The following is a 72,089-nucleotide window of genomic DNA, read 5'->3' as shown; positions in this document are numbered from 1 at the left end:
TCGATGTAGCTAGAATGTATTATGCTAAGCAACATAAGTCAATCAGAGAAAGACAAAAACCATATAACTTCACTCATATGTGGAATAAGAAACAAAACACAAGAAGGTAGCAGGGAAAAGAAGACAGAGAGAGGCAAAACATAAGAGACTCTTAACTATAGACAACAAACTGAGGGTTACTGGAAGGGAGGTGGGGGGGGAATGGGCTAGGTGGGCCATGGGTACTGAGGAGGACACTTGTTGTGATGAGCACTGGGTGTTGGATGTAAGTGATGAATCACTGAATTCTACCCCTGAAACCAATACTGCATGGTATTTTAACTAAATTTAAATTGTAACAATAAATTAAAAAAATAAAACTTTATTAAAATAAGAATATTTCCATTTTATAATAATTTCCACTTGCTCTTGGCAAGACCGGCTGTCTTTTCACTAGCTCTCTTCTAAGTGTTATCTTTAAATTCTGATTTTAAATCAGTAAATTCAATCTGCCTAGGCAGTCAGTTTGCTTAGACTCTATTTCATAATTTCAGGAAAGCCAAAGGCGTTTGACTTGTACTCTGTTTCAATTTTACTAACACTCAATCATAATTAATTTTGATGATCTTAGGCTAAATTAGAAGCAATGGGTAGCTCTGCAGGAAAGGAAAAGGATTAGGACACCTTACAAAGTGCCTAGTAGGTAACTCCAACCTAATTTAAGGTATGCTTGATATGCAGCAATAGACCCTGGTAAAATAACAGGTGATTCTCTAAACAGAATAAAAGTAGCAGTTGTATCCCTGCCCAGACACAGTAAGTTTGTATGAACACGGTGCTTTTCATTAGGCAATCAATAATATATTTTATTGGTTCCAGAACGCTGCACAAAACCCACTAGAAGTCATCTCACTCTACTGTTTGGTGTGAACAGTACAATTAACCAAAGAAAAAAATAAATTAGTTTTTCTGAAATCTGGAGGTTTTCTAGTTGTAAAAGCCCAATTACAAATTAGCAAGCTGTGAATAATCAGATTACAAAATAATCAGTCTTGAAGCAGCAAGCATTTCCCCTGCAAAAATCTGCAAAGATTCACAAAGTTCAAGTTATATGATAATTGATGGAAAATAGAAAGAGCAAGGATAGATATTAAACAGAATCATTTTACCTCAAATGTGAGTACATTTGCTCTATAAATTTTTAGGATTTTTTTTCTCTTAAAGTAAAGATTTTGAAGGAAGGCATATGCCAAGTTGAAATAGTTTTCACACATTTGAACTTCAGGTAACTTGCTAAAAAACACCCTTATTTTTATGCTGATATTTCCTCCTCATTTATCATGCAGTATCATGAACACAGTCAACTTCATTTGACACCAAAAAAAAATCATTTAACATTTTGTAGTGTTGAGGCCTATCTGTTACTCTGCCTGATAAAACTTTCAGACAAATGAAAAACTCAGAAAAAAAATGGGGCGCCTGGGTGGCTTAGTCGGTTAAGCGTCCGACTTTCGCTTAGGTCATGATCTCACGGTTCGTGGGTTTGAGCCCCGTGTCGGACTCTGTGCTGACTGCCAGCTCAGAGCCTGGAGCCTATTTCAGAATCTGTATCTTCCTCTCTCTCTGACCCTCCCCTGCTCACGCTGTCTGTCTGTCTGTCTCTCTCTCTCCTAGAAATAAATAAAAATATTTTTTAAAAAACTCAGAAAAAATTAGTGAAAGATGGCAATAGTAGCAACACATGGTTCAGTCTCCTCAAGCATCACTGTAAAAACATGGAGATTAACGAGGAGAGTTGATCAAAAAAACCACGGAAAAAACATCTGCAAAAAAGCCTACGTTACCATAATCATGATAGTTTGTTGCATTGCCATTTTGTTGGAGGAACAAATGGAAACAGCAGGAAATGTGATGGATGTGATAACAATAAAATCTCAGGCACTTGGGTGGCTAAGTGGGCTGGGCATCCAACTCTTGATTCCAGCTCAGGTTATGATCCCAGGGTCATGTAATCGAGACCCACATAGAGCTCTGTGCTGACAATGGAGCCTGCTTGGAATTCTCTCTGTGTGTGTCCTCTTTCCCCCGCTTGTTTTCTCTCTCCTTCTCTAAAATAAAATAAAATAATAAAATAAAATAAAATAAAATAAAATAAAATAAAATAAAATAAAATAATAAAATAAAACAGTAAAATAATAAAACCTACAAAGAGACAAGTTATTATTAGAATATTGCAAGGGTCCACTTGAGACAGCTTGGACAGACATAATCTTTCATAAGGGACCACATGCAGTCTGTGCAAAGTATGAAAAGGCTGATTAGGCAATTAATTGTTTGATAGGTCTTCACACAGACCATATAAACAAACATCAGCCTAACAGCCAGCATTCTACTCAGTGTAGAAGTAAGAGAGACATTTCCACTAAACTCAGAAACAATACAAAATATGTTATTGTCTCCACTACCTTGCAACCTTGCTTTGCAAATATTCTGTCATTAAAATTAAATGACAAACAAAATTAAAGACATGCACTGGAAAACAAGAGACAGAACCATCTCTATTACCCTGCTTCAAGTTCTCTATTTGGTAATTTGGGATAGTTTACGCACATGCCTATTTGAAGCATAATTTGTTTTGTTTTGTTTTGTTTTGTTTTCATTTCTCTTCCCCAGACTTTTTGGATGGGGAGGAAAAGGCTACACTACTTTTTAAAATTTCTTTTTTTTGCAGAGGTCAGTGTTACACTAATTTAGGTACATAGTTATTGCTTACAATTGATGAAAATGAGTGATGAATTTAAATGCTGTTTATTGACAAAATAGTATAGTGAGTATATTTAAATATACTAAAGAATTTAGGGAGAAGGTAACTTGACCCAATCTGCATTAGAGTCCATATTAAATATTATCATCCCATTATTTTGGAAAGATTTAACATGTGGGTATATAAATATTTACATGGTATATGGATATATTGATATACAATATTTTTATTTATAAATATTTTATAAAGTATAACACTTAAAGTACTTTATTCTCTTTTTTACAACTTTCTACTTATGAGAAGCTATTTATTTTATTTATTTTTTTATTTTAGAGAGAGAGTGTGAGCAGGGGAGAGAGGAAGAGACAGTGAGAAAGAGAAAAAGAAAGAGTGGGGGAAGGGAGAACCTCGAACAGACTCCATGCTCAGCACAGAGTCCAATGCAGGGCTCTATCCCACAACCCTGGGATCATGACCTGAGCTGAAATCAAGAGTCAAACACTCAACCACCTGAGCCATCCTGGTGCTCCTTATGAGAAACTATTATAAAAATCATGTATAGCTAATGAATTTAACTTTCATTCACTTGGATAGGGAAAATGATGTGAAAGTGAGATCTCTGAGGATGTATTTTCTTGATAATACAGGTAGTCTGTTTGTAGTTGTCCAAGTGCTGGTAACTTTTGCACTTAAACTGATAAACTAGAAGAATTCTTCCTTTAGAGACTAGCAGTCTTCTATAAAAGTATCTTTGTCTATTCAGTCAAATCATCATCATCATCATTAACCATCATCATCATGATACTTTCTACATAGAGTTTTGTCATATCACTTTCATAAGTGAAGCAAAATAGAAGGCTTTGAAGCTTTCATCAGGCACTTGTAATATTATCAGTTCTGTATAAAATCCACAATCTTCCATGGTGAGCCTCGAATCTACTGATGCCCAAATTGTTGTGCTCCAGGACTTTCAAAACTAATACCTCTTTGGTAGCCTACTTGTTGAAAACTCTCCAATGAAAGAGTTAACTCAGCCACAAGAGTTAAATTTCTTCCCCGAAAGCAATCTTAGAAGAAGTAACTTATATTAAGAAGGTTTTTAGATAAGCTTACATTACCCTTTATATCCTTAAAGGCAACACCTTGCTTCTAGCATTTGCTTTGGTCCAGGTCCCCAAATTTCAGACATTTATGAAGTACCTTCATGACTCTGCCAAATCTGTATATTATTTTAATAAACTTAAATAAGCTTATTGTTTAACTTTATTTTGATCTAAACGGTAATAGCCATAAACCTATCATTTAGAATCATGCTTGTTTCTAATGCACACTAAAATAAACACAGTGAAAGTACAAAATCTGTGTCCTTACGACAATACAGAGTGACAGTGTTGCATGTGCCACAAGGAGAAATGCTTTTTATTGCATTGTTTGCCAACTTTCCACCTCAATGTTTCCAGCATAGATATAAATGAATGTTTATGAATGGATGCCTCTAATGTTGTGAGGGACTAACCTGAAATAAAATGACACATTTATGACATTAGTTTAAAGTTATATTTCATTTTCATACAGTTTCCCGCTATTCCACAATATATTTATTTTAATATAAAAACTCTTTTTTCTTTCATAGCGATCTTTTCAGTAAAAGATGTACTTCTAAAAGGCATATTAATTTTGTCGTGTTAAATATAAGTGTTAATTTTGGTTTATTCACCCAACAAGTAACAGCTATTTTTTGTGTATCAAGCATGACTCTAGACACTGGGTTCAAACAGTGGACAAAGTAATGAAGTATTCACTCTCATGAAGCTTACACTGAAGATAAATAATAGATTCATTAAATGAACAAATTTAGAGATAATACCAGCAAATGAGTCAAGTTGTAAAAAAGAATAAAGAACAATAAGAATAAAAATGTCAGTAGGTTGAAAATAATCTGGGGACTGGTTAGAAGATATGAATATATTATAGCTGAGAAATTATAATAGTTTTACATGAAAAGACAAGATCTATATAAATAAGTTCATAGATAGTAGTTCAGTTTTCATTTCTAATCTGGAGAAAAGATTAGGAATACAGTCTTCCTAGGTTTGTAATTTATGTTCTATTAACATAGTAGGTTGTATTTAGCAAGGGAAGTGCATTAGTAATTTCTATTGCCACCCCTATTAACATACTCATCATCATTTTACAGATAAACAATATGGGATTTAATGATATTATTTGATTTTTTTCAAGTTCATCAAGGTAATAAAGGAAGAATTAAAACTAGTGCAGTTGTTCTTAAATTTCATTGTAATGAAAATTCCCTACAAAAATATTTTAAAAACCTGTTATTTGATTTCCAGTCTCTAGATCTTCCAATTTAATGTTAGGTATGACCTGTGGTTTAAGATCTTTAACAGCTCACCAGATATGTTAATGTTCAGTTAAGATTTGGAACTAAGAGATCGCTGCCTTCTGGTTTTGTTCTTTACATTGTCTATCATTTTCTTCCTGAGGTACAAGAGTATCCAGATCTGGAACACAGTGGTTAGATATATAGAATTCAGGTAAACTCTCCAAGAACAGTAGTAATTAATATACTCGGGAAAAAATGTGAATAGTAGAGAGGTTTATTAGAAAAATATTTGAGTAGAGACATTGTGTGTTACCTTATTGGTATTTATAGGGAGAGAAATTTCAGGTGACAGTTATATGCCAAAAATCTGGCAAAAACAAAAGAGATTTTTTGATTTAAAAAATGTTTATTATTAAGTTTGAAAGAGTATGTGTGTGTGTACACACATATGTGTGTGTGCAACATATATGCGTGTGTGAACGAGGAGGGGCAGATAAGTAGAGGGAGAGAGAGAATCCCAAGCTGGCTGCTTGATGTCAGCACAGAGCCCAATGAGAGGTTCAATCTTACAAACTGTGAAATCATGACATGAGCCAAAATCGAGAGTTGGATGCTTACCTGAATGAGCCACCCAGGAGCTCCAAAATAGATTTCTTAAAAAGTTTTCTAATATTTATTCCTATCATTTGTTTCCTTTTGCCCAGCAGTTTCTATCCATTTGTTGAAAGTTGCAATGATTTTGTTAAAAGTTCACATGGAAATTGCTACAGGTGATGTCAAATGCTTTACTGCCTATGTTGTTCTCTAGGATGTTGATAGATTTCTGTCTCACATTTATGTCTTTCATCCACTTTGAATTTATTTTTGTGTGTGGTGTGAGAAAGTGGTCCAGGTTCATTGTTTTGCATGCTGTAGTCCAGTTTTCCCAACACCATTTGTTGAAGAAAGAGGCTGTCAATTAGATATTCTTCCCTGCTTTGTTGAAGATTAGTTGGCCTTATACTTGTGGGTCCATTTCTGAGGTTTCTATTCCATTCCACTGATCTATGTTTCTATGCCAGGACAATATTGTTTTGATCATTACAGCGCTGTAATATAACTATAAGTCTGGTATTTTGATGCATCTAGCTTTGTTTTTCTTTTTCAAGATTGCTTTGGCTATTTGGGGTCTTTTGTGGTTCCATACAAATTTTAGGATTGTTTTAATATTTCTGTGAAAAATATTGGTGATATTTTTTAAATGTTTGTTTATTTTCGAATGAGAGAGAGAGAGAGGGAGGGAGAGAGAGCGAGAGAGAGAGCACAAGGGACAGAGAGAGACAGACACAGAATCTGAAACAGGCTCCAGGCTCTGATCTGTGTCAGCACAGCGCCCAACATGGGACTCAAACCCATGAGTTGTGAGATCATGATTTGGGTCGATGTTGAATGCCATATTGTACTCCTGAAAATAATTTTACGCTGTATGTTAACTAACTAGAATTTCAATAAAAAAAAAACACAGAAAAAAGAAAAAAAAGTATGGAAATCCACGCGTGTGTGTATGTGTGTGTGTTTTACTCGAAAATCTTGAAATGCCTAAAGCACATTGTTTATTTTCAGTCTTATAGTGTTTGAGTAAATATTCAACATTTGAACTCAAATTTTCTTTTTTCTTTCTTTCTTTTTTTTTTTTTTTTTACAAATAGTTTATTGTCAAGTTGGTTTCCATATAACACCCAGTGCTCATCCCCACACGTGCCCTCCTCCATGCCCATTTCCCCCGAACTCAAATTTTCAATCAAACTGTTTTTCTGATACAACTCTCACCTGATAGATTTCTTGTTTGAATTCTTAGTTTAGCTACTGACTTCAAACTTCATTTGATTAGAAAGACAATGCTGTATATCATTACTGAGAGTTGATTTCCATTTAGTGGATAAACCATCTGAAAAGCCACATGAAATTCACCAAGAAATAACTTCACTTCATGATAAAAAAGTAAATTACATGTATCTAATTAAAAGTATAAAACAGGTAATTTTCTTCTTTCTTATTCTGTATAATCAATATTTTGTAATGCAAAACTCTTACGTTCTGTGCCATTTTAAACCAGAACAAAAAGCATGAGACATATATTAATCTGCTTCAGGGAGAAAAGTTTGGGAAGCACAAATGAGATATTGTGGGTATAAATGAGTTGTTTGGTTTTGGTTTCATGCCCAGACTTAGGCTGAATTCACTTTAGTCTTATCAGTTTAAGGGCTTTTCAAGACAGATACCAGTGGTAAACCATAATATAAGGCAACTATCAATCATGTGTCATCCAGAGCCATTCTTTTAACATTCACAAGGTATAGCTTAGGTGTAAAACAGGAACATTCAAGTTGCCTTTAGAAACTTATATTTTAAAAGGAGAACTGAGAACAAATACAGTAATGAGAATTCTAATAATGCAGGCTCCTGTCACCAACAATCTAAATTATATTCGGGTGAAAGGTGAAAAAACAGTGAAGTATGACTATTTTGTCTGCAATATGTTCACTGGAAAATTCAAGATAATTTCCACAATTGTCATAAAGAATTCTGGCATATACCTCTAATAGTAATTTGTAATAGTCACTGATAGACATGCGTATGTGTGCTTATATATGCTCTAATATAAAAGGTAATTGTTCCAACAGTTTGCTCCTATGTAAAAATTCATATATGTGACTGTTGTGATCCACTGTCCTTTATAGAAAAAATTCATTGATATTATTAGTGGACAATGATGTTAAAAAGTCAACTCATAAACTCAGTATTAGGAGTTAAAAATTAAATTTTTCAGATAAGTGAAAACTTAGTACTTTAGTTTTTAACACGTAAAGATTACTGGAGCAAGTAAGAACCAACAGCAGCTGAATAGCAAGCTCTTGTGTGTAGTTTTGTGGCTGCACAAATGAATAACAACATAACAACCTTCAGAAAGAACACGTGGGGCAATTAAAAAAAAAACAACGAAGAAAATTATCTCTCTCTCTTCTTAAGACAAATATTAGGTAAAATATCATTCTCCTGACAGAGTTCACTGGGTAGAGACCTATATCACACTGACGGTAAGAATAAAATGTATTATGGGAGACATGGGCTTCCTCAGTCTGAGACCAGGCAGTGCCCAAATTCCAAACTTCTCTAAGTGACAACATATTTCCATGATTAGTAAATTGATCTGTCTGTTTACCTATCGCTCAGCTATCTATTTATCTATCTATATGTATATAACCACCCATCCACTCACCAATCCATTCTACCATATTTCTATTTACTCACCCGTATGTACTAATGATTTATATAAGAAAAAATGGAGTATGGATGGGAATGAAAATCTCTATGTATAGTTTTGTTGTTTTCTTCTTTAAGTACACAGTGCTTCCTTGAGTGAGAAATTGGAACTATCGCTTGAGGTGTATAGGGATAATCACTGATATAAAATGGCTTAGGACTCCCATATACTAAGGCCACATACTAGGGATTTTCTTGGCTATGTTTATCATTTAAAAGGCCAAATAACAGTGATAGGTTAAGAGATTTTCTTTAAGTTAATTGACTTAAAGTCAGACAAGTGTTAACTACCACTTTGTGATTTTCTGACGTTTCAATTTTTAACCTTAATTCTGAAAACATTATGCTGTTGTATCTAATTTGACACACCTAAATATAGTCAGGTGCTCATAACTGAATCTCTTCCGTCAAACTCTTTCTAGCCCCTTGAAACTGCCTCATTCTGCTACTTCATGACAAATCCACAGATATGGCAAGGTTTGAAGGGCTTATTGAACAAATATGGAGGAATAACAAACTAAGGTTATTTACTGGCACTTCTACTATTCCTAAATATGGAAAAAAAAAAAAAAAAAAGCAAGCACTGGATATTTTATCTGTATGGTAAAACCCTAACTAGCTTTACTGGTCTTCCTGATGATTTTTATTTCTGAGACTTTATGAAATCTTCAAAATATTAATTATTTTTTACTAGACAGATTAACATGTAAAGATAAACAGAAATGAAAAGTATCCCTTTGGAAAGAACGGCTTTTATTAGTGAACAAGAAACTATTCTGTCTTATAAAAATACCTTTGAAGTATAAGTTTTGCCTTAGAAGACACATATATAAATCCAGCTTTGAATAGATAAAGATGCACTAATGACAAATGGGATATTTGCAAATTTCAAGACAATGCTGCTGAATTTCTAGGAGTTTAGGGGTAGGGTATCAGGATGTCAAGTTCAGTATCCAGGCTTCTGGTAAGCTGACTTTGCCAGACTATGATGTCAAACACAAAGTGTCTAACAGCTCATAGAAGCAGAAAATGCTAACAACTTCCACATTCTGTTTTATGTGATGGAATCTTCTCTTAATATCCCCAGGCCTCTCTTCTTATTTATTTCCGCAGAACAAGATTATTTTAGGTTGTGAAAGAAAAAAGCTTCACTTAATGAACATCATTTGGAGAATACTGTTGTGAGGTGTTTGATTCCAATTGATTGTAAATGTTTCAGCTAGGCACCAGAGGCTACAGACTCACACACAGCCCCACACATGCACATCTGAACTCCTTGATGAGAACAAATAAAAGAAGCCTGTTGTGTTAACCACTCTTTGTGAAGAAAGTCAATTATAGCTAATTCTGTGTTGCTCATTGTACAGTTTGTGGAATATTCAGGCAATTGTTTAATCATTCATAAATGTGAGAATCAAATACCTCAGACTTTAATACAGGCTCCATCTCTTATGGAGACACATCACAGAAAATTAACTTATGAAAAAGTAGATAAGGCATTAATATCCTCAGGTTTATGTGCAGATTAAATATGCTATTATACATACAACTGTTTAAATTTTGAAGTTGAATTATTGTTATTAAAAGCCTCAGGCAGCTTTGTTGCAAAATATGCAGAGATATCAACAATAAGGACCTATGGAGATAGAGAGAATGTATTCACTGACTAGAACCACCATCACAAAGTACTATAGATTGAGTGGTTTAAACACTGGAAAAATTTATTTCCTCACAGTTCTGATGTCTGGAAGTCCCAAATCAAGGTATTGGCAGGATTGGTTTCTTCACAGACCTCTCTTTTTGGCTTTTCTGTATGTGGCTTGTCCCTGTGTATAACGCATGGTCTTTCTTTTTTGTGTATCTCTCTTATATCCTAATCCCTTCATATAAGGACACCAGTCATAACTGGATTAGGGACTACCCACACAACCTCATTTTTAACTTAATTACCCCTTTAAATACTTTATCTCCAAATACAATCACATTATAAGGTACGGGCATTAGGACTTCAACTTATGAAAGAGGGGATGGGCATGTATTTGGGGAGTTTGGCTTTGAAAATTGGAAGACAACTGATAGCACATAGCTGCCAGGGGATGTGAGGTCAAATGAAGGAAATACAATTTTTTTTAATGGCAGATAATTCTGAAGCACATTGACAAACTTACTGGAAGGGTCCAGCTGAGAGCAAAACTTATATATAAATGATGGAATAAGACTGCTGATAAGTTGTAAAGAGATGAGATGCAAAGCCCACATGAAGAGTCTGATCCAAGACACGAAGAGAGGATCAAGTTTAACAGGACACATGGAAAACAGTATGAGTGTAGGTATCGGAAGACTTGTATTATACTTGGTAGTGAAACAATGAGAGAGTACTATGTGAAAGCTGCTGATTTAAAAACATATGTATGTACTTTTTAAAAATAATTGTAGCTACACATAGCAGTTGCAAGAAAATAGTAGAGCCCCTGTGCATCATGTACTCCGTTTCTCCTAACGATAACATCTTACACAACAAAGTACAATTATTAAAACCAAGAAGCTGGCATTGGTGCGATACAGTTAACTAAACTACAAGCTTGTTTAGATTTCAACAGTGGTTGTACAGTTCTTTCAGATTTTATCACATGAATAGATTAATGTAAATACCAGGACAAATCAGGAAACAAGACTGAAACATTGACTCCAAAGAAACTGCCTGAGGCTACTTTTCAAAGTCACAAATGCCTCTCCTCACCCTTACCCCTGGCAACCACTGATCTTATCTACATGACCACAAACTTGTCTTATCAAGAAAATGATATAAATGGAATCATACAATATGCATCCTTCTGAGATATTTTTTCTTTTAACAAAATGCCCTTGAAATCCATCCAATTTGTGTTTATCAATAATTTCTTCCTTTTTATTGCTGAGTAGTAGTCCAGTGGATGAATGAACCATACTTTGTTTAGTCATTTACCCACTGAAGAACATATAGACCGTTTATAGGCTTTGGCTATTACAAATCTACAATGAACATTCAGGAAAATTTTCTTGTGTGGACACAGGTTTTCATTCCTCTGTGGTAAAATTCCAGGAGTAGAATTTCTAGGTTATATGACAAATGTGCATTTATCTATATAGAAACTGTCAAACTGTTTTCTAAGAAAGCTAATCTACAGAGAATGAGAGGGATGAAGGAATAGGGTGGTAGATTGAAAATATTTGAGGAATGTAATCAAATATTGAAACATATGCTAGCTAGCACTCTCCACAATACCCAAAACATGGAAAGGGCCTAAATGTCCATCAACAGACGAATGGATCAAGAAGATGTGGTTTATCTATATTATGGAATACTACATGGCAATGAGAAATAATGAAATCTGGCCATGTGTAGCAACATGGATGGACCTTGAGGGTGTTATGCTGAGTGAAATAAGTCAGGCTTAGAAGGACAAATATCATATGTTTGCACGTATAGGAGGATTATGAGGAACTTAATGGAGGACGATGAGGGAGAAGGAGGGGGGAAATGGTGGGGGAAAGGGAGAGAGGCAAACCAGGAGAGACTCTTGAATGCTGAGAACAAACTGAGGACTGATGGGAGTGGGGGGAGGGGGGAGATGGGCATGGAGGAGGGCACTTGTGGGGATGAGCACTGGGTGTTATGTGGAAACCAACTTGACAGTAAACTATTTGTAAAAAATTTTTTTTTTAAATGTATACATTAAAAAAAGAAACATATGCTAGCTTTCATATAAAACTACTACTGAAATTAGTTATTATTTTGATTATTCAAATATTCTCCCATCAAAAACATATACACTCACTGAATATATTTAAATACTATTACATTTTAAGCAGCATGTTTTGGGTCCACCTAGAGTTTATCTAGGGGCCTAGTCTACACTGCTCATCACGGGATCAGTGCATAAATCCACGGGAGAGGCTCTGCTTTAAGAGGTGTAAGTGACTGTAAAGTGCTTTATAAAATGATATGTAAATTTCATTTGTAAAAACCTTCCCTAAATTTCACTAAGACTGTAGCCATTCTGAAGAATAAAAAGTGACTGGAGTCTATTTGCATTTACATTTGTTTATTTGATATCTATTTTTAAATTCCTGAACATTATAGACTGAATATGTTATATACTTATTAATCATACTTATGAATTACTGAAATGGCAACTGTCTTTAAATGACAGAGAGAAGAAATTGAACTTACCCCAGCCTGAAATCAATTTCCCAGGTTTAGCTAAAAGCATAACTTAGCAAATGCCAAAAATCATAAAACTCCTTTTGTAAAGAGAATCTTCTAAAGAAACTTAAAGTTTAGAATGTGATATGTCTTTTTACACACTGTTCTTTAACGGTCAAAAGGCCGCTTTACTTTTCAACATGGGTTTCATAAATAAATATGAAAACAGCTTTTCACCTTAAAAATAAGATAGGAGCATAACCCACTTAGTGTTTATTTTAAAGGCACTGAAGTTTAGAGACAAAGATTCAGTAGTTCTCTTTTATCTGTTTGATTTTCTTAAAATGATAGTAAAAAAGGCCTGAATTTAAAAATAACAATATTTCTTTTTGGTTTCAAGACCAATTACATCAGGAAATCCACTATCTACTGGATTACATCAAATCAGACATCACGGTGTGATGACTCTTTGTAATCCTTCTCTATACATGCTAGTATATAGTATAGATACTATACTGCCAGCATACTGACATCACTCTTATAGACACGTGGATTATAAAGCGTTCTGGATAAATCAATTTTCCCGATAATGAAAACTGTCCTTTTTCAATTCTAAAAGTGTTTAAATTAAATTTTGATTCCTATCTTTCAGTAATTTGTCAGGTACTTTCCCACCTCATTATATTTCAGATAATAAAAATTATTGGATCTATTTGTAAAAACTGAAGGCTATTTTTTAAATGAAAATGTATTATTTTGCGGCAGAAGCTAGTAACACGGTCTCTAATTCCAGTTTCTGTCCTTTTCCTCATCCTTTCAGAATAGTATTTGACAATCTGATTGCCTGGGGCCAATCATCAGATAGATTTGATTTTTCTTGCATTGTATCTATTGCAAAGTAGGAGAACTGGAACTAAACTACTATAACTAATGTTCAACTAGACTTTGAACATCTGAGTAGCAAGAAGCCATGTTTTAGGTAAGGGATTTTAAATTGGCTTTATATATTGAAGATTTAAAATGCTGAAAAACTGACTTTACTATAAACTGGGTATTTTCTGGGGTAAGAAAAGCAATCCTAAATAAAACAGCCAAATTATATATAATACTTCGAAAGAGTCAAGGTTAAAGGTCACAGTTCAATAAAAAGTGTTTTCAAAAATCTGGGATATGTTTGCTAATTGAATCAAATTTGAGGCAAGTTTTTCCTTTTAATTTCATAAATGCTACCATGCATTCTGTTAGAATTATTCATGTATATCCTTTTCCTCGCCCTTGACGTCATTAGTACCTTGAAGACGAAGGATTATTTCATCTTTATATCTACCATGAACCTCCCATGATACTTCACTGAAAGTTCAGACAAGCGTGTGTTGAACTCCTAAGGCTTAATCCTAACTTTAAAATGGTGTCAGGAAAGGGAAAGAGGAGCAATCCCATGGAGGCACTGTGATATGTTCTCCTGGAGCCTTTTGTTCTCACCTGCATCAGGTTAATTCTTCATTACCTTCTTGTGGCTCAAAGAAATTCTCAGATTTCCCAAACATCTACTTATCCAAAGTAGTGCAAAATGAAGACCCTGTCTTATATCTAGAAAGTTTATGTTATCTAGAATCCATCTTCCTTGTTTCTCCCTCAGGACAGGAAGACTCAATTTAAGTTTTTATTTGGAACATTCCTCTGGAATTCTCACAGTTCTCTCAAGTAGATGTTAAACTAATTTTAATATTGGGAAACATGCATGTGTATCTACCAGGCTGGGCACAGACATGCCTAGACACATTCCTGTCCTTCAATATATGTATATGGACTAGACTTCAAACACTTATTCTAGCTATTATGCCTTTTACTGCTTTCAATTGTGAAGGAATTTTTAAATTGTATTCTTATCCTACAACATCCAGATGGAAGATTAGATGAAACCAAAGTATCCCTGACTAAGAAAAACTGAAAATAAGTTTCTTAATAAGAGAAAGATTTAATAGGTATGATGTCATCTCTCTATATCATACATGCCAACAAGCAGAAGAGGAATACGATAAAACTCAGGCAGTGCTGGAAAGTCACTTGCCAGCTATTTTCGGCTTCAGAGAATGGAGCCAAGCCTATGAGGTTGGAGTGCATTAAGTAAAACCCTGAAAGCTTTATCAAGAGTTCGACTTTGACATGAATATTTTGCTTCCCCAATATTCAAATAAAAGATAAGGGATGGCAATCCAATTAGAGTCATAACATAGCTTCCTATATACCCATATTTGTAATTTACTTTTTAAAATATCTTGCCATTTGAAGGCAAGATCAACTTCAGACTGAGTAATATCTATCAACCCATTTTTTATTGAGGCTAGCTCACTTCCTCTCTCTAAAAGGAAAATAGACAAATAATGCAAATAGAAAAATTCTGTCTCTATGAATTTTGCATTCATTTACCACTCTTGATAAACAACTAAATGTTTGGCAGCATAAGGAGAGTTCAAATTCTAATTCATGGCCCTTGAGTTTTTCACAGTTTATAGATAGGAAACAGAGAAGCTAGATTCTGATGGCAATCTATAAAAATGTAAATGTTCTTGCGTACGTGCATTTATCTGAAGAGAAATTCCAGATTTGCAAAAACATCTAAGCTGTAGAAAAGTTTAGAACCACTGCTTCTGAGCACAGTGATTAATTCCTTACCCTTTTGATATTATGACTTGTAAGTCTTTCAAAATAAGTTAAGGTGAACTAAAAAAAATTATATACTGAGGGACGTGTGGGTGGCTCAGTCGGTTAAGCGTCCGACTTTGGCTTAGGTCATGATCTCACAGTCTGTAAGTTCGAGCCCCACATCAGGCTCTGTGATGACAGCTGGGAGCCTGGAGCCTGCTTTGGATTCTGTGCCTCCTTCTCTCTCTGCCCCTCCCCCTTATGCTCTGTCTCTATCTCTCAAAAATAAATAAATGTAAATTTTTTTAAATTATATACTGAAAGGTAAAAATGTCTTTAGTAGTCATCATGCCAGCTCAATAAAGGGTCACTGAATCTGACATCTCAATCACATATAAACTAATTATGGAACACCTGAGGAAAGATTCAGAAAACTTTTCCTTAAAGGGCCATATAGTTCATATCTTAGACTCTGACAAACAAGGGACAATATTAAGGATATTTTTGGGATAAGTATACATTGTTTTAAATGCAACAATTTTAAAAATTGCACAAATAAAAATAGACAGAGTGTTAAATGTGGTCTTCATCTCTACAGAAATGTGTAGAAGCCTGCTCTACAAGAACAATTATACCTTTAAAATTAGATGGGGTTTAGCTTCATGACAGGAATTGGCAGAATTATTTCAATTTCAAAGGAAGAAAAAATGAAATTGTTAGATACAATTTATACTATATATATATATATATATATAACTATCTACAGTTATGTGAAGCACTGCATTAAATACTTTATGAATATTGTCTTTTTAAAAGCACTAAACAACCTTGTTAGTAATATGCTGGTACAGTAATGTTGTAGATAAAGAAACTCTGGAATGTTTGGTACTTTTTCCAAGATTATTTATCCAGATGTTTTGAGTCCAAGAACCGTGATGCATCTGAGGGATACAGCAAGGAGAAGAAATGAGGCCTGACTTTAATATTTAGGAAAGGAAGGGAGGCTGGTAATTAAGCAATAGAGGAACACTTAAACCCATAAAGAGAGGGCCAGGGAGGCTTCTGAGGGGAAGTGATGTCAAATAGTAGCAGAGAGGAAGTTTGGAAGCTTGAAGGAATAAGAAAAATTGCTTCTGACAAATATAAATGTGTTTGGGAATGTCTGCATATAACACATATGTTTGCAGAACAGCATATAGCTCATTATAAGTGGAACAGGAGATAAATGAAGATGAGTGTAAGACATGGGGGCAGGGGACAAGTAAGCACGCACAGTGTCACGAAGACTCTGCAAGGCCTCTGTAGTGGATATCTGGCAATTTTGAATATTAGTACATATGTATTAGGAAGAATGTCTTTATTTTTAGTGGACAATGTTTTCCTAATTTCAGCTTATTGGTTTTAAGTGAATTCATTCTCATTCTCAAATTTTTGGTGTGCATAAAGTAAGCTGGACTTCTACTGGAACAATTTGGAAAGAGAGTATTGATTTACACCATATATTTTAAACTGGTTTGACTAAAAGCTTGCAGCTTTTCATGCTCATCTTTAACCTCTTTGGGGGATGACCTACTGGAGAATAAAACCAATAGAGAGTAAAGTGCTGTTGGAAAAACCCAAAATAATTTATTAATTACTTGATTAATTAATTGATTTTCTAAATTTAGTGATGGCTGAAAATCATCCTGAAACTTTTCAGCTGTGGTAGCCAATAAATCCCCCATCTCTGATGAAACTAGTTTGATTTGGTTTCTGTAACTTATAACTGCAACATTTCTAATTAATATAGCCATAATAGCTTTTCAAATGTGTTAATCCATAAAAAGCCTCTGAAGGGTTGTGGACATATTGTAACACTAAAATATTTGTGGATTCTGTGAAAAGTAATGATTGGGTAATAAAAGACTCAAATCCACAAAGAACAGTTTGATGCTGGGTGGTAGTATGGAGAAGAGAGGCAGTTAATGGTAGGTGGGAGTAAAAGGAGTAATATTTATGTAACCATAAAGTACTAATATTTAAGACTTGGCAACTCATTCGATATAGGTGAGACGGAGAGAGAAACCAAAGTCAAGGATGATACTCAAGGGTCTAGTTTAAGCCACTAAGTAACGACATGACTTAAGACAGAGATTTTGAACCAGATATGGATATCACCAATGCACTATTGATAAATGGAACTACAGGGATGGTTGAACTCACTGAGCAAAAAAGAAATGAGAGGATAAAGGGGTCTAAGTGATGATAATGAGGGATACCAATGTTTAACGTGTGGTTGTAAGGAACATTACAAAGGAGAGTGAGAAAGATCTACCAGAGAGTAGATGAGCATGATCAATACTAAAGAAGTGAGAGAAACTAAGGGATGAAGTGTCCACAGAATTAAGCATCCAGGAATTTTCTGGTGACCCCTTTTCCTTTTGTTCATGTAACTTACTCCAAATTTCTGGTTAAGTCTAACCTATCATTTGAACATCAGTTTAAATGAAACCTCCTCGGAGAGGGGCGCCTGGGTGGCTTAGTCGGTTAAGCGTCCGACTTTCGCTTAGGTCATGATCTCGCGGTTCGTGGGTTCGAGCCCCGCGTCGGGCTCTGTGCTGACTGCCAGCTCGGAGCCTGGAGCCTGTTTCAGTCTGTGACTCCCTCTCTCTCTCTGACTCTCCCCTGCTCACGCTCTCTCTCTCTTTCTCTCTCTCTCCTAGAAATAAATAAAAATATTAAAAAAAAAATAATAAAATTAAAAAAAAAAAAAAAAAAGAAACCTCCTCGGAGAGGCCTCTCCTACGCCTGAGTGGCTCAGTCAGTTGAGCCTCTGACTTCAGCTCAAGTCATAATCCCACAGTTCCTGAGTTTGAGCCCCTCAGCAGGCTCTCTGCCATTAGCTTGGAGCCTGCTTTAGATCCTCCACCCCCTTTTCTCTGCTCCTCCCCCACTCATGCTCTCTCTCAAAAATAAAATAAACATTTAAAAACAAAAGCCTTTCATTTAAATCTGCTCAAGTGTTATACTCTGTCAAAGAGCTTTTCCTGTGCAACACTTAGCTAAATCTGTGCTTATCTGTTCTCCCCAGAAAAGCCTATGAAGGGTGGATAGTATTCATTTCAAGAGGTTTCTCCAGCACCTCTTAAATTGCCTCCAACTCAGTTACTATTATTTTTTAATTAATGAATGATATAAAAATAGAAAAATACTGAGTTTTTAAGTCACAGCTGCTAAATATCATAAATTTAGTGGAGGTACTTGCTTTCAAAGAAAAAAAAGAGACAGATAATGTATATGTGCTTGAGAGGTTTTATAGTTAACTTGTGTGTCCACAAGATCAGAAAGAATAAAATAATCTCCTCAATTAATAACAAGAGACAATCAATGTTTTGAGGATACAACAGGGCTTCTGGACCTATATGGCCTAAATTCAAATCCCATCTGTATCTAGTTAGCTATATAATCTGGGCAAATTTTTACATCCTCTGAACCACCATTTGCAAGTCTGCAAAATATGGGGACAAAATAATACCTGAGAAAATTAATAATTAAAAATATAATGGCATACATTATAGAGACAGGTACATGGTAATATGTATTCAAGTGTTTTATATTATTATTATTATTATTCATTTGATCATAAATTACATATTTTTCAAAGATTTGTCACTGTGAGGATTTTTTCTACTCAGACTTACACTTTGGATTACACCCAAACAAGGTGCAAAAGTGATATGCAAGAAAGAAACGTAAAGCTGATTAGATAAAACAAACATAGAATTCAAATTTTACCTTAAGGCATTCAACAAATATTTATTTTATACATGCACATGAGGACAAGCCTTTTTATAAACACTGTTTCTTTTTCTATCTTTACAAAATAAACACAACTATATGTTTTACAGAATTTCAAATTCCTTTCCTACTGCTATGACTCTCATTAATCTTAATCCTCCACTCTTTCTTCCCCCAATTATAAATGGAATAGAGATATTCTGGCATTCAGAGAGGCATATGAATACTAAAGTATAGCTTGAAGCTTAGATAGCACAGACAGATATTTCCAAAGACGTGTTCTGCTCCTTCATGCTAAGGCAAGAAGCTTTTTGGTGTTATATTGATTTTAAATACCTATAGGCTTTTTCCCATAAGAGTGTGATATTATTTCAGCACCCCTACAGTCATTTGTTTACTCTCTTAGTTGTTCCTCTATGAAGAGATTTGGTGAGGGTTTTTCTCACCTTACAAGTTCCTCTATGCCCTGTGGTCTAGAGGCAAACCCTTGCTCAAAGACTGCAATCCAGTGAATACCCAACTGACACTATACCAGGCTGAGGATGTTGCCAAATGATCTATGCATGTTGAAAGGTATACCAGTTTAAATCCTGATAGATTATTACCAACCCCCTCAGGGAGTACCAAGTTTTCAGTGCACACCTGACAGCCATTAAGCAAGTCTGGCTGCCTAGAAATACTCTCTCAGTTCCTAAGGTTGATGGAATGTCTGTACTTAGTAGAGCTGATGACATTTTGTGTCTAGCCCATTTTTCATCACCAGCAGAGTGACACATGATTTCATAATTGGTTCAGTATCATTCACTTTCCCTTACAATAGAACAGCTGGAAATGGATTTGAAATATAAATTTTGTGTTCTAAGAAACACTTTAACTTAGTGTACATGTCGCCCTAAGCATCTCTAAAGTAGTTAATTAGGAGAGATACCGTAGTGGCAATTGCTTTATAAAAATACACATATTGAGTAAATTTTAATAGACTAGAATTAAAGGATTGGTCAAATATTAAGGGCTGATATCCAAAGAAGACTAAATATACACTTCAGCGCCAAAGAAAAACTTTCACACATACAAAGTTTTAATCATAAAGTTAAGATGGAAATTGAAATAGATTCTGCCATCTACACACTACTGTGCTATCTAAGGATACACTAAGAAATGTGGGAAATTGACCTAAAGTATTGGAAGACGTTTCAGAGGATACAAGTGCAATCCTTCACTGTGAACATCTTAAGCCCTTTTTAACTGACATTGAATCCAGTCAATTCAATTCAATTGAACAAACATATAACAAAAGATTTCTAAGTGCCGCGTACTATAAAAGATGTTGAGTGCCAAAAAATATGATGAGGATAAAAACCTCATCCCTAGATATCCAATAATTTAGTAGAAACTATATAAATACACATATATCACTGAAATGAAGTGGCTGAAAATCAAGGATTATGCAAAAAATTAATGTTTCTGATATCCTTAGTGCTAAACACAGAATGTTCAAAGTAGCTACTCAGTTAGTATCTATATTGTGAAAGAGGGAGAACTATAACTCTTGTTAGGAAGAGAGTGTTGAGAAGGGATTAAAATTTCTATATTTAATTATTAGAGGTTTCTAATTTATGAAGAAAAATGAGAATGCCACTGATTCAATGGAACACTATTTTTTAGCGATGGTGCACAGATTAATTCCTCTTGTCTATTATCAAGACTAGACTAATTAAATTCCACTCCTGGGTATTTACCCAAAGAAATAAAAAATACTAATATGAAAAGACATATGCTCCCCTACATTTACTGCAGCATTATTTACAACAGCCAGGAAATGGAAGCCACCCAAGCATCCATAAATAGATAAATGAAAAAAAAAAAGATGTGGAATATAACAGCCATAAAAAATTAGATCTTGTTATTTGCAACAACATGGACAGAACTAGAGGACATCATGCTAAGTGAAATAAGTCAGGCAAGGTCAAGACAAATACTGTATGACTGCACTTACATGTGGAATCTCGAAACCAAATGAACAAACAAATAAAAACAAATGAATACACAAACAAAAAGCAGAACACATAAGTACAGAGAACAAACTGATGGCTGCCAGAGGGGAGGGGATGGGGGGATGGGCAAAATGAGTCAAGGGGAAATACAGTCTTCCGGTTACGGAATGAATGAGTCACATGATAAAAGGCACAGCATCAGGATTATAGTCAATGATACTGTAATCTTACTGTACGGAAACAGATGGTAACTACACTCACGGTGAGCACAGCATCACGTAGAGGGAAGTTGAATAACTATGTTGTACACCTGAAACTAATGTGTGTCAATGAAATTCAAATAAAATCGAAGGAGAAAAGGAAGAAAAAGAAGGAGGAGGAGGTGGAGGAGGAAGGGGAAATAAGAGCCACTTTATTCGTGGATGGACATTGAATAAAATTCCGAAAGGAAAAGATGAGTCTGGGGAAAAAGCTTCTGATACAGAGAACCTTATGAACATGGGCACAGTGTGAACAAGAAACAAAAGATATGTTCTCCGACAACTGAATATTCTACCCTGCATTTACAAGAAGGTTTATATTGGAAAATTGTAGAACTAAAGTCATACAAGTTAATATAAAGTTTAAAAGACCCTAGAATTTTTAGCTTTGTAATATGGATTTATTGCAAAATAAGTGAGGAATTATTGAAGATAGTTGAACAAAGTAATTACAGCATCATTTGGGTAAATGTGTCAGAGTAGCAATCGGGATATGTTGAAAAATTTTAATTTATGGGGAATAAACATTTGAATGTTAAAGCACTGGCAAGGGTGAGATGATGTTAAATTTTTATTAAGTCGGCCTGCCTGATAGTTTTCATATCTAGCCCTTAAAATGTATATTCACAAATCATATACATATATAAACACGATCCCAAATGAGTATAATTCATTGTTATAATGTATTAAACATATTTTATTTTTTAAACATGTTTACTGTAATGTCAAAGAAATCTACTTTTGGAACTTAGCTATAATTACTTTACTTAGAACACGCCTCTTTAACAATGAGAAAGAATGAAATCTGGCCATGTGTAGCAATATGGATGGACCTTGAGGGTGTTATGCTGAGCGAAATAACTCAGGCAGAGAAGGACAAATATCATATGTTTGCACGTATGGGAGGATTAGGAGGAACTTAGTGGAGGAACAAGGGGGAGAAGAAGGGGGGAAATGGTGGGGGAAAGGGAGAGAGGCAAACCATGAGAGACTCTTGAATGCTGAGAACAAACTGAGGACTGATGGATGTGGGGGGGAGGGGGGTTGGGCGTGGAGGAGGGCACTTGTGGGGATGAGCACTGGGTGTTGTATGGAAACCAATTTGACAATAAACTATTCATAAAATTTTTTTTAATAAATAAATAAATATATAAACATTAAAAAACAGAACATGCCTCTAAGAAAAGTTTGAATAGATACAGAAAAAACAATATTCTGTTCTTAAACATTTTCCTGGTTTATTATAATATTCCCCTGATATCCCTGTATCTACTTCTCTAAGCCACTGAGAAATACCCATGAGAAGTTTTTCTTTAAATACAGTTTGAAAGCCTGTTACTGTAGAAATAATAAAATTGAAAGGGGGGGGCGTCTTCTGAGCCAAGGTATTTAGACATAACAATCCGTAAGAGTCTACTTCAGACTTGAATTTTTAAGGTTTTTCTAATGTTTATTTATTTTTGAGAGAGAGACAGAGAGAAAGAGAGGAGAGGGACAGAGAGGGGGAGACACGGAATTGGAAGCAGGCTCCAGTCTCTGAGCTGTCAGCAGAGAGCCCTATGCAGGGCTCGAATCCACAACCAGAACATCATGAGCTGTGTGCAAGTCAGATGCCTAACTGCCTAACAGGCTGAGAGCCACCCAGGCTCCCTCAGACTTGAATTTTTTTAAAGCACTTTCCTATCCCCATGCTTCAAGCTTATCTCCAATGGCATCCCCTTTACCATTAACCCCAAAGGGACAATGCTAGCCTACCTAGACACTGACTAAACAGATAACAAAAATGCATGGCACACACTATCTACAACTGAAATTTTGATGTTTCCTAAACTTCTCACCTTTGTGCCACTGGTCATTACTCTCTTTCCCGTCAAAATTCTGCCGCAATCTTTGAAAGTTTCCTTTCCATTCCATGTCCACCAACCCTGCTTCGGTAAAAGTGAGTTCTCCACATGGTAGCTTGCTCCTTCCCTCCTTCTTTCCCTCACCCCCCCTTTCTTCCATCCTCTTTAGGTTTCTCTCCTTCCTTCTCTTCCTTCCTCTCCTCCTCCCCACCTCCCCATTTTTCTAGCTTGCTTTCTCACTTTCAGGCTTTAATTCCTTCTTTTGGACTTTCTTGCTTTCTTCCTTCTTGTTAGACTCAATGGCGTTCATTGTTGTTTTAAATGTGCCTTGCTTTCAAGTACATTTCATATTCATCTATAGCAGTAAGCTGGGAGATCCAGGAAGCCACACTAACTATGGTGCTTTAAAGCTTATTCATGCTTATTAATAGCCTGCTCTATTGTACTGATGGTCAGCTTTGAAAAACACAAAGATAACTAGTGCTTAAAACAGACCAGCTTAGAAATAATAAAAGTACTTTTAAATATCACCATTACAGTATGCACAAATAGTCTTTACCCAGTATAATCAAACTGCATCCTCATCTACTGAGATTATTCTTCCCAAGCCATTCACATACCTACAAATTAGAGGATGATTATTTATCTGCTTGATTCATTGGTGCAAATGTTCCTTAGCCCACGCAGAGGCCAGACTCAGCTGTGTGGTTTCAGAGACTGGGTTGAAAATATAACGCAGTACATGCATTAGAAAAAGGAAATCAGAACATTAAACCACTTGTTTTAGCTTCTCTGATCCCCCTGAGGCTCAGTGACATTTGGTGAATTTATCTTTCTTGTTAAAAGCAGATTCTCTAACTCCTTGTAGCAGGTGGAGGAAAGATGTAGCAGAATGTTTACAATAAGGCATATAAATCTGTTACATGTGTGTATGTCTGAGGAAAGGGAAGGTCATTGCTTAAATTTCAGTTTACTTCCTCAATTTTCAGTTAAATGTTTTCTCCAGTGCTCTGCAAATTAAATATCTCAGAGGACTCTTTAGAAAGAAAGAAAGAAGTGGGAAGCAGAATCAGAGTATAGGGGAAACAAAAACAAAAACAAAAAACATAAAATGAGGTAATGGAGAATAAAGCCCTCTACAAAGAGGGCATACCTATATTGCTTTTTAGGGATTTCATTCTCTAAGTTTTCAGTTTACACTTGCTTGCATTTCAGCATTACTGGGATCATTAGGAATTCTTATACTTTGCTGGATTTGCTCGTACTGGGTAAAGCCAATAGTGGCAGTGCTTCCTCTCCTAAAAGACAATGCTCTGCATTGGGTCAGTGTGGTGACTGGTAAATTAGTCTTTTGAATTTATGGGCCATATTTCAGCTTCCTATATGAGTTCAAATGCTTCTCAGTCATTTTCCTCTTTCTCCTATTTGCTTAAATAACTATATTCTTCCAGGAGACTTTCAATTTCCACTGTTTTCTCTCTCACTCCTTTCCACACAGAAGTGCACAGACCTTGTTATAGGGCAAGGAACATTCTGTCTCTTCCCAGAAGCCCTCACTACTAATCTGCTCTTTCTACTCATATTCAACATCTTAGAGAAATCCTTATGTCTTTCTCAAATCAGGTTCTTTCTAGGCTCTCCTTCATGAATTAGGTTTCTGTAATCAACTGTTTTTGAGCATGTGAAAGCTCTCTGGCACTGATTCTGTGCTAGACTCAGGAAAATTTTCTTTCAAAATGGCATAATTCTTGACTACAGGAAAATTCCAGACATACAAACAGAATGCTTAAATATAATAATATAAAACCATAGAAAGATAGTTTTCAACCTTGGCTGTCCATTAGCATTACTTTGGAAGCTTTTAAATATCCCAGTGCCCAGGCAGCAACTCAGCCTAAATAATACAAACCTGGGTTTGGGCCCAGACTCCTTACACGATTCCAATTTGGGGGCAGGGTTGAGAATGATTATCATATAAATATATGTAGGTAGCTGCGAAACACGGTGGGGGGGGGGGAAATATTGTATCTCAACCAGGATGTTAGGGAAACCCCAGAAGAGGTGGTGCTTCTACAAAGCTATGAAAAATGAGTTGGTGATTAAAGATTTGGATCAAAAAGCCTTTGGGATGAAATGTATGGCTTGACAGAGAGGTGGGTGGGGGGTGGGCAAAATGGGATCAGAAGGGCTTACAGTTTGGGATGAGTAAGTCCCAGGAATGAAAGGTGCAGCACAGGGAATATAGTCAATGGTCTTGTAATAGTGTATAGTGACAGATGGTAGCTACACTTGTGGTGAGTGTAGCATAAAATATAGACTCGTCCAATCACTATGTTTTACACCTGAAACTAATGTAACACTGTGTGTCAACTATACATCAATAAAATAAATAAAATGATGCCAAGGAAGTGCAAAGAAAACCACAAAAGGTATGGCTTCAGCAGCTTCTCACTGGTAGGTAGTGCTTTTTGGGTGATTCTAAGTCAGTCAGTCATATTGGACAACAATGCATCAGACAGAACAATGGGGAATAGAAGTCCTGAGAAAATACCACAGATTTTTAGGGTAAGAGTCAAAAGGATGGAGGAACTCCGAATTAGACTCCTACCCCCTTGCAACTCTACAATCATGGTTCAACAAATGTTCAATATAGTCACTAAAAACAAGGAGGAGATGTCCCAGTTCGCCTGACATTTTCTTATAGACTTGTCAACCTCCTATCTCCTGATTTCTGGTCACTTTGTTTTTGATATCTAGGCTATAATATTCACCAGTCAGCTTGAGGATCCTTTCCAATATAATCTCTTCTCCAGTAACCACTCCTTCCCTGAAAAGTTGCATTACAGATTCGAAAGGGGGCATCTCTTACTTTTAAGTTCCCTATATTTCAAAAACTTTCGTATCCATACTTTTAGAATTTGGTATATGTTTCCAATGTGGGACTTTGGGACTTCTTGACTGCTTTCAAAAGAAACAAAACTACATTTAGATAGCACTATATAGATAACAAAGAAACAAACATTCATGCACATTGTCAGTTGACACCAACTCAAATGGGACAAAAATTCATTTATTGATTATGGAGATAATCCTGAGTTTAATTTTGAATAATAAGTTGTAAAAGTATATAATGTATCAAATAAAATTATATAATGTATCAAATAATTTGGAACCATCAAGTGTTTGGCTCACACAGTCACAAAATGATCCCATATTGGTGTCCCTGCCTCTCTGTATCCGAGACATTAAACATCTGACCAAATTATAGAGAACATTTTACCAGTGGAAAAAAAATTCTAGCAGGACTCATCCCTTTCTGCTACAAGCAAATGCAATAAGGCACTGTATTATTTTATTTTAGTACATCATAACGTGAAATAGGAGTATATATAACTAAAAACTAAAAGATTGAAATCTAATTTTATAATTGTGTTCCTCTAACTGCTAACAATATTTTGGGTGTGAGTTACTAGATTCCAAAGTCTGTCCAGTTCCTGCATTAAGGAACGTTATCCTGTTATGGAAAATCTGGGTGAGGATAAATCTGTTATGAGAAATGACTCAGGTTGCTAAAAAACATCCCTGTGAGTGGACAAACATGACACCTTAAATACGTAAAGTTTTATTATGGATTTTACAGGGTCAATGTCTCTGTTCTCAGACAGGACCATTAGCATTTTAAGGCATTCTATTCATTAAACAAATAATCATTAGTTTTTTCTTTATTGTAGGCCGTGTACGCAACACTAGGGATATAGCAGGTAAGAAAGTGAAGATTGAGGACAGTAAGTATTCATAAAATTAGTGCAATGTCACTTGTTTTTATAGTGGAGAGTATTCCCGTTCATTCACCTCTTAGGAAGTTCTTCCCTTGAGTCATGCTCTGAATTAGGCACGGTGCCTACCACAGAGACTAGATCCAATTCCTGATTTGGAAGATGCATGTGGTCTAATCTAGGGTTCCCAAGAATGGACACTCTGAGGAGCCTCTCAGATATAGTTATTCACAATCTTTATGTTATATCCAAGATATGAAAAGAAAAGAGAAAAGAAAAGAAAAAAAGGAAAAAGGAAAAGGAAAGGAAAGGAAAAAGAAAAAGGAAAAATAAATTGTTCCAGGTGATTCTGATAATTTTCTGATCATGAAATCTTTATTCTTTCCAACAACAAAAGAAAATACCAAATGTTATCCTCCTATTAAACTTTGGCATTTAGGAAATATTTACTGTGATTCACTCAAGTTTTTGACTCCTTTATTTCATCACATGTAGTAAATGCTGCAGGGTGATCAATTTCCTGAGACATAATGTAAAATCCATATACATATTCAGACTTAAATAATATAGTGAAATTTCATTTTCAGGTAATATAAACATTTTAAGCTTCTTTTTAAAATTATGTTCAACATCTCAATTGATGCCTTTTTCTAAATAGGTAGTGATAGCAATAAACACAAAACTATGTGATACATTTGAGATGCTTAACCTGGTTTGACTCTGATACATACATATGGTGCTATTCTCGTAGAGCATTGAATTATGTTGGCAACAGTTACTTGTCCACTCGTGGGTAATAATACTGGAAAAACAGCCCAAAACATGTAGCATCTCCCTGGGCATCCAAACACAATCACTCTGCACATCTATGCATAGAGATTCTTTTCATTTTTATTTTTTCTGTGTGCATGAATTAATAGTAGGGACTTCAAGATAAACACTTGGATAAGAGGGCCAATATCAGATCTTGAAAGAGTTCTATTTTTATGTAACACGTTGTTGGCATTTATTGACATTATTTCATATAATTTCTAATACATCTGTCATTCTAGTACTGCTTGATTTTGACAAGCTGAGAGGTGAGGAAGCACTCGTAAAAGATGCACTCTCACTATTCATATAGATCATTAATTTTAAGTTTCAGAAGAATTTGTTTGCAAGTTAGAAAGTAAGCAATTTAAAACCATTTTCAAGTTTGGTGAACCAGAAAAAAAAACCAAAGTTCACAACAGTGTTAACCCAGGTGCCATTTGAAACAGGTTAAATTATGCTCTTCTTAAGAGTTAAAATTAAAGGGGCACCTGGGTGGCTCAGTCGGTTAAGCATTGGACTTTGGCTCAGGTCATGACCTCACAGTTCGTGGGTTCGAGCCCCATATTGGGCTCTGTGCTGACAGCTGGCTCAGAGCCTGGAGCCTGTTTCAGATTCTGTGTCTCCCTCTCTCTCTGACCCTCCCCTGCTCACGCTGTCTCTCTCTCTCAGAAATAAATAAAACATTAAAAGAAGAGTTAAAATTAAAACAAAGAGGCCTCACTGAAGTTTAATCCTATCCTTCAGGTGCCGCATACTATATTAATTTTTTTCACCAGTTCAGCTATTCCAGTATAACAAATTGGCTTTATCTCCATTGGTCAGCTTCTTTTTCTAACGCAGGCAACTTAATGGATTTCAGTTCTAAATAGAGTATGGTTTGTTTCTTTGTATAAATTTCAACTTTAGTTACTGTGCAAATTATGCTCTTGCTTGAAATTGAACCACGTTGACCACTAAAACAGAAAAATCTAATATATGATCCAAATTAGCAAATTTTGCCCAGACAGCAAAGTTAAGTTGACTGGACTTCCTCATCCTTATAGACTATTTTGCAAAGCAAGTTCTCCATCTAGTGGTTAGAAAGTTGACAGTACGATCCTATCTCATTATTAGTGATTCATGATACATTTATCTAACTTTTAAAAGTAAATTACTCACACACACACACACACACACACACATATCACATCACATACATATATGTGGTAGTTGTTTATTTTTCCCTACCTTCTACAGGAAGGGGCCAGGCTTATGTCCTAGTAAGTGTATGTAAAGTTGGGCGCTTCAACTTGTTAAGAAAAGCTGTTCTGTAATCACTTGGTAAAATAAGAATGAATGAGAATATTATATATAAAGAGGTTTCTGCAATGTATAAAGCAGCATACCATTGAAACATAATGTCTAACTATTAGTAAATATTTCTTTTTCTTGTGAAGGTGGATTCAGGATTTTCTCCTGAATTAGATATCTCTTGCAATCTGAGTTCTTGGTTATGGTTCTGATCAATTATTTATGTGTTTACTGGGTAGGACAGTTTCTACCTGGATATTATGACTAAGAGCATCTCATTCTTCTTTTCTCTAGATCATTACCAATAAAATGTTCCTATTCCTTTCATTCTATTAGTTCAGCTCTCTGTTTCTATCCAATGACTCATTCTTAAAGTAGTTCTCATCTAAAAATAATTTTTTAAAAGCTGTATCTTTATCCACAGGAATATTAAACACTACCACAGATCATTAGAAAGTATAGATATTTTCAAACAAATATGGATGCCTATTATTTGTATCTGGAAATTTCTGAAGGGTTTTCTTTTCTTGTCTAGCAAGTGTTGCTTTGGTAAAGTACAAATGCCTCTGTGAACTACAGAAAACTGCAAGAGCCAAAAATCTTCCCTTGTGGGGCACCTGCGTGGCTCATTTGGTTAAGCATTGGACTGAGTTTGGGGTCAGGTCATGATCTCATGAATTTTTGAGGTCAGAACCCAATCAGGCTCCATGCTAACAGAGCAAAGCCTACTTGAGAGTCTGTCTCCCTCTTTCTCTCTCTCTGCCCCTCCTCCATTCGTGCTGTCTCTGTCTCTCTTAAAAATAAATAAATAGGAGTGCCTGAATGGCTTCGTCAGTTAAGCATCTGACTTTGGTTCAGGTCATGATCTCTTGGTTCATGAGATCAAGCCCCACATCAGGCTCTGACAGCTCAGAGCCTGGAGACTGCTTCAGATTTGTGTCGCTCTCTCTCTCTGCTCCATCCCTGCTTGTACTCTGTCTCTCTCTGTGTCAAAAATAAATAAATATTAAAATAAATAAATAAGTAAACTTAAAAAAAAAAACCTCTCCTCATAACACCAGATGGGGAGGTTTTAGAACCAGAAGAATGTTAGAATTTATATTCTTGAATCTGCCCATTTCACACAAGAGAAATATAGAGCTAGCTCAGAGCAGTTAAAGGGTAGGTTTGAGAAGTGGCTTGAGAATAAGAATTAAATTCAAATACTCCCTTCCACTACTTACAAATATTTTTATCCCAGGAAGGTGACTTAACTCTACTAAGCCGTGGTTTCCTGTTCTACAAAATGTGTGTAATATTATCACAAGTATGCTTATTATGAAGATGAGGCAAGATATGCATACACAGTGCTTTTAAAGCACCTGAGACATACAAGAATGTCAAAAAAGCCTATTGGTCAGTAATTTAAAATGAAAGACCTAGGTCTCAAACCTGAGTCTGCATCCCAAATTTTCCACTGCACAACACTGATGTGGAAATACTGGGTTTGGAGCAAATGGTCAAAAACAATTCTTGAGATGTCTTCAGTACAAATGGGTGTTTTTATTAAAGCTTGGGGACAGAGCCTGAGGGCAGAAAGAGCTGCACTGACGGGGTTGGTGACAGGTGACTGATTATACACCTTCAAGTTGGTAGGGACTTAGGGATAGCCTAAGTCTCTGTGAATTTGGAAGCAAGGTTTCCAGGACCTCGAGGGGGCTAGCTAATGTTAGGAAAAGTTAATTTATTATTATTTAATAAAACCTTAGTTATGAGACCCTTCAGATGTAGATCAGTGGGCCATATGCTTGGAAGATGATTGCTGACATGTATCTTAGTGGGTAGAGATAAAGGCAGTTTTCAAAGGAATTTTTATATGTTAAAGGAGACTTACAGGATCCTGGAGGTCAGGACCATGTTAAGCTAAGATTGCCTTTTGCCGTTAGCAAAGTGTCATTATCGAGGCAGCTGACTTCCTGGAGGAAGGTCACTCTGCTTGGGTCAAGGACTTCTCAGTGAGCTGTAAGCTGTAAAGAAATTTAATTTTTCTCTTTTCCCTTTGTTCCCCAGATAAACATGACTGTAATTGTGATCTAAGGATTTCATGTAAAATAGAATCATGAAGCTGAGCAAAGAAAGTGCATATAGCAATCGCTGACTTGATAACTTGATGTCTCAAAAAGTTAAACAATGAGGAAACAAATGGATTATAGCTTTAGTGATGGATTATGCTTTCCCCATGGGACTAAAATCTAAATTTTAAAAAGGTATAATGCCATTTATATATCAATTTTAAAAAACAAAATGATTATATATTAAACTATAAAACCAATTATATATTATGTATTTGTTGTGTATCTCATATTTCTCTAGAATATCTGAAAATATGTCAGAAAATCATTCCTCTGTTTTAATACCACTCTCAATAATTGACTATGTTAAATAAACAGTTTCTTTATGACAAAAAGTAAAAATGGGGGCATCTGGGTGGCTCCGTCAGTTAAGCATCCAACTTAGGCTCAGGTCATGATCTCATGGTTCGTGGGTTAGAGCCCTGCATCCGGTTCTGTGCTGACAGCTCAGAGCCTGGAGCCTACTTCAGATTCTGTGTCTCCTCCCTCTCTCTCTGTCCTTCCCCCACTCATGCTCTGTCTCAAAAATAAATAAACTTTAAAAAAAATTTTAAGTAAAAATGGCAGCTAATTAGCACATGCATAGAACAGCATCATAAGCTTTTAATAAAATGTATGTTTTTTTTTTTATAAAGTCAAACAGATTTTTTCCTGTGTATGCTATCTAAAGTCAGGTAATTACCAATCTTACAGTTCTTTTTGGAAACTGTTAAACTGGAAGAACATTCTAATACATATCTTCATTATACTGGAAGATTTAAAGCTAACAATATTTGACAGTAGTGAAATGAATTAAAATATTTTATTAAAAAGTAATCACCCAAACAGTAGGCTACTGGGACAAAAACAGACACATAAATCAACGGAAAAGAATATAGAACTCAAAAATGGACCCTCAAATGTATGGCCAACTTGGAAAGTAATATGCAGAAGAATGAACGTGGACCACTTTCTTACACCACACCCAAAATAAACTCAAAATGGAAAAAAAAGACCTAAATGTAAAACAGGAAGCCATCAAAATCCTAGAGGACAAAACAGGCAACAATCTCTTTGACCTCAGTCACAGCAACTCCTTACTTGACATGTCTCTGGAGACAAGGGAAACAAAAGCAAAAATGAACTAATGGGACCCCATGAAGATAAATTCTGCATAGCAAAGGAAACTATCAGCAACACTAAGAGTCAACGGATGGGATGGGAGATGACGTTTACAAATTACATATCAGATAAATGGTTAGTATTCAACATCTACTCAGAACTTATCAAACACAACACCCTTCCCCTCAAAAAAACCCCAAATAATCCAGTGAAGAAATGGGCAAAAGACATGAAAAGACACATTTCTAAAGAAGACATCCAGATGGCTAACAGACATATGTAAAGATGCTCGAGATCACTAATCATCAGGGAAATACAAATCAAAACCAAAATGAGATACCACCTCGCACCTGTCAGAATGGCTAAAATTAACAATGCAGGCAACAACAGATATTGGTGAGGATGCAGAGAAAGAGGAATCCTTTTACACTGCTGTTGAGAATACAAACTGGTGCAGCTACTCTGGAAAACAGTATGGAGGTGCCTCAAAAAATTAAAAATAGAGCAACCCTATGACCTAGCGACTGCACTCCTAGATATTTATCCAAAGGATACAAAACTGCTGATTCAAAGGGGCACATGCACCCCAATGTTTATAGCAGCACTATTGACAATAGCCAAAGTATGCAAAGAGCCTAAATATCCATCAACTAATGAATGGATAAAGAAGATGTGGTATACATATATACAATAGAATATTACTTGGCGACCAAAAGAATGATTTCTTGCCATTTGCAACAATGTGGATGGAACTAGAGTGTATTATGTTAAGCGAAATAAGTCAGAGAAAGACAAATAATCTATGACTTCACTCATACGTAGAATTTAAAAAACAAAACATCGGAACACAGAGGAAGGGGAGCAAAACTAACATAAAAACCGGGAGGGAAGCAAACCACAAAAGACTTTTAAATACAGAGAACAAACTGAAGGTTGCTGGCAGGGTGTTGGGTGGGGGAATGAGCTCAATGAGTGATTGGAATTAAAGGAGGTCATTTATTGGGATGAGCAATGGGTGTTATATGGAAGTGATGAATCACTAAATTCTATTCCTCAAATCATTATTACATTATATATATACATATATATTAACATATAAACATATATATGTCTACTAACGAATTTAAATTTAAAAGATGTTTTAAAAATTTAAAAAATTGTAGACATATAACAGCGATTTCAAAATACAGATGCTTCTAATAGATTTATTTGTACTTTATTTACTCGAGAAAACTTTTTTCATTCATTTCTTTGCATTCAAAGACAGTAAGTTCTTCTCTAATTGAAAAAGTATTCTCTGGAAATCGAGGGTACTGTATGTAAATGTGAATGTGTATTTGCAATAAACATTTATTTATTCTATAAAAAGATCCATGAAATTATTCCCTTTTTTCTAGTGAATTTAAAAGAATGAAGTTTTTGAAAATTGTCTTATCAGGACTCTTGTACCTTACCTTAAGGTTTAACATCTGTCTCATTTTGATCTCATTTTGAAGTTCACCACTGAAACTGGATGGGATTTCTAACATTCCAATATATACTGATACTGTGTTTCTCCCTAGATAAATATTTTGAGCTCTTTTTCTACGTCTTCTTTAATATATAATTATAATAAATTAGAGGCTGTGAGTAAAAAATAAGTTTCATCAAACAGATAAAAAAATTCACGAACCTGTTGCTAAGCCATTTATAAAAGCCAATATTGCCATCTAGTGGTTACAGATGAGATATTTGTCTTAAAAGATTAAAAGCGTAGTTCTTATTTTGACAATTCAAATAATCTAAACATATTTGATTGTGCAGATTTCTTGTGAACTTGCAAAAACAATTCAATAAAGAAAATATCACCTTACTGAGAAATGGGATGGGGCAATTACACAATCAGAGGCAAAAAAAATGAACACTGACTTAATCCTCATGTTATTTAAAACAAACCAAAACAAACTCAAAAAAACAACTGAAATGTAAAACATAATATATAAAACTTTTAGAAAAAAATGCATACTAGTTAATATTTAGAGTTTAGGGCTGGGTAAAGAGTTTTATAGACTTGATTCCAAAAACACAATCTATAAAAGAAAAAACTAAAAACCTGGACCTTGTCACAATTAAAGCTCTTTGCTTTGTGAAAGAGGTATTTTATACTGTTAAGAGGATGAAAATACAAGCTTACAGACTGAAAGAAAATAGTTTCAAACTGCATATCTGAGAATATCCTTTAAAATATACAGAGAATTCTTAAAACCCAATAGTGAGAAAAACAAACAATTCAATAGAAAATGAGCAATTTTTAAAACCCAATAGTGAAAAAAACCAAACAATACAATACAAAACGAGCAAAAGCCATGAACAGACATTTTACTGATGAGGATATCAAGATGACAAAAAAGCCCATGTAAAGACATGCAACAACATTAGCCATTAGGGAAATGCAAATTAAAATGACAATGATAGATCCTTTTACCAGAATTGTTACAATATCAAAAATGGAGTGACAACACAAATATTGGAGAGAATGTGGAGAGACTGGATCAATCATGTTTTGCTACTGGGAATGTAAAATGATAGAGCCATAATGGCAATCTTATATAAACCTAAACCTATATATTAGTTTTATATATATATAATATTTTATATATAATATTACATATATTCAAACAATTCAAATAATCTAAACATATTTACTTGTGATGCATTTATTAATTTTAATTGCTTCAACTTTGAAGTTGAAAATGATCTTTATGAATAAATGTCATTTATGTGTAAGTGATTGAATGTGTACTCCCATGTGTCACAGTTTTTATTTCCTTTGCACATGTAAAATGGAGCTGAAACAGAGAATGAAAGTGTATTTGACAAATTAAGAAGCATGTAAAGAACTGTCAACACCCAACTGCAAAAAAGCCTAGAAATTTTCTAGAATGTTTATGTAAATAATTTCTCAAATAAATCACAGTTACAGAATTCCATTGGCATAAAAGTATTCTCTTTCTTTTATGTGACTAATAGCTATCAAATATAGAAATTGGCTAGATTTTACATTTTTAGAAAAACGTCAAAATGACTATTCTTCCTAATGTGAGAAATACAATGGATTTTTCTTCCCACAGCAGAAATACTGTACTCATGTTTTCTTACTCAAGTGATAGTTTACCAGAATAAAATTTCAATGGAAGAAGTGCAAGAGAAGCAACAATGAATGACAATAAATAATAATAAAATACAAAAATTTTAGGTATCATATATAATTATACATAATAAATATTCACATTGAATAAACTTTTAGAGAATGATGAGATTTTAGCAATATGTATATGGCTTCTTCACTTATTTATGGATAAAAGAAATAGAGATAAATATGTGAAGAACTCTTGACTGAAAGTTAAGATTGGGGTCTAATTAAGCCAAAAATAAATAAAATAAAAGTATGACATTGGACAAATCACCTAACCACTTGAGGCCTCACTTTCACATCTGTTAAGGACAGAAAGGACTACATATTTCCTAGTGGATTTTCTAGCTTGACTACTAGATGAAACAAAGCCAGGGAATAGTCAGCTTGGAAGGCTTTAGGTTTTGAGTGTTTGAGTGTAGGGGTTTGGTGTTACTGTTGTTTCTTTGTTACCATGAACATAAATGTATTTTCAAGAGAATGAGAAGAAATTTAGGCTCAGAGTTTTAAATTTTTTCAAGTTTTACTCAAAGATCCCTTAGAAGTACATTTTAAACAGAGCAAGCCATCATTGTTTAGCTTGTTAGTAGCTAAACTCTTATAAGCTAATGAATATTTGAATGATATTTATATATTAGCATACTGATTACTAATGAAAACATAAAAATCTTTTCATTTATGAAAATTCTTTAGAAACTTCCCATTGCCTTTACTTCTCCCAACTCCCAAGTATATAATCAGTCTCTCCTCAAAATTCTGGGGCAACTCTTCCTGCCCATGGGTCCTGTCTCTAGGGTTTAATAAAATCACCTTTTGCACTGGGGGAGGGGGGCAATCTTTTCATTTAAAGAAAGGGGATCTTCTGAATAGTGGCAAGTGGCTCAGGTCCCCTTGTGATGGGATGCCCAGGCTATTTACTCATTTAGAGAAGCCACTGGAATGAGTTTTGTCCTCACTGAGATAAGATCTAGGGCCTGTGGGAACTGCCCTCACCCTCTAGTAAATTAGGGATATAAGACAGAATCATCAAGGGAAGTCAAGTGAGAGCTCGGTAACAATAAGTTTAGAAAGAGGCAACAAGCCAACAATCTATATATATATATATATATATTTATATATGCAAATACTCAAGCACACCTTCCCAGACATCACCAGGGAGCATTTTGTAGACACTTTTAGATGAGGCTATCAAAATTATATACCATGAATGATACATCAACACCCAGAAAAGGAGGAAATATATTTGCTTCTAACCTCTGACTCTCATGAGACAAATTATATTTTGGTATTTGAACTCTGTGATTGCTATAATTTTTGTTGATTATGTATTTATTGAAACATAAATTGCATGAGAGAATGGGATGTCTTTACTATTTGAAATAATTGCTATTTTGCCAAGTCTGTGGCCCATTTCTAGTAAGTATGATACTAAAGGAGCACTTTTTGTATTATCCTAATTCCTCGTTCTGTGTTATGTCCAGAATTTATAGTTGCGGTTTTGGGGCTTTCTTCAACTGTTTATAAACTATGGTCTCTTTATGCATTTATACATTGCAAGACATCCGAAATTCATTTTAAATAAAGGGTGATATAATTCGACCAATAGCCACAATTTTGGGGGAAATCACTGCCCTGGATAGCCAATGAGGTACCTACATATGGCCAAGATACATTTACTATATTAAAGAATTTTCTCCATAAAAATTTGAATAGGGCAAAATTTGATGACAATCTTAGCTAACTGAAATGTACCTCAGACAGTGCCATATTGTAGGCAGAACAAATAGTCCAATGGTGCCACTGTTGAAAAGCAGAACCCTCAACTTGCTAGATTTATCCAGTGCAGGCCCTCCCCAAAGAATATATAATTCCATGTCAAGTAATCAAGAGAAGAAAAACATCTCAAAGGTTGTGCCAAGTAGAATCTTACACTGACAAAAATAATATAATAGATAATAATTATATATAATATGATTTACTATGATGATTATGATTACCATAAAAACATAACTAGAAAAAGTGTCTACAACTGTCATAACTTACCAGGATATCTGAATGCAGTTAGATACTTTTATTTTTATTTATTTTTAAAATAGTTTATTGTCAACTTGGTTTCCATATAACACCCAGTGCTCATCTCAACAAGTGACCTCCTCAGGGTCCATCATCCACTTTCCCCCTCTCCCACTCCCCATCAACCTTCAATTTGTTCTCAGTATGTAAGAGTCTCTTAAGGTTTGCCTCCCTCCCTCTCTCTAACTTTTTTTCCCCTTCCCCTCCCCCATGGTCTTCTGTTAAGTTTCTCAAGATCCGCATATGAGTGAAAACATATGGTATCTGTCTTTCTCTGACTGACTTATTTCACTTCGCATAATACCCTCCAATTCCATACTCATTGCTACAAATGGCCAGATTTCATTCTTTCTCATTGCCATGGAGTATTCCATTGTATAGATAAACCACATCTTCTTGATCCACTTGTCAGTTGATGGACACTTAGGCTCTTTCCATATTTTGGTATTGTTGAGAGTGCTGCTATGAACATTGGGGTCCATGTGCCTCTATGCATCAGCATTCCTGTATCCCTTGGGTAAATTCCTAGCAGTGCTATTGCTGGGTCATAGGGGAGTTCTATTGTTAATCTTTTGAGGAACCTCCACACTGTTTTGCAGAGGGGCTGCTCCAGTTTACATTCCCATCAACAATATAGGAGGGTGCCCATTTATCCACATCCTTGCCAGCATCTAGAGTCTCCTGAAATGTTCATTTTAACCACTCTGATGAATATGAGGTGATATCTCAGTGTAGTTTTGATTTGTATTTCCCTGATGAGGAGGGATGCTAAGCATCGTTTCATGTGTCTATTGGCCATCTGGATGTCCTCTTTGAAGAAGTGTCTGTTCATGTCTTCTGCCCATGTCTTCACTGGATTATTTGTTTTTTGGATGTGGAGTTAGGTGAGTTCCTTATAAATTTTGGATACTAGCCCTTTATCTGATAGGTCATTTGCAACTATCTTTTCCTATTCCATCGGTTGTCTGTTAGTTTTATTGATTGTTTCCTTTGCCATGCAGAAGCTTTTTAACTTGATGAGGTCCCAATTGTTCAATTTTGCTCTTGATTCCCTAGACTTTGGGGATGTGTCAAGTAAGAAATTGCTGCGGTTGAGGTGAAGGATGTTGTTTCCTGCTTTCTCCTCTAGAGTTTTGATGGTTTCCTGTCTCACATCCAGGTCCTTTATCCATTTTGAGTTTATCTTTGTGCATGGTGTGAGAAAATGATCTAGTTTCATTCTTCTGCATGTTGCTGTCCAGTTCTCCCAGCACCATCTGTTAAAGAGGTTGTCTTTTTTCCATTGGATACTCTTTCCTACTTTGTCAAAGATTAGTTGGCTGTACACTTTTGGGTCCAATTCTGAGTTCTCTATTCTATCTCATTGGTCTATGTGTCTGTTTTTGTGCCAATACCATATTGTCTTGATGATGACTGCTTTGTAGTAGAGGCTAAAGTCTGGGTGGTGATGACTCCCATTTTGGTTTTCTTCTTCAATATTACTTTGGCTATTCGGGGTCTTTTGAGGTTCCATACAAATTTTAGGATAGTTTGTTCTAGCTTTGAGAAGAATGCTGATGCAATTTTGATTGGATTGCAATGAATGTGTAGATTGCTTTGGGTAGTAATGACATTTTAACTATATTTATTCTTCCAATCCATGAGCATGGAATATTTGTCCATTTCTTTGTGTCTTTTTCAATTTCCTTCATAAGTTTTCTATAGTTTTCATCATACAGCTCTCCTATATCTTTGGTTAGGTTTTTTCCTGGGTATTTTATGGTCTTTTGTGCAATTGTGATTAGGGTCAGTTTCTTGATTTCTCTTTCTGTTGCTTCATTATTGGTGTATAAAAATGCAACCGATTTCTGTAGGTTGATTTTGTACCCTACAATTTTGCTGAATTCATGGATCAGTTCTAGTAGGCTTCTGGTGGAGTCTGTCGGGTTTTTTATGTAGTGTATTATGTCATCTGCGAAAAGTGAAAGTTTAACTTCTTTGCCAATTCTAATGCCTTTTATTTCCTTTTGTTGTCTGATGGCTGATGCTAGGACTTCCAGCACTATGTTAAACAACAGTGGTGAGAGTGGACATCCCTGTCGTGTTCCTGACCTCAGGGGGAAAGCTCTCAGTTTTTCCCTGTTGAGGATGATGTTTGCTGAAGGCTTCTCATAGATGGCTTTTATGATGTTTAAGTAAAGTCCTTCTATCCAGACTTTCTCGAGGGTCTTTATTAAGAAGGAATGCTGTATCTTGTCAAATGCTTTTACCACATCTATCAACAGGATCATATGGTTTTTATCTTTTCTTTTGATAATATGATTTATCACATTGATTGATTAGCGAATATTGAACTAGCCCTGTACCCAGGAATGAATCCCACTTGATCTTTGTGGATAAATTCTTTTTATGTGCTGTTGCATTCGACTTGCAAGTATCTTGTTGAGGATTTTTGCATCTGTATTCATCAAGGATATTGGCTTGTAGTTTTCTTTTTTTGCTGGAACTCTCTGGCTTGGGAATCAAAGTTTTGCTGGCTTTGTAGAATGACTCCTGAAGTTTTCCTTCGATTTCTATTTTTTGGAATAGCTTGAGAAGAATGGGTATTAACTCTGATTTAAATGTCTGGCATAATTCCCCAGGAAGACCATCTGGCCCAGGCCTCTTATTTGTTGGGAGATTTTTGATAACTGATTCAATTTCTTCACTAGTTATGGGTCTGTTCAGATTTTCTATCTCTTCCCGTGTGAATTTTGGTAGTGAGTGTGTGTTTAGGAATTTGTCCATTTCTTCTAAGTTGCCCAGTTTCTTGGCATATAATTTTTCATAGTATTCCCTGATAATTGCTTATATTTCTGAGAGGTTGGTTGTAATAAGTCCACTTTCGTTCATGATTTTGTCTATTTGAGTGCTCTCTCTTTTCTTTTTGAGAAGCCTGGCTAGAGGTTGTCAATTTTGTTTATTTTCCCAAAAAACCAACTCTTGGGTTCATTGAGCTGTTCAACTGTTTTTTTTAAATTCTATATTGTTTATTTCTGCCCTGATTTTTATTATTTCTCTTCTCCAACAGGGTTTGGGTTTGAGGTGCTTTTGTTGCTCTCCTTCTAGTTCCGTTAGGTGCACTGTTAGATTTTGTATTTGTGCTTTTTTTAATTTCTTGAAATAGGTCTGGAATGCAATGCACTTTCCTCTTAAGACTGCATTTGCTGCATCCCATAGAGTTTGAATTGTTATAGTTTTATTTTCATTTGTTTCCATATCTTTTTAAATTTCTTCTCTAATTGCCTGATGGGTCCATTTGTCCTTTAGTAGGGTGCTCTTTAACCTCCATGTTTGTGGAGGTTTTCCAGTCTTTTTCTTGTGGCTGATTTCAAGTTTGATAGCATTGTGATATGAAAGTGTGGATGGTATGATCTCAATTCTTTTATATTTATTGAGAGCTTCTTTATATCCCAGTATGTGATCTACCTTGGAGAATGTGCCATGTGCGCTAAGAAGAAAGTGAATTCCATGGCCTCAAGATGTAAAGTTCTAAATATATCTGTCAAATCCTTCTGGTCTAATGTGTCATTCAAGTCCATTGTTTTTTTAGTGATTTTCCGTCTAGTTGATCTATCCATTGCTGTGAGTGGAGTATTAAAGTCCTCTGCTATTAGCACATTCTTGTCCATAAGATTGTTTCTGTTTGTAATTAATTGTTTTGTGTATTTGGGTGCTCCCATATTCGGTGCATAGACATTTATAAGTGTTAGCTCTTCCTGATGGATAGACCCTGTAATTATTATATATTATATAATAATATATAATTCTTCATCCCTTGGTACTGCCTTTAAAGTCCAGTTTGTCTCATAAAAGTATAGCTACTCCAGCTTTCTTTTGACTTCCAGTGGCATGATATATATTTCTCCATCCCCTTACTTTCTATCTGAAGGTGTCCTCAGGTCTAAAATGAGTTTCTTGTAGACAGCACATAGATGGATTTTGGTTTATTTATCCATTCTGCTAACCTATGTCTTTTGATTGGAGCATTTAGTCCATTTATATTTAGTGTTTATATTTGAAAAATATGGGTTTAGAATCATTGTGTTCTTTGTAGGATTCATGCTTGTGGTGGTTCTCTGGTACCTTGTGCTCCTTGCAACATTTCCTTCATAGAGGCCCCCTCAGGATTTCTTGTAGGAATTGTTTAGTGGTGACAAATTCTTTTAATTGTTGTTTCTTTGAGAAGACTTTTATCTCTCCTTCTATTCTGAATGACAAGCTTCCTGGATAGGGGATTTTTGGCTGCATATTTTTTTTGTTCATCACATTGAAGATTTCCTGCCATTTCTTTCTGGCCTGTCCAGTTTCAGTAGATAGGTCTGTAGCCACCCTGATAGGTTTCCCTTTGTATGTTAGGGCCCTATTATCCCTAGCTGCTTTCAGAATTCTCTGTCCTTATATTTTGCCAGTTTCACTATGATATGTCTTGCAGAAGTGCAATTCAAGTTACATCTGAGAGGAGTTCTGTCTGCCTCTTGGATTTCAATGTCTGTTTCCTTCCCCAGATTAGGGAAGTTCTCTGCTATAATTTGCTCAAGGACTCCTTCAGCACCTTTCCCTCTCTCTTCCTCTTCTGGAATTCCTATGATAAGGATATTATTCCCTTTGTTTGTATCCCTCAGCTTTGAAACTCTCCTTTTGTGATCATGGATCAGTTTATCTTTTATTGGCTTCCTCTTTTTCTGTAAGTGTGTCTTCTAATTCACCTATTCTTCTCTCTGCCTCTTCAATCCGTGCACTGGATTCCTCCATTTTATTATGCACCTCATTTATAGCATTTTTAAATTCATCACAACTAGTTTTAAGCTCCGTAGTCTTTGTAGCATAGTTTCTCTGATGTCTTCCGTGCCTTTTTCAAGACCAGGTATTAATTGTATGACTATTGTTCTAAATTCTTGTTCAGTTATGTTGCTTATATTTGTTTTGAGCAGTTCTTTAGCTGTCATTTCTTCCTGGAATTTCTTTAGAGGAGACTTCTTCTGTTTCATCATTTTGGCTAGCTTTCTGTCTCTTGCTAGTTTTAAAAGCTTGTTATGTACTCTACACCTGCGAGTACTGTGGTATTAAAGAATGCTCTTTGACTATCCAAGGCCTGACCATTCAGGCAGTGTTCTTTGAATGGTGTCTCTTGGTTTCTCTTGTTGAGACTTTGGTTGTTTTATTTCCCTATTCGTAGTGGTATTTGGGACTCTCCACCTTGTGTACTTTGGCTTGTTTCTTGAGGTAGCCCTGGAAAAGAAAGCAAACAGACAAACACACAGGGAACAAAAGCACACAAAAGCACAGACAAATCCAACAAAGAAGCAAACCAAAAGGGAAAAAGAAAACGAAGGATAAAAAAGAAAAAAAAGTTGGAGGAAAAACAATAATAAAAATAAGAAAAGAAGCCCAAAAGACAAAGGACCGTCTAAAAGCATAAAACCAGAATCCCCAGCTACAAATAAAAAGCCGGGTGTATGCAGTGCTGAGTGAAAACCATTTACAAAGAGAGAAATGACAGGGGCGGGAAGGAAGCAAAATTGGATAATAACCAGGCAGAGAGACTAAGAGGCTTAATTCAGAGAGAGAAAGAGGAGAACGTGGTAAGAGGCGAGGAGAAATAAATGAAGATAATGTTACTCAGAGAAACTACATAGTCTGATTACTCCAGAGAGAGAGAGAGAGAGTGAGAATGGTAGCGGTGGAGGTGTAGACTATATATCTAGAGAATGGATTAAATGTCACTGTTTAAGCAAACCAATGACCAGAATGCCCAGTCCAGCAGAGGGGAAGAATACGAATGAAACAAGGGGAAAACAAGGAGAAAATATATCTAAAAGAAAGAAAGGATCTAGAATTAATCACGGCAGTGCATCCACGTTGGTCTTGCCCTGGGCTCCAGTAAAAAAAAAAAAAAAAAAAAAAAAAAAGGCAGCTCTCTAGTGGGGATGGGCATATGGGCATATTCTGATGTAGGCAGGTCTTAGCCTCCATTGCATCCTGCAGGCCACTCCCTGAGGTCCCACTTTGGTGGTTGTGGGGAGAAAAATGGCAGCGTCACATTCCCTTCTCAAACCAAGCATTGAAATCACTCTTTTGGGTCCAATCTCCCTGTGCCACGGGTGTAGCCATGTTGGGCCATGTTCTATGTCTCAAGCCATGCCTCGTTTCCAGACCTTAGTCCATGTGCTTTATTGATACCACCTGAAATATAAACCCGTAGACCAAGTCCTTCCAAGCAGTTTCAAGCTGGCGCTTCCCCACTGGGGACTGAGCCGGAAGAGGGGCAGAGTGGTTTCAGGCCGTGCCCCTTACCCTCTGGATCGAGCTGGAGAGCAGAGGAGCAGTTTCTACTGGCACCGCTTGGGACCAGGGCGTCCAGCTCAAAGTCAGCTCCACAGCTGGAAACTGGATCACTCTCTGTCCTGAGACAAGGTTTTTTTTTCTTCTCCAGAGATAGGGACAGTTCTTTGAGCAGTTGCAGCTGCTCTTTCTTTTCCCCTCGACTCATCATGGCTCCACGCAAAAGGGGCTACCTCCTCTCCCTCCATGTCTCCAGTTCCCGGGCCATTTTTATCTTCCCCAGGTTGAACTCATGCACCTATAAGGTTGTTTTCTCAGTGGACTCTTTCTTCTTTTCCTCCCAAACTCCTGCAATTCTGTAAGGGTTCCTATGGCTTCAGGCCTTCTCCATTTGAGAGATGGGGGCAAATGAAATATACAGAAATCCCTACTTCTCTGCCATCTTGCCTCTACCCTTTTCGTGTTGTTTTTCTACAAATATTTTTTAAACTTTAAGATTTATATTTTTAATAGTGATAACATTCTGATGATTTCTATTTATATGTTTATATTATTGACAGTAGCTAATATATAATTACAGTATTGCTATATCCAACTCAGGCATATTAGCAAAAGGGATACAGTCTTCACAATAATGAACTAGATAAATTTAATGTTATCATGGAGAGTTTGTCTTAATGTAAGACTGTTAAGTGAGAGAGGGGCAGAAAGAAAGGGAGATACAGATGCTGAAGCAGGTTCCAGGCTGTGAGGTGTCAGCACAGAGCCTGACACAGGGCTTGAACTCACAGACTATGAAATCATGACCTGAGCCTAAGTCAGAAGCTTAACTGACTGAGCCATCCAAGCTCCTTGTATTATGGAGGTTTTATTGTTTAGGAAGATAAGACAATGAACAATTATCGTACAGAGTGACAGACAGGATCAGGAGAGCACTAGAGGAGTACTTTTTCATTTACCAGATGATACTTTCTATTCCCCACAAATCCATGAAATCACCATCAGGTAACATTACGTAAGAACAGAATACGTCACTATCAAAACAAAAATTGTCAAGGATTTCTAAAGCCAGAAGCATATAAGAAAAAGTAACCGAGTCCAAAATACATGGAGGAAGACAGTTACAAAGGTGAGGAAGGTCCTGTAAAATTTCCATGCGTGTATAATGGAAATTTATTCAGCCATAAAAAAGGGTAAAGTCTTGCCATTTGTGACAACATGATGTACCTAGAGGGTATTATGCCAAGTGAAATAAGTCAGATTGAGAAAGACAAATGCCATATAAATCCACGTATATGTATTTTCTAAAAACAAAACCAACCAACCAACCAACCAACCAACAAAAGAAAAAAACCAGACTATTAAACACAGAGAATAAACTGATGGTTGGCAGAGGGGAGGGATGGGTCAAATAGGTGAAGGAGATTAAGAGGTATAAACTTCTGGTTCTAAAATAAATAAGTCATGGAAATTAAAAGTACAACATAGAGAATATAGTCACTAATACTTTAATACCATCACATGATAATGGATGGTGACTACATACAGTGGTTTGAAAAAAAAAAGTAAGGTAAATTCAGTAGTGGTCTGAAAGTCTGAGGCAAGGAATCCTCCCAAAATTCTATGCAAGAGGAAAATGATAAAAATGCATTAGGGTGTTTGGAAGATAGACTCAGTTTCTAATATCCATCTAGTCAAGGGCTGTAAAGGAGCAAAGAAAGAAAGGATAAAGTTAGAAATACTGGAAAAACAATTTCCTAAAGTCAAGACAGATATATGTCTTTAATCAAACTGCAGGCCTAACAAGATGTATTTTAGCAATAAATCCATAGCTATACATCACTGTGAAGGATTGAGAAAATGTTAAAAGCTGTGGAGGGGTGAAGTGGTGACAGAAAAGTTACTTACAAAAGAATAAAAATTGGATTTACACCAAATATCTCACTATAGAAAGCTAGAAACTGAGCAACTGTATTTAACGATGTATGAGATATTTTGACTTAATTCTGTACTCAATCAGACTGACATTTAAATGTGAAGGAGAAAGAGCATCTGATAATAATGGTAACTCTTACATGGCTTCCACATACTGCCCAGAGTGTTTTCCTGGTATTTTCTATTTCTATCTTCACAAAATGACAGCTTCACATTTCTTTTCATTTCAAACTTTTTACCCATCCCTCTATTCACCCCTCTTTATCACCCTCGATTCTGGTGGCTTGCTTCATGGAGTTGAGGAAATAGAAGCTGTGGAATGAATATTCTTATTCTCCAATCCTCAATCTACCATCTTTTCTCCTAAAATAAATACGATATTCCCACTATCTCAAAGGGTAAACTTTCCTTATGCCTCATATCTCTATTCCTCTTGTTATGTTAATAATTAATTCTGCCATTATTCCTTATTTCTTCTACAATGTAAATTTTTTACTTACTTCTGGATCATTCCACTTGACCATGTTCCAAAGTATCCCAATACCCTGTAGTTAGTGCCTTAGCTCTCTCTTCATTCCCTCTATAATATCTGTTTTCTATAGTCACTGAGTCCTTTTCTCCCCTCCCATTCTTTCTGCATCCCCTTGCATAGAGGCCTCTATTCCAGCCCCCTATAGAAATGTCTTTTTTTCAGTTCTCAAAAGAATTAATGTTTCTTTTCTCCTCACCCTGACTTCTGTTACACTTACTCGTTTTTTTAAGTACATCCTGATTATTCCTTGCCTCTTTTCTGGGTTTCTTTTGTGCTATACCTCTAAATGTTTTAATATCAGAGCTTAGTTTTAACCTCTTTTTTTCTTTCTATACTGTCCCTCCTCCTGGAAAATTTTTCTCTCAGATTGTACCTGTCTGGCGACTTCTTATAATTTAATCCCCAGCTAAAATGTCTCTCCTTCACAAAGTCCTTCCCTAATCGCCCAATATCTCTCAAACTGTTTTAATTTCCTCATTGCAGTTATCACTCTTGAACGTTTCTGAAATTATTCTCCCTCTTCTCTCCAGAATGTAATGTTGGTAATCATGAATAAAAGAAAGGGCTCACTTGTATTGTTTACTGGTACTCAAGTACCCATATGGTGTCTGGTCAGTATCAAGTTTAAAATTAGAGAATAAATGGCTAAGTCAATCAATAATAAATAATATATAAAGATTACCTATAATTTTTAAAAAGGAAAGGAGAAACATCTTAGTGAGAAAATTAGAAGTAATCACATTCTTAAATATAAATAATGTTTAAACATACAAAAGTATTCTCTGCTTCATAAGAAATTAGAAAATGCAAATTAGGTTTACAATGTTTTATGTATTACTTAGGATATTATAAAATATTAACAATACTGGCAACAATATTATTAACTAATATCGGCTTTGGGGAAGATACTTTGGCAGTATCAATCAACATTCAAAATTCATGTACTCTTGGGGCCTCTGGGTAGCCCAATCCACAGAGCATGTGACTCTTAATCTTGAGGTTGTGAGTTCAAGGCCCATGTTGGGCCCAGGGCTCACTTTAAAAAAAATGTGGGCTGCCTGGGTGGCTCAGTTGGTTAAGTATCCAACTCTTAGTTTTGTCTCAGGTCATGATCTCACAGTCTGTGAGTTCAAGCCCCGCATTGGGCTCTGTGCTGAAAGTGTGGAGCCTGCTTGGGATTTCACTCTCCCTCTCTCTCTGCACCCCCTCGCCCCACTGGCTTTCTCTCTCTCTCTCTCTTCATCTCTCAAACAACAACAACAACAAAAAAAACCATAAAAAAATAAAAATAAAATTTTAAACTCTTGGTGCAACTCTAGGAAAGTACTCATGAGGATTCCAACATATGCACAAAGATTTGTGTACAAGGATGCTAATTGCAGAGAAAAATAAGGATGAAATCTAAATTAGCAATTAATAGCAACAGGTAGTGTTCTCTTCTCCATTCTCTACTCTCCTATTTGGAAAATCATCTATTATTTAAAATATATATAGAAAGTTACAAATTCCCATAGTGGAAACAAATTATGTTAAAATACAGCAATATATATTATGGAAATGTATAGAAAATGAACATAAGAAAGCAAAATGTACTGCACACTCTTTAGGTCTGAGAAAGACCGTGTGTGTGTGTGTGTGTGTGTGTGTGTAATTAGGATACAGAAAAAGGAATTTCACATTCCTCTGTAATTTTTTAACCCTATAAAAGAGGTATAATAATATATAATAGATAATTTTTAAAAGGAAAAAATTATATCAAACAAAAATATAGCTTCAGATATACCTATGACAATGGACTTAAAATGGTGCTGGTGGAGACCAAATAAGAGATCCATTTTTCCTGCTTTTAGAGTTGACAAGAGAGAGAGATTCAAGTATAGAGAGAAGATATTTATAAAACAAGGGACACTGTCATTGAATAACTGAATTAATGAAAGAATCAATCTCAAGGTACAAAAACAGAAATGTAGACAGAAAACGGAAATTTGATGTCATGAGAACATATTGATACTAGTTCGAGTCATCAGATGTAATGAACTCAGCAACGGAACGTAGACAAAATGAGAACACAGAGGAGGGAAAAACACCTAAGAATTGGACTGATGAATATAAGACAGGAAGACAGAGTATGAAGGTAACCAGGAGTAAAGTTAGAAAGTGTGGCTTTTAGGAATCTTAATACAGTATGTCTAGAGAACTAGAGAATGACTAAGAATTTCAAATAATGTCTAGTGATTAAGCAAGATTAGTATTAAAACGTGTCCAATCATTATATGATGAGAAGGCCAATGGTGACCTTTGGGCATAAGAAGCAGTTTCTGTGCAGGTTGTGGCAGAAATCTAGACTGCAGTGCTTGAGTAAGTCTCTGGAAATAGGGAAACTGGAGGAGGTAAGTGTAGGTCTTCCTTTTAAGAAGCTTAGCTGCAGAGAACAATAGCAACACGAAAGAAGTAAAGCAGTACAGTACCAACTGGTGGTTAAAGATGGCAGGCAGTTCAATGGTGGTTACTTTGCTGCTTCTGGTGCTTTGACAGCAGTTACTTATTTTATTTTTTAAAAAGTTTTCAGAACAGCAGAGTGGACATGTTTAAATTCTGAAAGGGAGAAACCAGAAAGCAGAGGAAGTACATGATGCATGAGAGAGGAGAAGAATTGGACCAAGGAAGAAGCCAAGAGTGGAAATTATCCTCTGATGGGTTCCCAGTGTGACTACAAGAAAGGATAAAGAATCAAGGGTGTTTCACATTGGCAGGAAGACAGTGGAGGTAGTTTTTGGCTGAAGCCTTACATGTGATATACATTATCCTTAATATTCACATTACCATATCTAGTTTGAGACACATTCATTTTATGATCAGAAGACAAAGAGTTAGCCTACAATTGAAAACTGTAACTAGAAGCGGAAAATAATTGTAAGAAAGTAAGTATTGAGTACTTGAAGGTTTGTGTTTATCTGGTCCACTTTTTACTAAGACAAAACTGTGTTGTTTCAAAGCGTTAAGTACATCAAATCTACCCAATTTTAGTAGGCAGGCATCTCTAAAAACGATTTTTAAGTTTGTGTTTTCATTCTTCCACCAGGTGGCGCTGTAGCTCTACAGGACTCATGCTTTCTCATGTTACTTGTTTGAGTTCTGTTAGGGTACCTGTTACTAGAAACCAGAAACAACTGACTAAATTAATAAATAAAACAAAAATCTTCTAATTTCTTCTATGGCAGTGCCCTGTGAGGGTCCTCAGAGATGTCCAAGAACCATCAGTAGTAAGAACATATAAATTGTCTTTACTTTTCAGTACCTGTGGGAGATGCTCTACTCCATCCAGTCCTATCCGAGGGGTAGGAATTGAGAAGAAAATCGTTAACAGCACCGTGATGATCATTCTTGGAAGTTAAAAAGTAGTGGCACACAGCAATTGCAATTCAGCTATGGGATACTATTGAGCATCTCAAAATCTTGCCTTTTTATAAAGGCCATAGAATTTACAACCCTCTCTACCTTGGGTATATCTCATTATATCTAAGAAATGGAGGCAGACCATTGTCTCACTAATTTACTGCCTTTTTGCAATGAAACCACTCTTGCAAGGAGACATAATTGGGATTCAGAAGAGAAAGGCCTGCATTGGCTCCAGTTTCCAGAGCAATCATTTGGTTTCTCTAAATCTGATCTCTGAAAGATAGAATGTATTCTGTCTCCCCCTTCTTGGAGCTATTTCTGTGTGGCCTTACAATTAAGGAAACTAATTCACTGTCTGTCATTTCTCATCCCTTACAAACGCTGCAATGTCCAGAATATCTCCATGGATCATTAAATCTAAATACAGATTCTCTCCTTAAGAAGCTTCCCTCAATGTCTGCAGTTTTAGGATGAATCTTGCCTCAGGGACGTTGTGAAGCAGATTCTGAGAAGACCACGCCAGCCAGCAATGTGACTTTAAGAAGAGACTCGTCACATGAACGGGGTTCCTAGTCGGCTTTTTGGTCCTGCTAAAACCGTATGCCAGGAGGAGACCCCAAGAAAAGGTCTCTTATGTTTTACCTACACCTCCTGCCCCATTGTATTCAATACTTGAAAAGATCGCAAGAGTCTAGCAGGTCATTGCTGGAAGTCAGGCAGCCATGTAAAGGAACAAGGAGGGTAAGTGTGTCATCTTCCTAGAGGCTGGGCAAGAAGGACACACTGCCAGCTTAGGTGAAGACGTTTTTCTGGCTCTAGGGACTTGATTTCCTTCCAGGGAAACAATTCACAGAGCAGCCAGAATTCTTTAATCTCAATTCTAAACAAAACAAAACAAAACAAAACAAAACAAAACAAAACAAAAAAAACCACTATCACCCAAACTTGGGTAAAGAAAAGGGGAGAAAAGCAGCCTTCCTTGACAGCCTCCTTAACCAGAGGCTGCCAGTCTGATTGCCATTATTTCCTGTTTGTTCCAAATTCTGAATTTCTCCAGAGAAGCTAGATTTTTTTTAAAAAAATCCATTTACCTGAACATGTACCTTAGGTACAGATTAAATAAGTACAACTCCATTGTATTTTCACAAACATTGATTCAGAAATAGTTTTTCCCACTTAGCAATGGCCTGAACTCCTATTGCTGGGTACCCTTGTTTTACATTGTAGAACATTTTCTCAGGACACTTTCTGCCTCCTTCCCAGCTTCCCTCACCAGTGTGTGTGTGTGTGTGTGTGTGTGTGTGTGTGCGCGCGCGTGTGCACGCATATGTGTGTATGGTGGTGCTATCTAGGATTAGGTCGCAATTTAATCAAAGAAAAACGGTCTCGATTTTGGTAATTTTATTTTATTTCAAATGATGAATATATTTATAAAAATTAAACTTATTAAATTATTTATACTACTACTTAATATATCAAATTATTCATACTATATAGATTTGACTTTGCACTCATCCGTTCCCATTCCATGTGAAATAATTTATTTTGCTCTAATAACATAATTATAAACCTTAAAGGAAGGGCACCTGGATGGTTCAGTTAGTTAAGCATCCGACTCTTGATTTTGGCTGAGGTCATGATCTCCTCATGGTTCATGGGGTCAAGCCCCACATCAGGCTCCTCACTGATAGCTCAGAGGCTGTTTAGGATTTTCACTCCCCCTCTCTTTTTCTGCCCATCCCCTGCTCGTGCTGTAACTCTCTCTCAAAATGACTAAACATTTAAAAAAAATCTTAAGGGAGGGGGCAGGGAATATCTCAGATTATAATAAAGCAAAATAAAAGCCCCCAAATTCTCTAGACCCATGTTCTCAAGCTTCTCTGTATAATTTTATGTGGGTAAAAAGAACAAGGTTAAGCCTTATGTCACTTGTCATATGCAGTGACACATATATCCTCAATTTATTAAAGCATTTTCCTGAGGGAAGCATGGAAGGCCCACAACATAGAGCACATGCCGTTACCCAGGTTCCATTGTTCACTCTGAACACGTTGTGAAATATAGGCATTTACGATGGCCCATTAAACTGAATTTCAGGCTATTCAATCTGGCTTTACCCAAACTTCCCATCATGAAATGGACACTGGTTCTCCTACTCCTAGTCCAACGGTAATTCAGCCCTATCACAATCTAAACAGATTTTAATTCAGCTTCAATTTGGGGGTATACGATGAGACTCGGACCAGAAACTTTGAATGAGCACAAGTGCATATAGAATATCTTCCTTAAAGGCTTTTTAGGGCAGCTGGGTGGCTCAGTCAGTTGGGCGTCCAACCTTTGCTTTTGGCTCAGGTCATGAGCTCATCATGGTTTGTGAGTTCTGGCCCTGCATGGGGCTCCAGGCTGATGGTGCAGAGCATGTTTAGGATTCTGTCTCCCCTTCTCTCTCTCTGCAACTCCTCTACTCACTCTCTATCTCTCTCTTTCAAAATAAATATTTAAAAATATTTTTAAAGGGGCTTTTTAAAATTATTATTTTTAGTTATTATTTTTAGTTTAGTTTTTTTTTTTTTTTACCATTGCTAGCCTTTAACATGGCTCTACAACACCTAATGAATGTGCAGCTCATCATATATGTGATATACTACATGAATTTGAGAACACGTGGACTGGCGTATTCCCTGATTCCTGAGATGCATTCGTTGATCATGTTCTAGAATTCCATGGCAACATCAGGTTGTTCTAGATGTTTCTTACTGCTTACTCAAACTTTCCTCTTTTTTTGTATGCTGTAGACTGAATATTGGCATTTCCCTCCAAAAGTCATATGTTAGAAGCAAATTCCCAAAGTGGTAGTATTTAGACATAGAGCTCTGGGGAAGTAATTAGGCCATGAGGGTAGAATCCTCTTGAAAAAATTAGTGCTTTTGTATAAAAGACACCCCAAGAGCTCCCTCATCCTTTCCACCACATGAGGACAGACTGAACACAGTCATCGTGAACCATGAAGCTGGTTCTCACCAGACACTGAATCTGTCAATGCCTTGATTTTGGACTTACTTCCCAGCCTTTGGACCTGTGAGAAATAAATATTTGTTGCTTTAGCCACCAGTCTGTGTTACTCTGTGATAGCAGCCCCAACAGACAAAGACACCGTGTCTCCGAGTAGTAATAAAGAGTTTGCGGAATAGCAGCCATTGCAGATCACAAACTGAATAGCGCAGTTTTAGAATATGCCACCCCATATTGTTGGACTAAGGCTTCAGCTAAGAATCTTCATAGATAATATAACATTTGAGTCATATGTCCCTTCTCTGAAATGTGACAGGTATTGGGCTCGAGCTACAACACAAGGAAAGTATGCCACTTTCAACAAGTTGCTTAATAGTTTTATACTTTGGGTTTGCCTTGTGTCATCACTTCAGTCTATAAAATTGTGGTAATAATTGTATTAATCTAAAAAGTTGTCATGAGTGTTAAATAAATTAATAACCATAACGAGTTGAGAACGAAGCCTACAACAGGGTAAATACTTGATAAATACTTGCTATTATTATTCAGATGGAATAAAAACAAGCTAATATTTTGCCTGGGGTCTTTTATTAAAATTTAAACAGAATGAACATTAGAAACTGAAGGATCTCCTATTATTTTAAAAAGGAGCAGACTGACTGAGGGTACTTTTTGAGAGTAAGCCTACTTCTCCACTGATAACTATGTCTGATGGTACCATCAGAATTTTTACCCCCTAAAATGAAAGCTTTTAAGAACAACAAATAAAGAGTTCAAATACTATACTTTAAACATCAGTGTTTCTCAACATTACACTAAAATCTCATATTTAAAGATCAAATGTTGTGGGGGCACCTGGGTGACTTAGTCACTTAAGCATCTGACTTCAGCTCAGATAATGATCTCAAGTTCATGAGTTTGAACCCCGTGTTGGACTTTGTGCTGAAGGCTCAGAGCCTAGAGCCTACTTCAAAATCTGTTTGTCCTTCTCTCTCCCTCTGCCCCTCCTCTACTCAAGCTCTCATTCTCTCCCAAAAAAAAAACATTACAAAAAATTGAATGTTGTGAAAACTAATTACAGCCATACTATTCTGAAAAGTTCTGCTTAAGCAACAAGTGGAAGAAAACTGTAATTGCTAGCACTACACACACACACACAACAGTTCTATTTTGAAAATTTTCTTCCCTACTGAGCAGTATGCATTTATGCAACAATTGTGTAAAAATTCCCAGTGAAACAAAAGCTGTAGCTTAGAATGAAAATGACAATATGAATGCCAGTCAGACACCTTTCACCACCAAACAATACAGCCATTTTTTTTTTTTTGTCATAGGTACATTTGCCTCAAGCACAACTGGAATTTGGATAAATTCTCTAGACTTTTAGTTAATATATGCCCGCCATTGTGAAGAACAAGTTGGTCCCATAGCTTGTAAGACATGTTGCTGTAGGCTTGTGTCCTATGACAAGTTCCCTGGAAGCAAAGCCTGACACAAGGATATTTGTGCAAAGAAGTTTTGATAGTGGGAGTGCCCTCAGGATTAGCCTGGAAACAAGTGAGCAAATCAGGGTAAGGTAGGAGAAGCATATAAGCAAAGTCTAATTTCAGCCTGATCCCACAGAGAATCGTGAAGAAAAGTGCACCGAAAGCTCATTCCCCCCAGTCAGTCACTGTTGACTACAGGCTATCCTCTGAGGATGTACGTACATAGTCCCATAGAAATTTCTTAGTCAGCAGAGGGAATTTACCAGGAGAAGAGGGAAGTTATGAGACAGCAGACAATGCTCACAGCTGTTGGGAGAATCTAAGACATTACCATCCTGGAAAACGTGATCTGTGCCAGGCACCAACAGTATCTACTCCAGGCATCACCCTACACAGACATTGCCCGGGGACCATGGACAAAATGAGCCAACAGTGAAAAACAGCTCATCACTATCTCTCATCATTCTAATATCCACTGTCTTCTTTCTAGCATCATCTTTCTGCTGTATGGGCTTTTATCTGTATTATTAATTTGCTGCTGAAAGAGCTGCCCAGTTATGAGCCAATACTAAACAACTTGTAAGGGTAATGGTACCACCTGCTTTCTAACTTTCTCATACTTGTCTTTCAGTCTTTTTCTGTCAACTGCACACACTGGCCTAGCATTCATTATTTGAATATGGTACAAGATTTGATGGGGATGTAGATAAATATGTCTGCCTGGGGCCAAAACTCCCTCACCTTATCTTTCCTCCCCCTCCCCTCTCTTCCCTCCCCCTTCCCCCCGTCCTCCTCTTCCTCCTCTTTCTCCTCCTCCTCTTCTCCTTCTCCTTCTCCTTCCTCTTCCTCTTCCTCTTCCTCTTCCTCTTCTTCTTCTTCTTCTTGTGGGGAAATTACTTTGACACTTGTGTTTTTAGGGACTCTGCTTCTTCAAGAATATATATTCATGGTTTGATAAGGAGCACCTTAATATGTACATAGATGGTCATTTAGAGCAGAAATCAATACAAATGATTCAAAAAATCTGGGCACCACATGGCAGAATAAAGTAAGGTTTCTCTATGGGAAATTCAAAGTCTTGCTTAAGGATACTAATTAATCTTAATATTTACATGTCAACTAATATTTTCTTATTTCTACATACTGAATGTTTAGAACATAACCACCTTAGTGATAAGCAAATATTTGGTTTAATACACTACCGAAATTAAATAATAAGCACTAGAGACTTATATATTAAAATGGCAATTTCCACTCCATTTACTTACTTCTTTTGTTTCCTTTCCCCTGTTGACAAATTATCACACAATACTTTATGTGTATTGAGGCTGAAGGCATTGATAGGTTTCTGACAATCTGACAGGCTAATAGGAAGAAAGTAAGATAAATGACATGGTGTGAGCTAAGAGTTTGGGATGAGAGACATCTTCCATTTCCAAATATTTTAAACAAATTCTATGTTGTCTATAACAGTGGCTGCCTGTAAAGTTGTCATTCTCCTTATGTATAAATTGGCTGCATATTTTCTTAAACTGATGAACATGTACAAGATAATTTGAATATAGAGTTGATTATTGCCCTTTTTTTCATTCATGCAGGTGGCTTTGCAAAAAGGAAAATGCCAAATAAATGTGGAATTAGAAAGGAAGGCATCTACCCTGAAAAGATGTTCTGGTAGCCACATCAAGGCCAGCCGGTAGTACAGAAAATCCAATGAGCACATGCATCCAGCTCTGCTTGGCTACTCTCTTGTCACCCACATTACCTCATGTAAGTCCAATGGCTTCTCTATGTTGCAGTTCAATTATATCAACAATGAAAATAAAAACACCTTTCTCTCATATTTTTTGGGCTTAATGAGACACATATGTGATGTTACATTATAATGTAAAAGTACTACGTGAAAGATATTGCTGTTACTTCACAAAGCAGGGAGATGCAGGTGGGTAAGAGGTTAGCGGAAGAATGTCAGATGAGAGTACACATCCTCTTATGGGACTCCACTCACTATTGCAGGCTTCAGGTAAACTGAGTCACATTCTCTTCAAAAAAGGGTACTTTTGCTAACATTCCTCAAATCCACACAGTCTGATTTCAGTAAAATTAGCTGAGAATAAACTATGCAGCCTACTTGAGAGGATATTCGTGCAGTTTTATATTCAGGAGGTAGTGCTCTAATGACCTCCTAAGGCGCCAAAGAAACACTGGAAATTATATTCTCGTGACACCTTAAATGTTTCCTCTAAAAGCAAAATTAAAATAAATTGTTTGAAGGCATAAGATGGCTACTAAGTATAGACTATAGAGAAGTTTAGGAATAAAATTTTAAAATAATAAATACATGGGGTTCACAAAGAGAATACCATTTAGACTGTCTGTATTTAACATATAATTATAATAGAAAACATTAATCTCATTCTGATTGATTTTGTTTCTTTATTTTGTTCTTGAAAATCTCCCAAGGACAGGGATAACTATGAGAACATTTATGCAAGCATGGCCATACAGTACAAAGAGAACATTTGGTGTAGGGTTGTATGTATTTTTTACATAAACAGTTACAAATCATTAGACAAAGAACCTTTTCAGAAAGTGGCAGACCTTAGGTTTCTAGCAAATATTTAACCTGAAAAAATAAATATAAGGAATATACACTAAAAACTACAAAATAATACTAAAGAAATTAAAGAGGACCCATGTGAAAGAAAAGATAGACCATGCTAATGGATTGGAGGACTCAATTGTGTTAAGATGTCAATTCTCTCTAAATTGATATACAGCATTGAAACAATCGCAATCAAATTCTTTCTAATTCTGCAATTGTAGAGTTTCATTGTAAAAGTTAAGATTATGACTATAAAATTCCTTTGGAATCTTGAAATGTCCTAGAAGAGCCAAATCATCTTTGCAAATAAAGAATGAATCTTGAGAAATAATATCTCCTGATGTGATGACAGACATTGTTATAAAGTTTTGGTGATAAAGAGAATTTGGCATTGGCATAAAGATTGACAAAGAGGTAAATGAAACAGATAGGCATCAGAAATACACCCACACATATTTGTTAAACTTAATTTTAACAAAGTTGCAAAGGAAATTTTATGGGAAAAAAAGATAGCTCTTCTCAATGGACAATCCTGGAGAAACTAAATATATGTTAAAATAAAAAAGAACTTTAACACATACTTCTTACCATATACACAAAATAATTCAAAATGGATCATAGACCTAAATATAAAACACACTCTACAACTTCTAGAAAAAAAAGAGGAGAAAATATCTGTAACCTTAGTTTAGGCAATTATTTCTAACTATAACATTTAAAGCATGATCCTTAAGACAAAATTTCATATTTTGTATTTATTACAATAAAATATAACTACTCCTGGAAATACATTGTTTAGAAAATTAAAAGATGAATCACAATGTAGGAGAAAACATTTGTACTATCTCTCAAGAACTTTTATCCAGAATAAATGAAGAACCCTCAAAACTCAATTTAAAAAAGTATAGTAAGAATGGGTAAAATATTTTAACAGACATTTTCTCAAAGACACTACATGAATTACAGATAAGCTACATGAAGAGATACTCAACACTGATGATGATTAAGGAAATACAAATCAAAATCTAACAAGATACTATTAGAGACCCAGTTGATTAGCTAAAATATAAAGACAGCATACTAAGCTTTGGTGAGAATATGGAGGAGCTGGAACTTTCATACACTACTGATGATAATACAAAAGGGTATAACCATTTTGAAAAACAGAATGGCACTTTCTTATAAAATATTTTGTTTTTACATACCCTACTGTATGACCTAAATATTTCACTTCTAGCTTTTTTGGCCAAGGAAAATGAAAGCTTTTGACCATAAAAAGACATTCATGAATTTTTACTGGGGCTTTAATTGTAATGGTTAAAAACTGAGAAGAACCTAAATATTCATCAACAAGTGAATGGATAAACCAACAGAACTATATGCTTACAATGGAAAACTATCTAGTGATTAAAATGAAATCACACCATGGATGGATGTCAAACAGATTATGCTGAATAAAAGCAGTTAACCAACAAGGAATACATATCTCATGTCTACTTATATAATATTTTAGAAAATGCAAACTAATAGATGATGATAGAAGGCAGATCAGTGATTGCCTGCCACAGATGGAGAAGGGGCAGTGTAGGGATGGGAAGGCAGGAACAATTTCAAACAGGTAGCGTGAAGTTTTGGAGAGTAATAAATATGTTCATTATCTTCACTGCAATTTCATAGGTGTACACGCAAACTTAAAATAGTGTACTTAAAGTATGTGAAGTTTACTGTATATCAAACACATCTCAATGAAACTGTTATACAAAAATCAAGTTCTGAGTTTGATAGGCTAAGACCTTACCAATAACCTTGCCTGGATATAATACACGGAGTTATTAACCTATAGGTAGTAAACAGTGAACAAAAGATACAGACTCAGGCAGGAAATTTACCCTACAATCCTACTGGTCTGGTGAAATAGAAAGGTGAAGGAGGGAAGCCATGAAAGCTAAAGAAGGAGGTAAAATCTGAAATGGGGAAAAAGCTAGGGAAGGTATCCTCAAACTCTTTGTATCCACATCTCTGAGTGATTGGCAAACCAGGCATCTATGGAACAAACTCAAAGCAGCTCAGCCAAAGACAAAATATCTTAATTTAGATTGAAGAAGCCAAACAAAAGGTTGAGGATCCTGTATCTGTCTCTCTGCATAGAGATGCCATGATAGAATACACACTCATTTGGAAAAGAACAGAGAACTTAGTTCTAGTCTTTGGCTTTTAGCCTAGGGCTAAGCCTACCTTTGAAGGAAGAGGGCATGCTTGGGACAGCACTGCAGTCTTCATGTCCCGAGGACTTAGGAGGAAAAGCATGAAAACCTGAACACTGAAGACAATGGAAGGATCATGCAGCGGAATGAGTCAGAGAGAGATCCCTAAACTGTGAATCCACATCTCTTGCTGAACTCTGAATTATATATGCATAAAACAGACTCTAAGACTCTTTGTTTGAGATCAATGCCCTGAATAGCTACCGCCTGAAAAACAAAAGTTTTTTAAAGAAAATTTCCTGATAAGATTAAAAAATACATATTCATCACAGAATAATAATTGAATCTAGAATTTCTACAACTTAACAGGATACACTACAAAGTTATCTGACACACAGATTACCAAGAAAATGGAAAATATTTTTTAAGGGTAAAGATATCAAACAACTCTGACCTTGAAAGGAAAAAGATGTTGAAACTAACTGACAACATATTTTAAGTGGATTTTAAACGCTCTTCAATGAAGTCAAACAACATTTTTTGAATGCATGAAAATCTCGGAAGATAAATGGAAAGTTTCAGTAGAAGAACATCTTTAATATCTGAAAGGATAAAATCCATGAACCAAAAATTCTATATGCAGGAAGAAGTATCATTCAATAATAAAGGCAAAAAGATGTTTTCAGATAAAAGAAAACTAAGAGATTTTGTTACCAGAGCCCCATATTGTAAGAATGTTAAAGGAAGTCTTTTAGGTTGAAGGGAAATGATAGCTGACAGAAGCTCAGATCCTCAGAAAGGAATGAACAATGGAAATTGGTAAATATCTTAATAGCTTTAAGAAACTATTTTTGTCTTTTTTTTCACTTAAATTTCTTTACGAATCATATAAAAGTTTAAAACTAAAATTACTATATGGTGAGTTTGGTGTTTTTAGATGTATTGTATAAATCAGCTATAACATAAAGGACAGGAGTGAGAGACATAGCTCTATTATGGCTTTAGAGTTTCTTTTTTAAAAAATTTTAACATCAATTTATTTTTGAGAGACAGAGACAAAGCACAAGCAGAGGAGTGGCAGAGAGAGAGAGGGAGACAGAGGATCCGAATCAGGCTTCAGGCTCTGAGTTGTCAGCACAGAGCCCAAAGTGAGGTTTGAACCCACAAACTGTAAGATCATGACGTGAGCTGAAGTCTGGTCATTTAACCAACTGAGCCACTCAGGCTTCCCAAGGCTTTCAGGTTTCTATATTTTGCTTGACACAGTAACATTATTATCATCTCTCAGAAGTGGACTATCAACTCTAAGAATAGTGATGAATATTATAAACTAGAGGAAAACTAGTATTAAACATTCAAAAGGGAAAATCTAAAAAGAGAAGAGCAGAAAATAGAGAATACAAAAATTAAAATAAAATTGTATCATTTTAATAATAAAAAAAGGGCAGGGGAGAGAAAAAAGACAGAAGTAACAACTGACAAAAAATAAATAAATTGGTAAATCCATTTTTTTCCCAAAAAAGTATCAAGTTTGTCATGGAGTTCTTAATGAGGGTTATTAAACAGAGTCCAGAATGGCCATCATTTGTCCTGCTTTACAGATGGCAACTGAAACAAAAAGTAGGTAAATGACTTCTCCTGAGTTAAACTTTATGTGTTAGATAAATGTTTGTTGTCAACAGGAGATAAATGAGTTTCACCTTTACAAATCCATTCTAGGTGTTGACAGGTGACATGCTCTATTGAGAAATGAATTAAGTGCAGAGAAGAATGTGCATCTGTGTAAAAGAATGACTCCAGTTATTTAGAAATCTTTGGCTAATTCTATACTAAATACTGGTGTGATTTTCTGTTTGTTTTTTAAGGTTTTGTTTGCTTTTTGAGGGAAGCTTTTTCCACAAATATGTCTAGCGTTTTAACAAAAGTAGTCTCATTAGCATCAGTGAGAACATATCCAAAATTAAAATTAATTAAAAAAAATTAATGTTTGTTTAATTTTGAGTGACAGACAGACAGACAAACTGTTCACAGGGGAGGGACAGAGAGAGAGGGAAGCACAGAATCTGAAGTAGCCTCCAGGCTCTGAGCTGTCAGCACAGGACTTGAACTCATGAACCATGAGATCATGACCTGAACTGAAGTCAGATGCTTAACAGACTAAGCCACTCACGTGTCCTAAAATTAATTTTGTATACTGATTTTTTTAACTTGAGAGTGACTTTTAAGGCTTCTCTTCATATAATGGATTTTTGCTTGGTACTGAATATATTTTATAGAGATACTACCTCATCCATTTTCTTCTCATGGTATGTGTGTGTGTGTGTGTGTGTGTGTGTGTGTGTGTGTGTTTAGTACCTACGTGAGAAAACTGAGGCACAGATATGTTAAGCAACTTGGCAAAGATCATAAAGGCTGATAGTTGGTTTTCAGTTTGAAACATGCAACGATGAATTATGAAGCTGTGTTTTGCCTTTACGTAATTGATGCAGGAGGAGTCTAAGAACACTGTAAAATATATTTTACAGAAGCTACTTTACAGAATGTACCCATGCAGATAAATGATGGAAATGACTGGTATGAAAAGGCTAACTTAACTGTAATTTTAAATTTAACATAAAACCCCCTTTTTTTTTCTCCTAAAGTACTCACTGGTCCTATTCTAGACAACTCTTGACCTAATGAGCTTCAGCCTCTTCCACGGGGTGTGAAGAAGTCAGGTTCAGGAGCACACAGCCAGCTAGAGGCCCCTTTTCTCTTCTAGATCCTGCTCCAGCTACACAGGGTCTACAAGTTCGCTTCTCAAATGCCCTTTACACTATTCCAGGTTCTGTACAAACTCCTTTTACTGGTAGTGTTGAAAAGGCACACTTTGCTGCCAGTGTGTGTACTTCTAGAGCTAAGGGGTAGCCAAGAGATTTGTAACTGATTGAGGGGGATTTGGATAAAGTTTAGATGTGAAGGTTGAGTGGCCCAATGCATGCACAAAAAAACCTCTGACTGGGAGCCCTGAGGTTAGTGTTTAGGATGAGAAAGAGAATAGGCTTTGCTTGGAAACTTGGGTTTTTATCTGCATGCGCCCTGCAAATTTGAATACTCACAACTATCATCTATTGCCTTTTTGGTTTCTAGAGAGAGATCGTGGGTCCACAAGAAAACTGTACAAATTCTAACAGTTTGCTAATAGACATAATACATTCTGACAATACTAACTAGGAATTTTGAATATGTCAACACTGATCTCATATTGAAAACTCAAAAATTGGTTTCAGAAGAACATAAAAACGATAGTTCTAACATGAGCTGTTATAATTCAAAGTGTTACCATATTTTATTTATCTCTAATAATCAAGTGTGCCTTTTTGTTCATAAAGCTGTTTTTTTTTTTTCTTCCTTGTCATGGTTTTAGAGGGGTAATTAAATGTTATACAAATCTCTTACTATTTACTGGACAAAACGATGTTCCCAGGGTATCCTCTCCTTAAATTTCCTAACAAAGATTCCTACATGATAAAGTTCATTTCTTTCCTTCATTATCTTTTGATAAGGTTTATGTTTTTGCCAGATAGTTTATTTGGGCTTTGGGATGCAGAATCAGGAAGAAAAGAGGAGGGGAATCATAGTCATGTGTAGACTAAGACTTCAACAAAAAATTTTCAAGAAGCTTGGAGGACGTAGAGAATATGTAGGTTATGAAGTACAATCAAAGCAAAGGAAAAAGGAAAAAGCTTTTTGTTTTGCCTTGTTTTATTTTGTAGACATATTTTTGTTAATCATGGATTGCCTTCCTGATATATGAGAAAACATGTAAAAAGTCCTGAAAACTGACGTATGATATCATGACTATTGCATTACATTTCTTTTTGATAAGAATCCTAGAAAAGTAGTTCTTGCAGCCTTGGCTTCAATCAGGTTGCATTTTTTTGTTCAAATACTAAGTTAAGACTCTGGTCAATAGTTTGGAAATACCCTCGCAAACTGTTCAGGCTATAATCCAAAGAAAACACAGAGTTAAAGAGATAAGCTTACACCTTAATATGAGAGGAAAGAATATACAGAAATGACTAAGATTATTTTTGACTGTAAAAATAATATAATCTAGAAAGAAATAAAAAGTTTCAGGGAGAAAGAGGTAAATTCCATTTGGAAACACAGCAAAAAGTGTCATTGTACATTTTAAAATAGGTTATTATTAAAGGGAAAATGGAGGATGGCAATTTCAATCAAGCTACAAAGGCCATTTTGAGAAAGAAAAAGTAGCTTATTTTGGTTGGAATATAGTGTACATGGGATAATGGTAGGTGAAAAAGAGAATGAAATCAAACTCGAATAGCTTTAGATACAAGGTTTAGGAGACTGAACTTCATTAAACAGATGGAACTTTTTGAACTTTTTGGAAAATAATTAAAGTGATTCTTAAGATGTATTTGGTAATGATTCATAGGATGGTTGCAAGCCTTACTCATAATCCTGTCTGTCCATTCACAACACATGTCCCTTATACTGTCAATCCATTGTGATGTCTGACTTTTGCTAATGTACAATCATGACTTTCCAATAATCTGCTAAGTTTGTCAAGTTAATTTCATTGATTACTTTGAATAATGGAATATATTGCTTAAGAAACAGTTTTAAACCTTAGCCAACTTCCTTAATTTCAACTTTTTTATCTCCAAATGACCATAACATTGTATATCACATAGGGTTTTCAAGAATAAGTTATGCATGCAAAATTTATGACAATGCCTTATAGAAAATAAGAAATAATAACTATTAATATGGCATTACAAATAGAGAACCAAAAAATAATTTAGTAGGACATTATCTGCTATAAACTTTCTTTAAAAAAATTTTTTAAACATTTATTTATTTTTGAGAGACAGAGAGAGCATGAGCAGGGGAGGGGCAGAGAGAGAGGGATGGAGACACAGAATCCAAAGCAGGCTCCAGGCTTCGAGCTGTCATCACAGAGTCTGACGCGGGGCTTGAACTCACAAACTGAAGGTCATGACCTGAGCCGAAATCAGCCACTTAACCAACAGCGCCCCAACTGCTGTAAACTTTTTCTGTCAAAGGTAACTAAACCAAATACAGAAAAAAAATATTTGTAACAGAGACCATAAGATCTGGTTTAATGGGGCTGGGCTGAGTAAGAATTATTTTCCTGCAATGGCAAATGGATGCTTCGGCAATTTGAAGGTGTGATGAGTCAAGGGAATATCTCTTTTCTTCTGAAGGGATGCTATAACTCTTGTCTGGCAATGCTAGCTAATTAATTCACCAGAGAGGAGAAATATCTGGAGATCAATGACATCTCATCAAAATTGGTGATTCTGAGAGAAACCACTTCTCTGAATCAGGGAGAAAATTTGGTTATTGGGACTGTAGCCAAACATATGTATATGAAACAGCCAAAAATAGAATAAATTACTTAAGTTTCTATTTTAGATAGAGAAGAAACATTAAACACTCTATACTAGAGGGCTTTTTTTAATGTACCATATAAAGATCTATTATCAGTATAAGAGAGTCTTTTGTATTGTACCAAGGTATTGTTGGTATAAGAGATTCAACTCTATGAATATAACAGAAAACTGTCGTAAAATAGAAAGAGAAAAACACATTTTGTAGAAATGGGGTGATGTGAGAACTCCCATTTCCAACCTGTCATGTATACACACATACATGTGAGTGGAATGCCTGTCAATGTTTCAGAACGACTTCTATTATTCAAACTACTAATCCTTAGTCATTTAAGTCATGACCTCCAACTATCATTTTAATTAATCTTTTTAGTATCATACCCTATTTTCACTACCCTACTTTTCAGAGTTCTCTTTAGGCAATTAACCTTGTATTAGATGAAAGTGCTCATCAGAGACACACACCTCAATCATTCATTATATTTGCAGTGATGTATCATTTTAATTTTAGGTTAAAAATTTTGTTTCAGGGAGGGTTATTAGCAGCCTCAAAAGAACTGATAAGGCTAACTAAAATTGAAAGGGAAATTGTTGGAAGACTATAAGGAGGTTTCTAAAATAGCTTGGAAATATCTGGGAGAAGCAGGGTGATCTTCTGGCCTGTGACTTGAGGAGCTAGGCAGTTAGAGCTAAGCTATAATCCCATTATGGTAATGGTAACTTGAGGTCGCCCTCACCAGCACCACTGACAGTGACATAGTCTTGTGGCCATCATCACGGCAGCTAAGAGCGAGCCTTTACAATGGCTCACCCACCTGAAATTCAGGTCCTGGATAAGTCATGTTATGGAATGAATTGTGCTCCCTTTTCATCCTTCTGCCAAATTCAAGTTCATATGTTGAAGCCCTAATATCTCTCATGACTGTATTTGGAGAAAAGAATTTTAGGGAGGTAATTAAGGTTAAATGAGATCATAAGTGTGGGATCCTAATCTGATACGCCTGGTATCCTTAGAAGAAAGGGAAAAGATGTGAGAGATCCTTCTCAGTCTTCATGCATAATACACAAGAGACCATGTGAGGACACCCTGAGGTGAATTTGGTAACTTGCAACAAAATGAGTGTGTGCAAAAACCAGGAAGAAGGTCTGCCAAGAAACCAATCCTAGTGGCACCTTATTCTTAGTATTCTGGCTTCCAGACTTGTGAGAAAATAAATTTCTGTTGCTTCAGCTACCTATTCCATAATATTGTGTTATGGTAGTCCAAGCAGACTAATGTAGAAAGTTAAGACTGGATTTCATCCAATGTCTACTCCCTGGAATCAGTGAATTGGGTGGGAAAACTGAGCATCTGTACTTCTGATCTTCTATATGAAGGCTAAGCCCTAGCACTCATCAAGACTCAAACAGAGGAATTACTCTCACATAGAGGAGGGGCAGCCCAAAAAACAACACACATGCAATACAAGGCCATTAACTAAATTGCATTGCTTACAAAAATACAATATATAATATTATCATATTTTACCTGCTTTAAAACATCAGAGTCTTTTAAAAAAAATTTTAATGCTTACTTATTTTTGAAGGAGCGGGAGACACAGAGCATGTGATGGGGAGGAGCAGAGAGAGAGGGAGACAGAATCTGAAGCAGGCTCCAGGCTCTGAGCTGTCAGCACAGAGCCTGATACAGGGCTTGAACCCACAAACCTGGAGATCATGACCTGAGCTGAAGTCGGACACTCAATAAACTAAGCCACCCAGGCACCCCTAAAACAGCGGAGTCTTTCCAGGTGAAATATTTATCTGATATTTATAAAACAATAAACATGGGCCAAAAATAACTTAGTATTCAAGGACGTACAATTTAACTGTTTTTTTTTAAAGTTTTTTGAGAAAGTTAACATTTTGGCATAAGTAATTGTATTTGGCATTAATACAAATTGTTAATTGTATTAACTCTACCATCTAAAAAGAGTATATCTAATCATCTTCCTCTTGGGAAAAGAAAATAGAAATGATAATAATTGTGTCTTTCAACTCATAAGATTTTTTTGTTTTTGTTTTTGTTTTTTTTTCTCCTTCCTGGCAATGATAGCCAATTCTACACAATCTAAACCTGTTCATTGCAGTCAGGCCTGTTAGGAGGACCATGTGTAAAAATGTGGGATCTCTAGGTGAGGTAATAATATGAACACTGCTTTCTTCTGCAACCCCTATTGGTAGAGACATTAACGAAGTACATGCTCAGACATCAGTAAGTGTACTTTTATTTATCAAAGTCTAAAACAATCTTAATACAAAGTGTTACTGAGAATGTTCCAAAATGCAGTTACATGTCCCTGATGGCTGTTAAAACTAGCCAAACACTTCTGAATGCAAGAGGTGATCCATGAAAAGAGTCCATACACTTTGAACCAGCAATGTCACTTTAATTTGTTTTCAGGAAATCGTAAGGAAGAAACATTTAATTGAACAATGCCATAGTTCATTTGGGCTGCTACTAGAAAACACCATGGATTTGGTAGCTTATAAACAACAGAATTTTATTTCTCACAGGTATGAAGGCGGGAGTGCAAGATCAGGTGCCAGCACAGTCAGGGGAGGGTCCTTTTCCAAGACACAGGCTTTCCCCTGTATCACTGTATAGAAGGAAAAGGGAAAGAGGTTCTCAAGCCTCTTTTCAAGGGCACTAATTCTGTTCATAAAAGCTCTACCATCATAACCTAAGCATGTCCCAAAGACCCCAGCTCCTAATACTGTCACTTTGGGCATTAGGACTTCAAGACATGCATTGTGGGAACACATTCAGACCACAGCAAACAAGAATTTCACTTTCATAGAAGTTTTATATTAGCGAAAAGTTCAAAACAAACTAAATGTCCAAAAAAGGTAGGATTATATCAAGAATTATATGACTGTCAAGAGATGTGTATTCAGATATTTAAATTTACTTTTTCTATGGATATTTAGGGATATGGAGAAATTCTCAAGTTATAACACTAAGTTAAAAAAAATAAAGTAGAATAGGCACTTAATGAGAAAAGGTATTTGTTGAGAACCTAGGATGTACAAGTATCTTCCAAATTCTGAGAATATAATAATAAACCATATATGAAGTGCCTGGGTGGCTCAGTCGGTTGTCCAACTCTCAGTTTTGGCTCAGGTCATCATCTCACTGTTTCTTGGATTCCATTCCCATGTCAGGATCTGTGCTGACAGTGCAGAGTCTGCTTGGCATTCTCTCTCTCTCTCTACTTCTTTCCCACTCACACTGTCTCTGTTTCTCTCAGAAATATAAATAAACATAAAAAATTTAAAAAATAGTAAACGATATAAACACTCTTGCCTTTATGGAGCTTACATTCTACACACACACACACACACACACACACACACGCACACACACACAGATCTAGTATGTCAAGTAGTAATAATTTTTATGAATAAAAACGAGCCTGCAGCAATACCAAATGGTTGGCCGGAGGGAGGGCATGGCGTCAATTTTCAGTAACGGTCAGAGAAAGTCTTATTGAAAAGCTAGTATTTGGGCAGACTTGAAGGAGAAGAGGACAGGAGTAAATGAATCATGAGGCTGTCAAAGTAAGAGATTCCAGCAAAGAGAAAAGCAATGGCAAGGAACACAGTAAGGCAGAAAAACAAATGCTAAATTGAAGATCAGTATATTCTGAAATATTACTGATGTCATCTGTGTGTTCATGCATGATTTTTATCTTTATATATTACATAATGAATGCAAATAAAACAAAAAAAATTTAAAGACCTAAGTGTTGGAATGGTTGAGGTAATTAGCTTTTTTCCATTTTATTTTGATAACTTGTAATAAAATGTGTACAAAAGCAAAAAATAAAAAGCTTCTTTGTTCTGCATAGTTGTACTACTCATGGGTATTTTGAGATGATAAACTTGAAAAAACATCTACCTATTAAATTTAAAAGACCATTTATTAATGATGTTAAACAATAAAGAGCCCTCATGGAAAATGTTTAAATACCTTTTAAAATATAACATAGTTTTGTCCCTAATAATATTGGCTTTGAATTAATCTAGAAATTAAAAAAATACTACTTTCCATATAATTTTATATAGGTGGAAAATACAAAGCATTACACATTCATTAGAAAGATTTTTAAAATATTGTATTAAAGATTTCTCTTACTGATCATTGATTATCACCTAAATTACACAAAGACACAGCATTTTACTGTACTCATGGATATTTTATCCAGTGCTCCTGTGAGGCCAATTTTGCAGAGATTTGCAGTAGCAGGAGTGTCCCATGTTGCTGAGATGGGCTGTAATGTGTCACTCTGCACATTGATGTTGCTTAATAATGCAACCTATCTGTAGCCAGGACCAAACTAGCACCTGGTCCTGCACCTGGCCATGAAAACCTGAAAGTCATTATCCAGAGGAATGATTCTGTATGCACTTTCTATATTTAAACTATGAGAGAAAATCATTTTAAAAGATGATTCTATTTTAGTTCCATTGTCTATAGTTGTATCATATTTCATGCTTTGAGGTCATAATCATTGGAAGATTATCCACTATCCCATAGGTCATAAAAATTCCCTTGTTCTTCTAAAAATTAACCTGAAGGCAGTTACAAAAAAGGAGTTGTTGTGTTACCTGCTTTTTATTTTAGTACTTAAAGTTGATAATTTTGGGGGGATTTTTTTTAATGCTTCATACAAAGTGGTATAATTTAATTCACATATTTGTATAGTTACAAATACAGAGATCTATCTTAATTTTCTACTAGAAAAAATACGTGCCACCTGAGAGGCAAAATAGCAGAATCGTTAGTGACTTTCATGTTCAGCTGTCCAGGTTGTGTACTGCTCAATTTCTGAGTAAAATATCACTGTGTGATCCTGAAACTTTTGATTCTAGAGGAGACTCAAGGGGTCCAAATTCCTGCTATGATGCTTTCTATATACAGTATTTGAAATTAGATAAGGAAATAAATACCTTGTTGCTTTATTTCTTTTTAATGTGAATACTATTAACTCCTTTACAGGAATATTGGAATAATTGATTGAATTAATAAAAGTAAAGTACTTAAAAACATTGTTGGGGTATGTTATGGAAACACAAAACCTAGGCAATTTTTATTCGGCAAGTAATCTTTCCAAAAATGTAAGACTGTTGATGTGATCATTATAGTTCTCAACTGAGTAATTTCTTAGGTCTTATTTCAGCTCTGCATGTGACTTACTATAGAATTTGGTTTACATAATTTATCTTTTAGATATAAAATCTTGTATATGAAGGATATAATAGAATCAAAGATGTTTAGTCTATGGAATAATGTGTCCAATTGGTGATGTAAATGGAAATCAGTATTTTACATACGATGTGATGATGAACATAAAATACATTGTTTGGATAGTATTTTATTTATGGGGAACTAACAATCAAATATCTTATTAGGATAATATAAGAACACTCTTTTCAGCCATTGTTAAAATAGGACTTGGTGGCCCCATTGTAGAAGCAATATGGCTAATCTTCTGGTACACTCCCAAATTGTGAGAGGAATGTATTTGTGGCCAAAGTTACCATAAAAACTTATAGACTAAGGAGTAAATGTGAAGTGACATTCTAAATAATGTATAAGGGTCAATATGACAGAAAAAAAATGTGTGGGTAACTGAGGGTCAGAAAAGAGGTTACTTTTAAGAGTTCATTTCATAAACCATTACCAGATGTTTTCTAAGTATGATCTCAAGTAGCTGTTCCCTCTGATTCTTGGGGCCAAACAGGAAGGCACTAAAAGTTGTGAATGAATTATAATGCATACGTTAAGCTGCTTTCTAACTTTGTTGTATATTCTATCAAAAATGTTTACTGGCATGCTAGAATCCTGAGGTAAAATCGTACTTATGAAAGTATTATAATAACATATATTAGACTAATTTTACTTTCACAGACACTAACTCAGTCACTGGCAAAAGTCATTTAGCAACAAACTCCCAGATTTTCTGGGCAATAAGCATGGAAAGAGAAGGATTTAATTTGGAAGTAGATGTTAAGGTGGCATTCATTCTTTTATTTACCAAATATTTAGAGTGCCTCCTATGTTCTAAACCTGGCATTACCAAAAATTAAAACATACTACACTTTCTTTTCCCCAAGTAGATTATACACCAGAGGGGAGAGAAACATGGAGATTTTTATTGACTGGTAACAATGTTTTTAGATGTGGAGAAAACAACATAGGATAAGAAGAGCTTCAGCCAGTAGGAATCAAAGAGGGCTGGGGGTGGAGACTTTTGAGTTAGTTTTTATTTTCGGAGCCACCTAAAATACACTTAATGTGTATGTCTGAGCCCTACTCCGAGCAAGAGAACTCACGGTCATAGCAGTAGCTTCTAGAAACTATTTGAGGATCAAGGCAATTACTCTCTTTCCACCCAGAAGGATAACCTCCACTTACCACTGAGCACAATTCTCCAAAAGAGCTGTGCATGTTGTCATTAATTTTATTCTATTTGTACAGAGTTTGCTTCCGAGATTCTGTTAGGCATAAGCTTACCAGAGACAAGAATTCCCAGAGTGGCAGAGCACTGTAAACTTCCATTTATGCTAAGGATACCTGGGGCCAGTGTCCAAGGACATTTGTTTTTCAGCACTGTATGCCAAACAAAACCAACCTTATTTTCTGCTATACAAATTATTCTTTAGTACACTGGGTGGGGGTGGGGAGGATGGACAGTCAGGCATTGATTTCTGTTTTTGATACTGAGTGGTTACTTTGAACATAAGTTGCTTAGAATTAGTTACCTCGGATCAATTACTGAAGACACCAGCAGATAAAAGGAGAATTAGGAGACAGGGAATCAATTTATGGTCCTAATGGCATTTGGTGACTGAATAAATAGGAAATACCTTGAAAAAAATTTCTGATGGAAAACAATCTATATTCTTGACATGATAACCGCTGGGATGCTCCTGAATTGTGCAGTAGGAATAAATAACATCTAACATCATCAAATCTTCCCTTTTCCATATCACAGTCTGATACCATATGATAATTCTCTCAGTGTTTGTAGTATGGTTTGATGTTCTGAACTAGCTCATAGTGCTGCTTTTTCACGTACACAAGCATTTACATATTGACCTAAATCCTCTTTTCTCTGCTGAGAAAGTAAAAAAGGAAAGCTTTCTTTTTTTTCTTTTTGTCCCTGATTTCATTTTCCCAGATGGCATTAATATTGAGTTCAAGCCAGCCGAGCACCTGTGTGGATAGTGAAGGGTTTTTTTGCACAATTTATTTTGAAATGTTCTCATAAAAAGATTTGTTAATTATAGAAGCAGTATTTACACATATGCAGGAATAAAATATGGAAATTCAAATGACGAATTAGCTTTGAAAATTCACATTTATCCACATCTGAGTTTTTCTCTCTGCCTCAATTTGTTTTTTGGAAGGATATGGAAAATAACAAATTATCAAAGTCCTCTACTGAAGGAGGATTACACTCTAATTAATATCTTAACTGCTGTGCACATTACATAACTGTGTGGCAAATCAGTCAGTAAAACATGAGTTTTAGAACGTAAAATAATAGCAATGATTATCTGTTTTGACCTGTTTTACTTCTTTTTATTTTTATTTTTTTTTATTTTATTTTTATTTTTATTTTTTTACAAATAGTTTATTGTCAAATTAGTTTCTACATAACACTCAGTGCTCATCCCCAAAGTGCCCTCCTTCATGCCCATCCCCCCCTCC

This window comes from Hyaena hyaena, unplaced genomic scaffold, assembly GCF_003009895.1.
Source record: "Hyaena hyaena isolate Hyena2069 unplaced genomic scaffold, ASM300989v1 scaffold_569, whole genome shotgun sequence".
In the NCBI taxonomy this organism is placed as follows: domain Eukaryota; kingdom Metazoa; phylum Chordata; class Mammalia; order Carnivora; family Hyaenidae; genus Hyaena; species Hyaena hyaena.
The sequence above is the reverse complement of the archived record's forward strand: the minus strand, read 5'-3'. Positions refer to the sequence as shown.